A 72,089-nucleotide genomic window follows, 5' to 3' on the forward strand; every position below is an offset into this window, starting at 1 on the left:
ACAGCATTGATAGTGATGGATCCTTAACCTGCTGAGCCACCAGGGAACTCCAATTGCTAATATTTATAGAGTCCTAAATTTCTACTTATCACTTTCTTTGAATCATCTCATTTAATCACTAGAAGAGGTATTACAATTATCCCCTTTTTATTGGTGATATCTTTTTATTGTTTGCTCCTTCACTTCTTCAGGTCTTCAGGCAAATGCAACTTCCCCACACTTTCCCTTGCTTTATTTTTCTCCAAGACCCTCAGCTCAATTTTACATATGTTTCACTTTTTACATCTTGTTTAAAGACCCTCTTCCCGGAGTTCCCATCATTGCTCAGTGGTTAAAGAATATGACTAGGAACCATGAGGTTGCGGGATCGATCCCTGGTCTTACTCAGTGGGTTAAGGATCCAGGATTGCCGTGAGCTGTGGTGTAGGTCGCAGACGCGCCTTGGATCTGGCATTGCTGTGGCTGTGGTATAGGCCGGGGGCTACAGCTCCAATTCAACCCCTAGCCTGGGAACCTCCATATGCCACAGGTGCAGCCCTAGAAAAGACAATAAATAAATAAATAAATAATAAAAAAGATCCTCTTCCCATTCTAGAATGAAAGCCCATAAGAATAGGTTCATTTGTCTTTTTCCTTCAGTTCCTTAGCACATGGTAGATGCCCAATAAATATTTTTGAATACCTTAATAAATGAGGAAATTGAGCCTATGATCATGAGGGTAATAAGTGACAGAATTCTGATTAAAATACTCACCTTCTTAACCCACTAAGGGATTCACCAGAGTTGTAATATCACAGGTGAGAGATGAGTCCCCCCCCCCCCCCCCGAGGCTGCAGCACTGGGAAGGGGGAAGTGGTCAGAGTGGTAATAGTTTGGACATGGAAGGACGCTGGAAGGGATTAGTCTAGGATGACTGTGGTTTCTAGATTTGGCAAATCGGTAAATAGCAGTATAGCTCATCGGAAGAAAGAATACAAAGGAATCTTGTTTGGGGCAGAAACATGGAAGAAGAGGACATGTCTCTTCCTCAAACTTTTTAAAAATCACCTCCCTAGGTTACCAAGAAGTGTTGTTAATAAGTTCGAAGCAAGTAAACCCAAACTGATCTCGTCTTCAGTTGGATTGCTATTGGGAGATGGGGATGGGGGATGGGTAGGTGAGACCAAATAGGAATTGCTCTTTTTAAAAAACTAACTCAAGCCTACCAGGATCAGGAGAAAGAACTCAGGAGTGTTTAAAATAACTCTGAAGTTAATATTTAAGGCAGATGCTAAAACAGAAGAATGTGCCTACCCTCGTGTAGTTCAGCCGTAGTCATATGTTTAGATTATCGTGACTGTGGCAGTGGCTTTCAAGACGTGATAGGGTGGAAGCAAGCAGTGACACCCAAGCGCTGGGTGGCCAGGAAGGCGGGAAGGCAGATGGGCTGCATTGCACGCCACAGCACGTGGCCGCCCTCGGACCCTGCCGCGGACTCAGCCAGTTAAGCCTCCTGCTCGCGCCCCAAACGACTCCCAACCCCCGCCCTGGAGCGGAGCACAGGAGGCGCGGCTCAGGTTCCTTTACACTCCCCGGCCACGGGCGGACGGCCTCCGGCCCCTAGGCGGCGCTGCGGACTCGCAGGGGCGGCCGCAGCACGAGTGAGCGCCGCCTCCCCACTGCGCATGCTCGCTTTCAGTGTGGGCTCGGTTTTACTTTTTTTTTTTTTTTTTTTTCCGGGCGGCCCCGGCGGCTGCGTACTGGCTGTGGGATGGGAAGTGAAGCCCCAGCGAGCGGCAGCGGCGGGGCTGTGAGGAGCAGCCAGGGGGAGGCGGCGGCGGCGAGTCGGTGAGCAGCTGGGAAGAGCGGAGCCGGGGCGGAGCACCTGCAGGCACGGGCGGCGGCTTCACCATGGCGATTCGCAAGAAGAGCACCAAGAGCCCCCCGGTCCTGAGCCACGAATTCGTCCTGCAGAATCACGCGGACATCGTCTCCTGTATGGCGATGGTTTTCCTGCTGGGGCTCATGTTCGAGGTGAGCCCGGCCCGCTCCCTAACCGCCCCTCCGCCCCCCTCCCCGGGCCCCGCCTGCCAGCTCAGCCCTTCGGCCCGGGACTGGGGGGGACCCCAGCCGCGGGGAGGTGCCGGCCGCCCGGCCGGGAGGAGCGGGCCTGCCCCGCCCCGGCCTGGGGCTCCGCGGCCCCGGGGGCCTGGCCGCCGCCTTCCCGCCTGCAGGGGTCGGGGCCGCCGGGTCGCCCCCTCGGCCACGGTGCACGCCTCCCTCCCGCCGCCGCCGCCGCCCCCTCCCGCCGGCCGCGCCGCGCAGTTCCTGGTTCCCGCGAAGGGTTACGTGGCAGCCGGCGAGGGGCCGGCGGGCGGCGGGGGCGGCCCCTGAGCGCCGAGCTGGCTGCGGGCGGTGGGCGGGCTGGGGAATGGCCGGCGCGGCGGGCTGGCCAGGCCCCGGGGGCCGGGGAGCGCCCGGTGCCTGGGGCGGGGGCCGCCGTAGCACGGAGTTTGGGGTGAGACGGACCGAGCCGGGCGTCCGCAGCCCAGTGGAAGGGCGGTGGCCGCGGGGCAGCGAGTGACCGCTGCGGGATTGTTTTAACTCCCATCTCGCAAACTGGTATTGTTACCAGTGATCGAACTTTTTGCCCCGACTTTTTGCTCTTTCCGTAAAGAAGCAAAGTCTGGTCGAGAAATCGGGGTTTTGAATAGCAGTGCCGAGGAGTCGAATAATTTTCTTTTTGTTTCTTGAAGTAGGAGAGGATGGAAATGTCAGGAGTGTGTAAATTCTCTTCCCACGTATCGAGTATTGTGATGACTTACTTAACAGCTGTTGAATGTGGGTAATAAACTTTGCAGGGTGAGCGTGTAACATCCTACGGCTTTCTTTGCCTCGCTCCCCAATGCACACGCCCATTCCTTATTTTCTTTCTCATTTTAATTAATTTTTCTCTAGCTCTTGTGCCCCATCAAATACACGATTTTACTTATTTATTGTGGCCCCCCCCCCGCGCGCTTCCTGGAAGGGCAGAAAAAAAAATTTTTTTTATCTTAATCTCCAGCGTCTAGAATAGGGCCTGGGATGTAGGAGGTGCTTACAAAATATTTGATGAGTGACATTAAGAATTCATGAAAAAAAAACTAGTGGAATGAGACAGCCAAAAGATGAATATAGTTTTTAGGTGGGTTTTTTTTTTTTAAGGTTCTTATTAGGTAACTTTATATTTTATTTTTGCTTCTCTTCAAATAGGCTTTTCTGGATCTAGATATCGATTTTTTTTTTTTTTATTCTTGACTGTTATTTATGTCCGTTTAGTCCACTGCTAAGGAGGTAGTAGTTATCCTGAAAGGGAAGGTAGACGTGAACTGACTTATGTCACCTACTTCTTTTTAGGCTGGGCCTGTGCTACTTACTTATTTAGTGATCAAAGGCTAAACCTCACTTTTTCTACTCTTTGTAAGGAAGTAACATCACCTGTGGTGTTCTCACAGCCACAGATAAGATAATGTGGTGTGAAGGCATCTCACAGTCTATAAAGTATGAACGTATATGATACTAAAAATGCAATGCAGCATTTGTACTCACTTTTTAAATTTTAAATTTATATATACTTTCTGCTTTGTTATTGGAAGTAATACTTTTCTGTATACAGTATGTTGAACAATTTTGTAAAACACGCATAACCCGTCTCCACGTGGTAGGAATTCCTGACTTTAAAGATATAATTTAGGAGTAATATTACCTGCAAGGTATATCTTCAGTGCTTTGAATGAAATGGAATATAAATCAGAAATGCTGACACTTAGAATGCTGTAATGTTGCTTTTATGTAAAATATTTCCTGTTCTTTTACCACATTTTTGGGGAAGTTCACCACCTGTACCTAGCCTCTCATGTCAGTGGTTTTTTTTTAACAGTAAGTGGATTTTCACTTGTACATACATCTGTAAAATATATCAATTTAAATAGATACAACAAAGATCTAAATAGCAGCATTTAAAGTCAGTTCAAAAAATGTTAAAAGTAGCATACAGAAGGAAGTTTGTGCAGGGTGTACTACATTTTTCTTACCATATGTTAAAGTTTTAAGTTTTGAAAGCATGTTATATATATATGAGAAGAAATTCACTAGGTTAGTTTTGCTGCTTGACCTTTAAAATTATTGCTGTTGGAGTTCCCCTTGTGGCTCAGCGGGAATGAACCTCACTAGTATCCACCATGAGGATGCAAGTTCAATCCCTGGCCTTGCTTAGTGGGTTAAGGATCCTGCATGGCTGTGGCAGTGGCCAGGAGCTGCAGCTCCAATTCAGCCCCTAGCCTGGGAACATCCATATGCCGTAGGTGCCACCCTAAAAGGACAAAAATAATAATAATAATTGCTGTTGAATCTCAATGTTAATTATAGAATAACAGTGTTTGTGCTAGGATAATAGAGAATTTGATGTTTTTGCAGCAGAAGTGTTAAGCCTTTTGTGTAAATATATTGAGGAAATGTCAGAGGATTTATGGTGAAATTGACAAAACAGTAGCAGGTACTATATTACTAGCCAGAATGAAGAATCAGCATAGGTGCTGAATGAGAGTTAGGGCTCTACTGCTCACTAACTGGGTGACCTAGGGCATGTCATTTAACTTCTCACAACTTGGTTGCTTTTCTATAAAATAGGGCTCATCAGATTACTCTGAGAATTAAACTTTGTATAATGCCTAGTTCAGTGTTTGGCTCACAGGAAGCATCCCGTAAATGGTAGTTCATTATTCTTTTGTTATCTATCAAAGTTGGGAAAGAGAAGACAGCAGTTTTTTTTTTCTTAGAAGAGAGCATTTTTATATGAGAGAAGGGTCCAACAGTAAGCATCTAAAAAAAGTTATATAGGAGTTTCCATAGTGGCTCAGTGGTTAACTAATACGGCTAGGAACCATGAGATTTCAGGTTCAATCCCTGGCCTCGATCAGTGGGTTTGGGTTAAGGATCCAGCGTTGCCGTGAGCTGTGGTGTAGGTTGCAGACTCGGCTCAGATCTGGCATTGCTGTGGCTCTGGCATAGGCCAGCAGCAACAGCTCCAATTAGACCCCTAGCCTGGGAACCTCCATGTGCCCCTAGAAAAGACAAAAAGACAAAAAAATAATTTTTTTAATTAAAAAATAATAAATAAATAAATTATATATACGGTAAGGTTAATAAAGCTGTGGTTTGTTTGGGGCAAATGGAAGAGTTTAATTTGCAGAGAATTTCATGTTATCAGAAATTGCTGTGGGAGTTCCCCGATGACCTGGCAGTTAAGGATCTGGCATTGTCACTGCTGTGGCTTGGGTCATTGCTGGGGCACAGGTTCGATTGCTGGCCAAGGGATTTCCACATGCCACAGGCACCACCAGTAAAATTGCTGTGAATTTTGAAATCATGTTTCTAGTACAGTCGGTATCTGTCCACATAATGCAAATCACGGTCTATAATTAATGGCTTCAAATTGGAGTTAGGAAAATTGAACAGTCGAAAGAGGTAATGATACTTGGGGAACTTTCTGAAAGTAAAGCTCTGGAGAAGGAGCTAGATCTTTCCACTAGGACTATTTTCTTTTGGCAGGGAGTTATTTTCCAGATACTCAGGAGTCTGGGTTGTTTGTGCCATGCCAGGTTTAGGGGACAGTTACAATTATATCTGTCATGGAATGGTCTGGGAGGTTTGTTTTATTTTTAAGCATGACTTAATACCAACATTTCTTTCCTTCTTTTTTTTTTAAAGGCTTAATTTTTATGTAAGCCGGAGAGGAAGTGGGATTTGATACTCAGAAGTTGCTGTTATCTCTGAGGCACCCAGTCAGTGTCGTAGTAACAAGTACAAAATAGTCAACATCTCTGTATAATAAGAAAAGATACCAAGCCCCATCCTGTGCCCACTAAAGAAATATTGGAATTCCCGTCGTGGCGCAGTGGTTAATGAATCCGACTAGGAACCATGAGGTTGCGGGTTCGGTCCCTGGCCTTGCTCAGTGGGTTAACGATCCAGCATTGCCGTGAGCTGTGGTGTAGGTTGCAGACGCGGCTTGGATCCAGTGTTGCTGTGGCTCTGGCATAGGCCGGCAGCTACAGCTCCGATTAGACCCCTAGCCTGGGAACCTCCATATGCCGCGGGAGTGGCCCAGTAAATAGCAAAAAAAAAAAAAAAAAAAAAAAAAAAAGAAAAGAAATATTATGATAGTCATGATACTGTATACAATACAAAATTAAATAATTCATCAGAATTTGTGGTAACCTGTTTAAAATATATCTGAATAAGTCTCAAAATTTTCTTATAAATGGAGAGCAGGGTTTTAAATGTCCAGGATTGTTGTTAACTCAGTTATTTATACTTTTGAATACATTGTATATTTTTGTAGCATATTTTATTCCAAACTAATTTGTCTTACTATTGATTAACTGTAATAATTGTTTAACCGAAGCAATGCTGCCTGGGATATGAGGCTTAGGAGGCCAGAAAATGGCCAAGAGCATGATTACTGGTTTAATTTTTCTTTTTCCTTTGTTTTAATTTTTTTGTTTGTTTTGTTTTGTTTTTTGCTGCACCCACAGCATGCTCAAGTTCCAGGGCCAGGGATCAAACCTGAGCCATAGCAGTGACAATGCCAGGTCTTTAACCTGCTGAGCCACCAAGGAACTCCTGGTTTAATTTTTCTATAAACTTTCTGGGGGTATGCAGTTTGTATTTTTCCTCTTCTTTTTCTACTTACTGTCTGCTGCTAACCTAGCTGAAAGCCAGATTTTAATTTTATTTGGAAGCCTAGCATAAAAAGATAATCTAATTTTTGTTGCTTTGGGAATTTGATATTAAATTTGTCTTTGAAGAATTTTACTTGTCATTTGTAAAGGACTCTTAAAAAGTTTTTTTAGCTATGGTAGTGGTGACCTCATATTCCAAACTGAAAACAGGGGTGTGGAATGTGTGTTTATGCATGAAATCTAAATAAAGCTATTAAAACATAAAATTCAGTAACCAGTCAACTTTATTAAAAATAACTGCTTGAAAGTAGTGTTCCCCTGGAAACTCATGTCATCATTCTGTTCCCATGCATCTGTGTGAATGACCCAAAATGTAATACAGAAAGGCCTTACAGGCCTTTTCTAGTCAGGTGACCTTTATATATCGACCCCCGTCATGTCACGGCTTTATCTCCCAGGCCTGCCTTATTTCCAGATCCTGATTCTGGCAGAGCAGAGCTCAGCCACAGCCTACATGTTGTCCCTCTCCCTCCTTCTGCTGCTCAGCTGCCAGCTCTCTACCTTGTCCGAGCTTTTGTGGTGTCTCGTCCCCTTCTTTTTCTCCAGTGTATTAGCACCTTCGTTGCTTTCCTTTCCTTTCATGCAGGCTTCAGCCACTTGTCCATGCTCTCCCCAGGCCCAGCTCCCTTGCCAGCTCAGCCTCTCTCCCTCTTTGGCCTGCGCATCACCACCTGTGGCTGCAGCCTGCCAGCTGCCTTTTCTGTGCCTCCCCTGGGTTGCTAAGGGTTGTCAGAGAAAGTCAGACACTCATGCTGATAGATAATGTTACAAATGAAAGGTTTCTGACTTCATATCAATAATACCCAGGGATCTTTTTACTTTCCCCTGGCCAACTTCTTTCCCAAAAGAACTATAAAAATACTCATCATTTGAGTCCTCAGCTATGCTCAACAGATGACATTGGTTTTTTTTCTCCCATGGGGATAGTGAGAGTTTATCAGATGTGAGTTTCTTCCATTTCTTGTCTTTTGAACTTACAGGTCTCATCATTTTTGCTTCTGCCTGGTCAAAGAGGAAAACTGCTCAGGATTAACCTGGAGTGCTGTCCTTGTATTTCATTCCCTACCAGAGCTCTGGGTCCATTCTGCCCTGACATGTTTAAATTCTCCCTGGCCCCAGCCCCTTTCCTGACTGCCCCCGCACAGGCTCGTCCTCTTTCATCACAGAACATCAGCCCTGCCCTGGCATCTACCGCTGGGAGCCCCTTTGTTCCTTTCGTGCTCTGCAGTCCTCTCTGATGTGGCTTCTGCTCTCACTTCTTCATTGGAATCACGCAAGCTGCGGCCACTGGTGACTTTCTTAAATTGTCCTTTCCATTGCACTCTTTTCTTGACACAGCTCTTTTGAAATTATGATTTTATCAACGCAAAGTTTAATGCCTGTTTACCTTTGAAAACATTTCCCCTTTGGCTTTGGGGCATCAATCTCCGTTCTCTCTTCAGTCATTCGTATTTCTCACCAGCTTTTTCTGTGGTCTCTCCATGGTTCTGATCTTGTCCTATTTCTCATCAAGTCCTAACTTCCACAGCCTTGACCATGTACTGTGTGCTGCCTGTAAATAGAGACTTCCAGATGCTTAAGATAGGGTCTCCCAGCAGAGTTCCAGACGTGGGCCTTACCTGCCTCTTGGTGTTTCCATCTGTATGTCTCGCAGAAATCTAAGTTTATCTAAAACTCAATTTCTTCTTTCCCTAAAACCTCCCTTCCTCCTGCATTCCACATTTGTATTAATAGTGTCGCTTTTCCCCTAGTTGTTGAGGCATCAGTACATAATCCTTGATTCCTCCCTCTTGCTTAGCAAGCCTTATTCTGCCTCTTTTATCTAATTCTTATTCAGTACTATTGATTGGTCACCTGATATGTGCCATTCGCAGTGCTGGGCTCTAAACATGTGGTGATGAGCAGAAACAGGTGTGGTCCCATGGAGCCTGCTGTCCCAGGAGTGAGGCAGGCAGCAGGTAGTAATATAATCCCACCAACAGAATGTGTTCTGTAAGGGACACCGGTCTCTGAGGTCATCTAACCTCAGAGATGACCTACCCGAGGAGATGGAGGGGGCTTCCTGGAAAAGTTGTGCTTGAACTGAGATCCGAAGCAGAGAGGTTTTCTGACAGTGTTTGAAGTAAAAACCAAGTCCCAGAGCCTGTGGCAGGAGGAATGCAGGGAGCTAAGGACGTGGTCTCAGGAGAGGCTGGAGAGGCTGAGCAGAGGGGCCGGCCCCTGGAATGTGCTGTGGACCCCATGGCCAGTTTTGTTCTTGTCCTAGAAAGATAGGGGTCCGTGAAGGCCCTTCAGAGCCCAGTAACCTGCCACAGTGAGCCATCTTTCCAGAAAGACAAATAACTTCCCCCTGTTCATCATTTAGTTGGGCTAAAGTAAAATCTAAACTTCTTACCTCAACAAAGTAGACCCTTTCTAGCTCTTGGTAACTTCTAGGCCCTTCTACCACTTCCTGAGGTTTGCCCAGGCCTGACCTCCTGTTTACTGCTCCTTGACCTTTGCACTTCTGTTTCTCTTAGCCTCTTCATCCCTTCGTGAGCCCAGGGATTTTTGTCTTCCAGCAGTAGAGCTCCGTGCCACATCCCTGCGAAGCCTTTCCAGAGCATGCCTCATTCCTCACCCCAGAAAGGAATCAAAAGCCAAGGAAATACTTTGTTTATCTTGAGTTCGATTGGGCACGGGTTCTATGGCACTATAACAATTTGTTTACCTGTCTCCCAGGCCCGACTAAGTTTCTAGTCATCAGGATTCTATCATTCATCTTTGTTATCCTTTCTTGCCTAGGACAGTGCCTGGTGCCTGTAAATATTGAGTAAGCGCTCCATTTCTGTCTTCTGACCACTTTTACCAGTAGTCGGGTCAGTTAAATATTTATGGACCATGTAACTCTGCCAAGTGTGTGGGAGATGAACGCACACGCCACAGACCCTACCTCATATCCATTTTTGTTATGGTAACTATGCTTCCTCCTCTTTCATTAATTTACATTCAAAAAGTTTTTGATGGGAATCCTGCCTTCATTGTGCAGGTCTAGAAGAAACACGTTATCAACACACTGTTTACTGGCACGACAGTCTCTCTTTTAAAATCTTTTTTTTTTTTTTTTTTTTTTTTTTTTGGCATTTCTTGGGCCGTTCCCGCGGCATATGGAGGTTCCCAGGCTAGGGGTCCAATCGGAGCTATAGCCACGGGCCTACGCCAGAGCCACAGCAACGCAGGATCTGAGCCACGTCTGCAACCTACACCACAGCTCACGGCAACGCCAGATCGTTAACCCACTGAGCAAGGGCAGGGACCGAACCCGCAACCTCATGGTTCCTAGTCGGATTCGTTAACCACTGCGCCACAACGGGAACTCCTCTCTTTTAAAATCTTAAAGTTAGGGTTGAATTGCACAGACTCATCTGAAACTGCAGGGTGAATATGTGAACTTCCAAGCTCAGCCCCTTGGTGATCAAGAATTCCAGGTGTGCTTTTGGGGGTGCCACAGGAACTGGAGTACTCTCAGTCCTTAGCTGGGGGCACAGAACTTGCAGCACCCCCCCGCCCCACCGCCCTGTTTGCTGTTTGGGAGAAGGTCACAAACTCACTTGATCTTCTTTTCTTCTTTCTAGATAACAGCGAAAGCCTCTATAATTTTTGTTACTCTTCAGTACAATGTTACCCTCCCTGCAACAGGTAGGTGGCTATATGTTTTGGAATTTTCTAGTTAAGTAGAAGAGTTCAGTTGGACAGCCTTGGAAATTTCCATAAACACTAGGTTCTTCATTATTTTCACAGATCTCATGATAAGACTGAATATTACTGCTGGTTTTGTGAGGCAAGATTGATGTTTTTGGTTGACTGCACCCTAGATATTGTATGAAGATCAGTTTTTATGTGTTTAATGTTTATTGTATATTTTTGTAAGTGGATTTGAAATTCCATCAAAGACTCCTTTTTTTTTTTTTTTTTTTTTTGGTTTCTCTTCCTCTGATCTTTTCATAAGAAAATCCTAATAGATATTTTACATTTGTCTGAAGAGTCATTGTTCAGTCAAGATTTCTAAAGGTCCAATGTTCAGGTTCAGCTTTTCTGACTGCGAGTTCTGTTTCAGACATGTAAAACCCATTTTATTTTCCCATTTTTGTTGTGCTCTACTGTTCTGTCCTCTGTTTTGATTAGAGAAAATGTCAGTAAGCTCTAGGGATTTTCTGGTAATAGCATCCAAAATACACTTTTAGTTTTTATCTCAAAAAGTTTTTCTGAATGATGCTATGTGAAAATCAAGTTGTTATTGGAAGTTGATTATACTTGAATACAATAATATACTTAACTAGCATGGGTGAGGGAATTGAGGTATTTAGTAAACAAAATGTTAACATAGGCAGTAAACTTGCCCCGAGTGTCTGTGTTGAGAGTGTAAGATCCATTATACAACATGGAGTCAGTCGGGTTTTCGTTCAGTTACATCGTTTTGTAAATATTTGATTTAGTAACTTGGATATCACGTGACTCAAAACCACAAAGTTGTTCTGAAATTTGAGTTTGCCAGAGAAGAACAAAGCTCTTTCATCAATTCATAAGTATTTGATTAAGGTTTGTTCTGAAAAACTGTAGCAATTTTAAAGATGGAAAACTATTATAAGTAGCAGTTTCCTCTGTCTCTACTGCTTAAGAGTTCAAAACTAAGTCAAATCCAACTTAAGTCAGTTTTTCCCTCATAATCATAAATGTGTTGGTATCTAGTTTGAAAGTAGAGCTAGAAAGTAGAAAGTTTCTAAAGTTCTTTGAAAAGACAGGCAAATGGGCTAAGTATAACTTTACTATAACCTGGGAGGAGAGCAGTTTTCAATTTCCTCCAGGATCTGAGTGTGCCCTCCCCTCCCCTCCCTGTTCTTTGGTCTTTGATGGCTGTGACTAACACGCGTCAAGTCTTTGTAAGAAATCTCTGAAGCTTTGGACTTGTAGGTGGTCTCCTTGGTTTTCATTGCTCCTAAGATTCAAGGTCTCCAAAAGCAAATCTTCATGACATTCCTATAGAACTTATTTTTACTAGGTTAGTCTCCTCTTGTTTGTTTCCATAACTATGTTGTACTTAGTGCTGTTTTTATAATCTCATGTATATTTTTGTGTGTGTGTGTGTCCTGTCCTTTTTGGCCTTCAGAAGAACAAGCTACTGAATCAGCGTTCCTTTATTACTATGGTATCAAAGATTTGGCTACCGTTTTCTTCTACATGCTAGTGGCGATAATTATTCATGCCATAATTCAAGAGTATGTGTTGGATGTAAGTATACAATCTTAGAAATCTATACTTTGTAAAATACTAGCTCTCCATACTGTGATAGTCATATAGTGAATATCTTATATGATCTTAATTATTAATAGTTGTTTCCATTTTTAGAAAATTAACAGGCGAATGCACTTCTCCAAAACGAAACACAGCAAGTTTAATGAATCTGGTCAGCTTAGTGCATTCTACCTGTTTTCTTGTATTTGGGGCACATTCATTCTAATATCTGTAAGTATGCTCTGTGTTTAAATTTTCATCTCTCACTGTATTTACGTTTTATATACCCAGAACGGAAAGTGATGTCCTATTGTTAATGCTCATAAGCAAACCGTGAACCTTGGAAAAATTCCTCTTCTATTATTGTTCTTCCTTGCTAAGCTTTGAATGAAGTTCTGCTGCTGAACTGGTGTAACTCAATTTCCATCAGTAAGCCTCTCTTTTAACTAGGTTTTATATAGCAAAACTTGCCAGCTAGGTTTAATGTTTCAGGAAGCCTTACGCATTTTTTGTCAATCCAAGTCTTGTTTTCATATCTTAGAGTCATTTGCAGATATCTCTGTATTGCAAAAAGGGAAAAATGACAGTGATACTTTTACTAGGTTACCTGAGTTGTACAGTTTCCAGTCATTTCCTTCTTTAAAAACAGTCCAGAGGTCCTGTCATGGGTCAGCAGAAATGAACTGACTAGAGTCCATGAGGGACATAGGTTCGATCCTTGGCCTCGCCTAGTGGGTTAAGGATCCAGTGTTGCCATGAGCTGTGGTACAGGTTGCGTGTAGGCAGTGCCAGATCCTTAACCTGCTGCACTACTTCCAAGGTTTTTTTTTTTAATGTATCCGTGTGCAATAATTCTCATAAACAGATCTGGTTATCTAGGGAAAAGACTTGGTTATTGTGTGGACTTACTCCTGTACAACTCGGCAGCACCTTGATCTTCTGTCCCCTGTCCGGTGCCACCTCCTTCTGATCCTTTCCCTGATTACGCAAGACAGCATTCACCCTCCCCCAGTAGCTGCTGGACCCTGTTCCGTACCATTACTGTTTTTTGGTTGTGTTATGTTTGTTTGCATACATGTCTCTTTCATTCTACTGGATTGAAAGAATTTCGAAACCCAGAAATTATGTCATATTTGACTTTACATCACTCAAATTGATTTTCATTACACTCAAGTAAGCAGTTGAACTGAATGGAAAATAACTAAAACATCTAAAAAGTTTGACTTTGGTAGGCTTTTTGGAACTTGATGTGGAGAATTAGAAATGTGCAAGAAATGAAAACACTATATTATTTTTTAAGAAGCTTGCATGTTCATTAAGCTAATTTTTGTATCTATCTTCTCTCTTAGGAAAACTACATTTCAGACCCAACTATCCTGTGGAGGGCCTATCCCCATAATCTGATGACGTAAGTCAGTTTTGGGTGGGCTTTTCTTAGTTAAGCACCATGCAAGTCACTTTTAAGCAGAATTTGTTCTTGTTATTCTCATTAGGACCTTAGGCAGATTCATACAATAGGTATGTCTTTGACAGTCCCACCACCATAAGAAAAATAAGTCTTGTGTGCTTTGTTCATGTATGTAATCTTTTCAGCGTGTTGGTTACCCATAGAAAACTGATTTACTGATTTCCGCAGTAATCCTGATTTAATCCTCTGTCTTCCCTTTCTTCTCCCTCATCCTTTCTTGTTGCTGATCCATCTTCTGCATACTTGGGCTCCTTTTCTCTGCCCTCAGTCTCTTCACTCCTTCCATTTCTCAGTCTCTTACACTATAAACTAGAGGGTAGGGGCTGTTTCTTTTTTTTTATTTTGCTGGCCCTGAGGGTTCTGTACAGTTATTCATTCTTCAAGCCCAGCTCTAGGACTTCTAGTCCATATTTTCCTTGCTCCTTTAGCCTATATTGGCTTCTCCTTTCCTGAATTTGTCATTTGGTGTGTAGTATTTTAGGTTTGTACATTGTCCTAGCTGTTCTGTAATTGTCTCATTTACGTAAGTTTTATATTAGACCCAGGCCCACCAAGCATGTCTGTGTGCTTGTCAAGCAAGTACTGTGTCTTCTATTTCCTTTGCTGTGCCAGGCTGTAGCTGCTTATCATCTACACAGTGTTCAGTAAGTGCATTGTGATGTGAGAATTGGAGAAAAAGATAAGGAGGAAATAACATGGCCCTGCAATATTGCCCACTCTCCTGAGCCATTCTAACTTTTAAAAGTTATATTCATTCAGCACACTCTTATAGACTGAGGAGATAGACATCATACGTGTGTGAAACTGTACCTTCTCCCTCTCCCCACCCCCTGGGATTATTCAGAGTGGCTTTGTGTCCTATTAGACCTCTGGAGGAGAGGCAGGGGGGAACCAAGAGAAAGCAGGAGGACTGGAGGGGTGGGCTGTGAGGAGGAGACTGGATTCTAGGCTGATTAGGATTGTCTCCTGGGGGAGGGTGTCAGTGCCTTACTCCTCTCTTGAATCCTGGTGGGCTTCCGTTTCTTTGGACTCTCAGTGTCTGAACCAGGCCGAGTTAACCGTATTTCCCTTTAAAAAAGAAAAGCCAGGGCATGTTTGAAATTGGGACCATCCCAGTTTCAGGTGATGCTAGATCTGTGCGCTTTCACTTTTCCATCCATCCTTTTGCCCTTCAACTTCCCTTTTGATGAAACCTTACAGATCTGTGATTTGATTCTCTCAGAGTCTTATGTTTTCAGTAGCTACCATGACATACTCATCAGTAGCAATTAACTAATAGGTAAGAGACTGCTTCCTCACAGCTCGCTTGCATGTTAACAGAGTTCTGCAGGTAATGGCTTTGCTTCTGCTGTTCGTTCCAGAGGAACTGACTGAGGGTGGAGAGACCCTAGGGAGCTGGGGCAGGGGGTGGCTGTTGGACAGTTGTGTAAAGTACACGAGTATTGTAAGGGAACCTGAAATGATGACATCGAGGCAGCTCCTTAATAGATCCTGATTTCCAGTGTTTGTTTTTACTTTATTCTTTAAAACCATTATGCTTTAAAGGATATTTTTTACCTTCTTATGTTGTACAGATTTCAAATGAAGTTTTTCTACATATCACAGTTGGCATACTGGTTTCATGCTTTTCCTGAACTCTACTTCCAGAAAACCAAAAAAGTAAGCAAGAACCTTAGAGTTTTAAAAATTGTCTTGTCATTTTTCATTTTTTTCCTTTTTTTTTTTTGAAAAGTCTTTCTAAAATTAGATATTTCCTGGGAGTTCCCATCATGGCTCAGCTGAAACAAATCTGACTAGCATCCATGAGGACACAGGTTCAATCCCTGACCTTGTTCACTGGGTTAAGGATCCGGTGTGGCCTCGAGCTGTGGTGTAGATTGCAGACGCCGCTTGGATCTGATGTTGCTGTGGCTGTGCTGTAGGCCTGCAACCACATCTCAGTTTCGACCCCTAGCTTGGGAACCTCCCTATGCCATGGGTGTGGCCCTAAAAGGCAAAAAAAAAAAAAAAGAGAGAGAGATATGTCCTCATGTCTCTAACCTCTACCCTTCCCCCATGGTTCCCTCACCTCCTCTCTTTCCACAGAAACAAAGTATCCTTAGGTGTTTTTTGAAAAAACCTTTAGTAATTATTTTTAACTTGGGGGGGACCTTAGACATGCCAGTATCTCATTTTAAAACTGTATTTAAAATAAATTAAAATTTAGGGAGTTCCCGTCGTGGCGCAGTGGTTAACGAATCCGACTAGGAACCATGAGGTTGCGGGTTCGGTCCCTGCCCTTGCTCAGTGGGTTAACGATCTGGCGTTGCCGTGAGCTGTGGTGTAGGTTGCAGACGTGGCTCGGATCCCGTGTTGCTGTGGCTCTGGCGTAGGCCGGTGGCTACAGCTCCGATTCAACCCCTAGCCTGGGAACCTCCATATGCCACGGGAGCGGCCCAAGAAATAGCAACAACAACAACAACAAAAGACAAAAGACAAAAGACAAAAAAAAAAAAAAAAAAAAAAATTTAAACAAACCTTAAAATGTAATATTCATTTTCTGTTATTGGTATTCTTTGCAGTTGCACAAGTGAGACCGAATGGATTAATTATTCTACGACTATGTTTTAGTCCCAAAGAAAAAATCAGTATTAAGAAAAGTAAACCATAGTTAAGTTCAGGAAACGCTTCATTCACCTTGAAGCTTTTCCTGAAATAGGTGGGAAAAATGTTTGTTTGTCTGCTTCGTTTGAACAGTAAGTGAACTACAAGAGCACTGCAGTAGCCTCCTTCGTGGTTTATAGTTTCTATATTTCCTAAAAAAAAAAACAAAAACAAAAAAAAAAAACAAGAAACATTTAAATTGAGCTGCTCACCTGTGCTCTAAACATGTCTCCCATCTGTGCCCGCCACCCTCCCCTGGTCCCTTTATTTTTTTTTAGGGCCACATCTGCAGCATATGGAAGCTCCCAGGCTAGGGGTCCAATCGTAGCTGCAGCTGCCCGCCTGCACCACTGCACCACAGCCACAGCAACTCAGGATCCGAGCCTCATCTGCAACCCACACCACAACTCACTGCAGCGCCGGATCCCTGACCCACTAAGTGAGGCCAGGGATCGAACCCACATCGTTATGGATACTAGCCAGATTTGTCACTGCTGAGCCACAGCAGGAATCCTCCCGGTCCCCTTTTCTTCTTCTCCCTCAAAGGGCCTCATTCACACTGACACTCTCTGATTTTATAATACCAGCACACCAGTTTTCTCATATATATAAATATATATTTTTTTTATTTTTATTTATTTTATTTTTTTTTTGTCTTTTTAGGGCTGTACTTGCAGCATATGGAGGTTCGCAGGCTAGGGGTCTATAATCGGAGCTATGGCTGCCAGCCTACACTAGAGCCTCAGCAACACCAGATCCAAGCTGTGTCTGCGACCTACACCACAGTTCATAGCAACGCTGGATCCTTAACCCACTGAGTGAGGCCAGGGATCAAACCCGCAACCTCATATATACTAGTCGGGTTTGTTAACCACTGTGCCACGACGGGAACTCTTCTCTCTAATATATTAATCAAGTATTTTTATTCTCTTTTTGGGGGAGAAATTATTTAAAAATCTCTATGTATCAAATGGTATGCAGATGAGGCAATAGATAAAAGAAGTCTAGAGATGAGTTAACAACCATGATGTTGAATGATATGTATATGGGGATTTATTACAGTCTGTTGTATGTATTTTAAGTTTTTCCACACTTAAAGCATTGTTTTAAAAATCCTCTTACTTGAAGAAGCTTTCCAAAATAGAAATATAACCACCCTTGCAGGGACCATTTTATCTCTGCCTTCTCGAAAGCTATAAACACTTATTTCTATATATACCCTAAAGAGTTAGTTCATGAGTCTAGGTACTTGAGCATCCATGAGGATGCAGGTTCAACCCCTGGCCTCGTTCAGTGGGTTAAGGATCCCGCATTGCTGTGGCTGGGGTATAGGCTGGCAGCTGTAGCTCAGAGTCGACCCCTAATCTGGGAACCTCCATATGCCGTGGGTGCGGCCCTAAACCCCCCCCCCAAAAAAAAGAACTGTCTTAAGATAAAAGTCTTTGACTCACCATTTCCAATAACCCTTCATATTCAGTAAGCACTGAGTATGAACCATAGACATCCAAAAGCTGCACAGTCCAAAACGGCAGCCCCTGCCACATTTAAATGAATCAGAAACAAAACTTCTTGGTCACACCAGCCCTGTCACAAGTGCTCATTTGCCACACATGGCTTCACTCTGCTATTTTTTTGTTTTGTTTTTTTTTGGTCTTTTTTAGTGTCCTTTATCTCATCTTATAATCCACTTCCTCTCACTTTCTGTGTTTCAGCCCCACTGGCTTTTTGTTTATTTGTTTGTTTTTGTTTTTTGTCTTTTGTCTTTTTTTTAGGGCCGCACCCTCGGCACAAGGAGGCTCCCAGGCTAGGGGTCCAATCGGAGCTGTAGCCACCGGCCTATTCCACAGCCATAGCAATGCCGGATCGCCAGATCCGAGGTCTGCCACCTACACCACAGCTCACGGCAACGCCAGATCCTTAACCCACTGATCAAGGCCAGGGGTCAAACCCGCATACTCATGGATCCTAGTCAGGTTCACCAACTGCTGAGCCACAACGGGAAATCCTCTATGCTGTTTTGGATTAGAGATAGAGAGTGCGTCCATCATGGCAGAAAGTTCTGGTAGGCAGTGCTGCTGAGACCGTCATGGCTCCTTGATGTCTTAGTACCATGGCTCAGATATTTAAAGCTTTCCTCATGTACTTTTATACCCTTGGACATAATACATCTGGGTTTCGTTATTAATTCGTACATCTATATCTTGTTCATTGACCATGTAAGTAAAGAGGGACATTTCAAAGTAATTGTTCACTTTAGTTCTCAAAGCTCTTTTCTTACCAGTTCCTGCCAGATGGCATTTCTCCAGAAATGCAATCTAATTTTTATGGACTAATTTGCATAACTTAGAACTTAACTGAAACTATTTTTAACACCTACATATGACAGTCGAAAGTAACTGTTGCAAGTAATTAGCATAATTTGAAAGTAACAGCTGCATATGTGTTAAACAGTTTCTTAAAATTTACTCTATAAAAATTATTTTTGGAAGAACTCTTTACTGGAGAAAACTAGTACAGTGATTGTTTTGAACCAATCCTACAAAGAAATGGAGAAAGGAGCACTGTTAGTAGCAGTTCAAGAGGCTGTTAGTCACAAGTAACTTTCTTTTAAGAAGAATATTTTAATTACTTGTAATATAATATATATATATATATATATGCTTCAATATAAATAAGTAATCCTCTGTTTTGCCCAGGAGAGGATTCAAAATGTAATTTCTTTTTTTTTTTTTTTTGTCTTTTTGCCTTTTCTAGGGCCACTCTTGCGACATATGGAGGTTCCCAGACTAGGCCGCTGGCCTACACCACAGCCACAGCAATGCAGGATCCAAGCCGCGTCAGTGACCTACACCACAGCTCACAGCAACGCTGGATCCTTAACCCACTGAGCGAGGCCAGGGATCAAATCCACAACCTCATGGCTCCCAGTCGGATTCCTTAACCACTGAGCCACGACGGGAACTCCCCAAAATGTAATTTCTTAACCAACTTGAAAATATGAAGTTTCAGGGAGGTATGGATGAAATAACCACGTTTTTTTTTCCTAACAGTTTATTTGGTTTAATTATGCAGATGCGTAATTGTATGCCATATAAAGTATATTTAATTAGAAAAATGTTTTTCCCCGACTCCTACTTCATGGGGGTTATAGTCGCACTTTTCATATGCAACTTTGTGGTTAATACCTGTTGTTCATCACTAGAACTACTTTTGGACTCATGTAACTCAATTTTTCCAGAACACAACCTCTTTACTTCTATTTAATTGATTCCTCCACTAGATCTCTGGAAGCATTTAGAAGTGACATTGAGTTTTTCAGGCTGCGTATCTTACTCAAACATTTATTTGCTGTTCAAAATAATCAATATAGATCTCTGTAATAAGAGAGCTTTGGAATTTTTTTTTTTTTTTTGCTTTTTAGGGCCACACCTGCGGCATAGGTTTTCAGGCTAGGGGTCGAATCAGAGCTGTAGCTACCAGCCTACATCACAGCTCACAGCAACACCAGATCCTTAAACCCACTGAGCGAGGCCAGGGATCGAACCTACAACCTCATGGTTACTAGTCGGATTCGTTTCCGCTGTGCCATAAGAACTCCTGGAAAGATTTAAATATGATATTGGTCTGTGGTTTAGGGGGAAATCTTTGCCTTACATGTGACATTCAGTTTATAGTAAAGATCGTTTTTTAGTACAGTTTAGTTAAGATAAGCATTTTCTTATAAAAAATAGAAATTTACTAAAGGATATATCTGACTGTTTTTAATAAAAAGATGTTGGAACAACAACCACAAGTGTTACCTGAAGTCATTTATAATTTTAGACTTTGTTTTCATTCAAGTGTACTATATTTATTAGACTTCCCATGAAAAACTAAGACTATCAAGAATCCTAAGCCAGAGTTCCCATCGTGGCACAGTGGTTAACGAATCCGACTAAGAACCATGAGGTTGCGGGTTTGATCCCTGGCCTTGCTCAGTGGGTTAACGATCCGGCGTTGCCGTGAGCTGTGGTGTAGATCACAGACATGGCTCAGATCCCGAGTTGCTGTGGCTCTGGCGTAGGCTTTAGACCCCCTAGCCTGGGAACCTCCACATGCCGTGGGTGCAGCCCTAGAAAAGACAAAAAAAAAAAAAAATAAAGAATCCTAAGTCATCACTGCATGACATCATCCTTATATAAACTGTGGGAACATTAGCATTAAGAATATATCAAAACTTGGCAGACTTGTCTAATAACTCACTTTCATCATACATTTTTTCTCTTCAAGTATTTCTAAAAGTTTGTTAATCTTTATACCAAAAAAATTAGTAAAATTTCATTTTTGGCTCCTGTTAGAAGTTTGTCTACATAACAAAATCGTAGGATAATGTGTGAAAATATCTTGAAAAACCAAAATAGCTTTCTCTCAGCCACTTTAATATCCTTCTGGACTCGAGACTCTGGAACAGTGCTGACCCCTGTTGAAATCTGTAAGGTGGCCAGTGAACTGACACCATGAACTAACTGCCTCTTCATCCGGCCTCCTCTGTTCTCCCCTGACCCACACTCCCCATGGAAACTTGTCCACCCCAGAGACCATGGTGCTGGGCAAGGTCTTTATTGTTGCCCGCAGATGTGCCAGCCCCAGTGGAATTAAAGAATGGCAGAGAAGTCTGACCTAGAACAGGCCTGCTAAAAGCAGCCATTTTCTAAATGGACTCTACATAAAAATTTCTCACTCTAAAAATTATGCTGCATTCCCCCCCCCCATTACCTTCATATTTTTAAAGTAATATGGGAATGCCTGTAATCTACACTCCCCACCACTCCTTGTAGTGGGCGCTTCTTGGTCACGCATGTATTTTTACATTTTCTCTGTCTAGGCCTTGAGTGTGCAAACATTGCTGACAGTGGTCAGTTTGTATAAGGCTAACCTCGTCAATGCTTAGAAAAAGGTTTCTTGGTATTCTGTCCTTTAGGAAGGTGAAGAAATCATTGGAAAAGGTCTCGCTAGGCACTTGAAGCTTGTCAAGATGGAAGCGGTGATGGTATTTCACTCCATTATTGATGCAGTTGGCTATCAAAAAAGCGGGGCGAGATGCAAAGTTCATTCTGAATTTAGGGAAGATTTGTCTGTACCTCAATGCAAGTGCAACTTTGCCTCAATTAGGTTGAGATTTAAGGATAAAAATTAAAAGAAATGGAATGTCTCTCCCTTTTTTTTTTTTTTTTTTTTTTTGTCTTTTTATCTTTTAGGGCTGCACTGGTGGCATATGGAGGTTCCCAGTCTAGAGGTCCAATCAGAGCTGTAGTCACTAGCTTACACCACAGCCACTGCATTGCAGTATCCAAGCCGCGTCTGTGACCTACACCATAGCTCATGGCAGTGCTGGATTTTTTTTTTTTTTTTTTTTTTTTGTCTTTTGTCTTTTTTGTTGTTGTTGTTATTGTTGCTATTTCTTGGGCCGCTCCCGCGGCATATGGAGGTTCCCAGGCTAGGGGTGGAATCGGAGCTGTAGCCACCGGCCTACACCAGAGCCACAGCAACGCGGGATCCGAGCCGTGTCTGCAACCTACACCACAGCTCATGGCAACGCCGGATCGTTAACCCACTGAGCAAGGGCAGGGACCGAACCCGCAACCTCATGGTTCCTAGTCGGATTCGTTAACCACTGCGCCACGACGGGAACTCCAGTGCTGGATCTTTAACCTTATATAAGCAAGGCCAGGGATGGAACTCGCATCCTCATGGATGCTAATCCGGTTCGTTAACTGCTGAGCCACATGGGAACTCCTAGAATGTCTTTTTGAAATCTAGTCTGTTTACGATTTGTAATAGTGTTCTTAGGTTTGTTAGAGAGGAAAAAGAGTTTATGTTCTCTACTAAGTGGTGTGTTTTTAAAACTTATTTGTGTTTCTTTTTTTAAAAATTTGTTTTTGGTGTTCCCGTCGTGGCTCAGTGGTTAACGAATCCGACTAGGAACCATGAGGTTGCGGGTTCGATCCCTGGTGTTGCTCAGTGGGTTAAGGATCCAGTGTTGCCGTGAGCTGTGGTGTAGGTTGCAGACGTGGCTTGGATCCTGCGTTGCTGTGGCTCTGGCATAGGCCGGTGACTACAGCTCCGATTGGACCCCTAGCCTGGGAACCTCTATGTGCCACGAGAGTGGACCAAGAAATGGCAAAAAAAAAAAAAAAAAAAAAAGACCAAAAAAAAATTTGTTTTTATGTAATAGTAAGCAATTTAAAAACCAAAAAGCTTTTACTAGAACTTTTGAGGGTCCCCCTGGTGCTGTTTCCCCCTTAGAAATTTGGAGCCTTGGGAGTTCCTGTTGCAGCTCAGCGGTAATGAACCCAACTAGTATCCATGAGGATGCATCGATCCCTGGCCTCATTCATTGGGTTAAGGATCTGGCATTGCCACAAGCTGCAATATAAGTCACAGATGCAGCTCACGTCCCATATTGCTAGAACTGTGGCATAGGCCAGCAGCTGCAGCTCTGGTTGAACCACTAGCCCGGGAACTTCCATATGCCACAGTTGCAGCCATTTAAAAGAAAAATTAGAGTTTACATCATAATTCTGTTTGTATGTGTGCGTAATCTAGGATAAAATTTTCATAAAGTAATACAATATGTTTCACTGGCATTTCATGATCTATTTAACTTACGTCTTTGAAGACCACTGTTTCTGAAATAACCAGGTCAGAAGGGATTGTGGAAGAAAAAAAGAAACAAAAATAAAGTCTGGATACCTGGTTTGTGGGCTTATTAAGAGGAGAAGGATATACAAATAAGTCGTATCCTAAGTGAGAAGGTGAAGTTTAACCTTTGGTTTTAGTGACTTAACTGACAATGAGATGAAAGCACAAGATAAAGAATATGAATTCTGTTTAGGTAAACAAGCATCTCTGCTAGTATGAACAGAGCAATTTTAATATTATAAGGGCATTATGGTTATTAATACTGTCATTTAATAAACGTTTGTTATCAAAAGAACCACAGATTCAGTCCTGAAAGGGATTGTGGGTCCCTCTGATTCAAGCAGGAGAGGTTAAAGGACTGTGGCTGACAGGGGCGAGCAGTCGGGGCCCACAGCCTGCTGCTCTGATGGTGCATTTTCATTTTGCCACACTGCTCCTCGGAGCAGAACTGCTTCACCATGTTTTAACCTGTTACACAATTTCCTCTTTGCAGGAAGATATTCCTCGTCAGCTCGTCTACATTGGCCTTTACCTCTTTCACATTGCCGGAGCTTATCTTTTGAAGTGAGTTGGGATTTTTCTTGGCTGTGTATCTGGATTGGGCAAAGCATATGCTAATCTGTCTTAATTCATAATTAATTGTGTCATTTTAAATGTGTTCTTTTAACAGCTTGAATCATCTAGGACTTGTTCTTTTGGTGCTGCACTATTTTGTTGAGTTTCTTTTCCATATTTCTCGCCTGTTTTATTTTAGTGATGAAAAGTATCAGAAAGGGTAAGTTGTTGAGCTGTTCTATTTCTTGTGTAATTAAAGTCAGTGCCTGTGTTGCCAAGACCCATGCTATTGCCAAGGTCCATGCCGTGGGCAGTTACATTGTTTTATAGTGGTTAGTAGCACCTTTAAATAAAATGACACTATTTAGCAATTGAAGTTGGTATTTCGTTCTCTCAGACAGTCTTTCTTAGCTATAGAGATATTATATTAGAACTTGTAATTTTGAGGGTTTAGAAGGGTTACTTTTCTGTTACTACTTCTGTCTTGTTTAGTGTATGTTTTTCTTTGGGAGAAGGAATAAGAGGGGAGAGTCAAGTTTCAGAAGAAATTGAAATAGTAGATTGTAGAGCCTTAAAGATAGTAAAATATTTTGACCGGAATATTGAACTTCAAAACAGAATTGAAGTGATATCACTTGTCAAGAGTGTAAATCCTTTAAAAAAAAAAAAAAAAAAGTAAAACTAGAGAACTGTAGTTCTCTCATGAGAATCAAATACACAGCTTTTGTTTTGTTTTATCTAGCATTTTCCAAAATTGTTCCGTATACCAATAGTTCTGAGAATCATTAATAGTTTTGTTACACAAAAAAAGAGATCAGCTAAACAAAAAATCAAACATTTCTTTACTGGACTTCTAGAACCTAAAGTATGCTGATATGTTATATATCCCCAAGAATGTGATATAATACAAACAATTTATTTCAGAGTCATTTTTGCAGAACCATACAAAATGCTGTTTTAATGTGCATTTACTTAATAGGAATCTGATTTCTACTAGTATCTTTTCTCTGCAATGTTGTGCAACTGACTTGTGACATTTTTCTCACAGATTTTCTCTGTGGGCAGTTCTGTTTGTTTTGGGAAGACTTCTGACTTTAATTCTTTCGGTACTCACTGTTGGCTTTGGCCTTGCAAGAGCAGAGAATCAGAAGCTGGATTTCAGTACTGGAAACTTCAATGTGTTGGCTGTTAGGTACAGTCAATTTAACTTTCTTCTCACTTCTCTGTACTGTACAGTATGTATTATCAGTTTATGATAGAATCATCTGAAAAAGTAAAGGAATAAACATCAGGGTTCGAGGAAATATTCATTCGATTTGATTTCATACCTGTTACAATTTCATGTCTAAATTGAAGTACTGAAGCATTTATTTAGGAGATAGCTTATTCTGTTTATTCTGTGGTGGCTCAGCAGGTTAAGGATCCAGTGTTGTCACTGCTGTGGCTCTAGTTCCTCTGTGGTGTGGGTTCAGTCCCTGCCCTAAGAACTTCTGTAGGCTGTGGGTGTAGTCAAAAAAAAAAAAAAAAAGAGGCATTTATTTAACTTCTGGAATTAATTATTAATGCAGTAATTATTAATGTAAACTTGTCAACAGTGGGAATTTAGCACTAAGTTAAATGTTTCCAAAGCAGGATAGACTATTCAATGGCATGGTTTTGATGCATTCTAATTTTCTGTTTATTTCTTCATATTCTCAGAATTGCCGTTCTGGCATCCATTTGCATTACCCAGGCGTTCATGATGTGGAAGTTCATTAATTTTCAGCTTCGGAGGTGGAGAGAACATTCTACTTTTCAGGCACCAACTGTGAAGAAGAAACCAATAGTGACGAAAGGCAGATCTTCTAGAAAAGGAACAGGTTTGTATTCAGTAAGCAATGAAAAAGCTGAAGTAGAAAACATTTTTTTAAATGTTGTGGAGTCATTTATAATCTTATTAAGGTTTAAAATCTTCTAAAGGAAAGTTTATTCTACTTATTAGCAAAATTAGAAACAAAATTATCTTGCCTCATCCTACAGTTTTGTGGTTCCCTGGGGTCAGTTACTCCCTTCCAGAGCTGTCCACTCAAGTTCTTTGTCACAGGTTTTCCACGCTTGATGACTTTGAGCCACTGTGGACCAGGGCATGCATGGGGAGTTTTGGTGAATAATTAACCTGGAGAGTGATTGTACTTTCAGGTATCTTACCCATAGTTAAAGAACAAAACCTCTTTTTAGCCCCTTCCCATCTGCCCTTTAGTCCCAAGTATAACTGCTTTTTTTTTTTAATAAGTTCTGATCCTTTGATCCTTCATCTTTGCATCTGTATTTAACCTCTTTTCTCCTTCTTTCTTTTGGTTGAAAACCCATCACCAATGCAGTCATTTTGTTCAACTTCTGGTGTTAACAGTTGGAACTGTAACGCAGGGAATTCCATTTTAAAATACAGATCTGCTCTGGTTTGCTCCTTCTAGGTCTTTAGAGCTGATAGCTATGTCCTTCTTCAGGCCGTATCAGCAACTCTTGACCCTTTGCGTTTCATATAAATTCTAGTGCATCTTGGTCAATTTCCACACACAAAACACCTCAGTGGGATATTGAATTAAAATTACATTGGATTTATAGATCAGTTGAGGGAGAGTTGAGTATTTCAAGCCATAAATATGGTCTATACCTCCCACTTATCTAGATTATCTTTCATTTCTCTCAGTGATATTTTTTTAATAACTGCTCTATTGGAGTATAATTCACGTAACATTAAGTTCACCCTTTAAAGTGTATGTTTCAGTGGTTCTTAGGTATATTCACAAAGTTGCGCAAAGCACTGTCTTAATTCCAGAACGTTTTCATCACCCAGGAAGAAACCTCCTGCCCATGAGCAGTCCTTGCCCATGCCCTTCGTTGCCGTGCCCACCACGTACCTGTTTTCCATCTCTGGAGATTAGCCTTTTCTTTCCATGTCGTGTCAGTGAACTCATACATGTGTCATCTTCCGCAGCTGTTTCTTTCGTATAGCATGTTTTTAAGGTTTATCCCTGTTGTAGCATGTACTAATACGTCACTCCCTTTTATGGCCAAATAGTGTCCCAGTGTATGGATATACTATATTTTGTTTATCCATAAGTTGATAGGCACTTGGGTTGTTTTCACTGTTTGGCTACTATGAATGATGCTGTTAACATTCATTTATAAGTTTTTGTTTGAATACCTGTTTTTCTCACTGTCGTGGTTATATACCTAGGAGTGGAATTGCTGGGTCATAATGATAACTGTATATTTAACATTTGGGGGAATTGTAAAATTCTTCCAAAGTGGCTACACCATTTTACATTTATTGCTTTGCATGTTGACATTCAGTTGTCCCTGCACCATTTGTTGAAAAGACTAATCTTTATTGAATTGTTTGGATACTTATGTTGAAAATCAGTTAATCATAACAGTAAGAATTTATTCCTCAACTCTCCATTCCGTTCTCTTCATCTGTGTGTCTAATCTTATGCCCTTGTCTTATAGTAAGTTTTCAAATCAGGCAGTGTGAGTTTACCAGTTTGGGGTTTTTGTTTTTGTTTTTTTTCCATGTTTTGGTTATTCTGGGTGCCTTGCATTTCCATGTGAATTTTAGAATCAGTTTGTCAATTCCTGCAAAAAAGCCAGGTGGGCTTTGATGTGGTTTATCTTAAATCTGTAGATTGCCATGGAGAATATGAGCATAGCTGTCTTTCTGTCTATTTGGGTCGTCTTTAATTTCTTTCAATTAAATTTTATAATTATCAGTCTGTAAGTCTTGTACTTCTTCATTAAATTTATTCCTAAGTATTTTATTCTTTTGGATTCTATTGTAAATGAAATTGTCTTCTTACTTACATTTTTGGGTTTTTCATTGCCGGTGTTTAGAAATGCTGTCGACTTTCACATATTGATCTTGTATTCTACAACATTGTTGTACTTATTAGGGTTTTTAGATTTTACTTTATTACATAATAATACTTTTGTGGATTCCTTTGCATTTTCAGTGTACAGGATCATGTCATCTGCAAATAGAGATAGTTTTACTTTTTCCTCTCCAGTCTGAATGCCTTTTATTCCATTTTCTTGCCAAATTACCCTGTCTAGAACTTCCAGAACAATTTCAAATGCAATTAGTGGAAAGAGACATCCTTGTCTTATTACTGATCTTAGCAGGAAAGCATCCAGTCTTTCATCATTAAATATAAGGTTATCTGTGGGCTTTTCTTAAATGGGCTTCATCAGGTTGAGAATGTTCCTTCTATTGCTACTTGGTAATTTTTATCTTGAAAGAACCTTACATTTTGTCACTTTATCTGCATCTATGGAGATCATCAAATGGTTTTTGTCCTTTATTCTGTTGATATCATGGATTATGTTAATTGATTTTTGAATGTTAAGCCAACACTACAGTCGCGGGATAAATCTCAGTTGGTCAAGTACATAATCCCCCTGAGACGTTGCTTATTTGGCTTGCTAGTATTGTGTTGAAGATTTTTCCTTACGGCCGCACCTGCGGTATATGGAAATTCCTGGGCCAAGGGCTGAATTGGAGCTGCACCTGTCAACCTACACCACAGCCACAGCCATGCCGGATCCGAGCTGTGTCTGCAACCTACACCACAGCTCACGGCAACGCTGGATCCTTAACCCACTGAACAAGGCCAGGGATCAAACCCGCATCCTCATGGATACTAGTCTTGTTCGTTTCACTACACCACAGTAGGAACTCCCTTGTTGAGGATTTTTACATCTCTATCCATAAATTTTGGGATAAATGTATTGATTTTCAAATGTAAATCCAATCTTACATCCTGGCATAAACCCAGATTGATGATATATCCCTTTTACTTGGATCGATTTTTTCAATATTGTTAGGATTTTTGCATCTGTGTTCATATAAATGATTGAGTTACAGTTATAGCCCTTTTCTGGGGCGAGGGGGGGATACCTTATAAAAAAAAGTATTGGGCAGTTTTGTCCTTTGGGTAATATCAGCTTTTTTTTTTTTTTTTTTTCTCTTTTTTTGTCTTTTTTAGAGCTGCACCCACAGCATATGGAGGTTCCTGGGCTAGGGGTCTAATCGGAGCTATAGCCGCTGGCCTACGCCAGAGCCACAGCAACACCAGATCCGAGCCATGTCTGCAACCTGCACCACAGCTCATGGCAACACCGGATCCTTAACCCACTGAGCGAGGCCAGGGATCGAACCCACAACCTCATGGTTCCTAGTCGGATTCATTTCCACTGTGCCACGACAGGCACTCCAGCATTATTTTTTATTTAACTATTTGGAAAGGAGTTCCCATTGTGGCTCAGCAATAACAAACCAACTAGTATCCATAAGGATGCAGGTTTGATCTCTGGCCTTGCTCAGTGGGTTAAGGATCCAGCATTGCCATGAGCTGTGGTGTAGGTTACCGACTTGGTTCAGATCCCACGTTGCTATGGCTGTGGTGTAGGCCAGCAGCTTCAGCTCCTATTCACCTCTTAGCCTGGGAACCTCCATATGCCATAGGTACAGCCCTAAAAAGAAAAAAAAAAATATATATATATATATATATTTGGAAAGACCAGAGAAGCCATCAAACCTAGACTCTTCTTTAAGGGGAGATTTTTAACTACAGACTCAACATTCTTTAATAGATGATAGGATTATTCAGATTTTCTCTTTCTTATTGTATCCCTTTGGTAAATTGTGTTTTTCAGGGAATGTATCCATTTCATCTAAATTTGGAAAATGTATTGATGTAAAACTATTCATAATATTCACCTATTAATGCCTGCAGAACAGCAGTGATTTCTGTTTTTCATTTTCCTGTGTTAGTAACTTATTGTTTTGTCTTTTTGGGGCCACACCTGAAGCATGTGGAAGTTCCCAGGCTAGGGGTCAGATTGGAACTGCAGGTGCCAGCCTACGCCACAGCCACAGCATCGCAGGATCCAAGCCATGTCTGCAATCTACACCATAGCTCACAACAATGCCGGATCTTAACCCACTGAGTGAAGCCAGGGATTGAACCCAAGTCCTCATGGATACTAATTGGGTTTGTAAGCACTGAGCCACGATTGGAACTCCTGCCTTTCTCTTTTCTTTTCCATCAGCCAAGAATCAATATTTGTCTTCTTTTGCCAGTTTTCTCAGTTGTATCATTGATTTCTGTTCTTCCCTTTCTTTGGGTTTTAATTTGCTATTTTGTTATTTGTAATTTAACTTGGTTGAGGTGAATCATTGAATTTCATCCCTTCTTATGAATTACTTGTAATTAAGGGCAAACCTCCCTTTCATCAATGCTTTACTTTCATTTCACAAGCTTTGGTATATCTTCTTCATTATTATTCAGTTGCAAATGTTTTATAATTCCAGTTGTGATAACTTCTTTGACCATGGATTTATTTTTAGGTACAATGTGTAATTTACAGAGATTTTGGCATTTTCTAGTTTTCTTTTTTGCTACTGATTTACACCTTTATTCCACTGTGGTTAAAGAAGATACTCTGAATGATTTTCAGTTCTTTGAAACTCGTTGAAACTTTCATTATGGTTTAGCACGTGTTCAGTTTTGGTAAATGTTCGGTTTGGACTTTGAAAGGATGTGTATTCTGTGTTTCTTGGGCACTTGTTCTATAGGTAGGTGCCAGGTCAGTTTGTGTTGTTCAGTCTCTTGTATCTTTCTCCCTCGGTAGCAGGAATTGTTTGTTCAGTCAGTCATTGCCTGAGGTATTGACCCATTTTTCCTTGTAGTTTCTGCTTTAAATATTTTGAGGATGTGTTATAAGTACTTCAGAACTTGGGGTTGTTATAAGTCCCTGTGAAAACTGTCCTTTTTCATTGTCAGATGTCCGTCTTCATCTCTAGTTTGACTTGACTCCAGCTCACCAACTTTCTTATGGTAAAAATTACCATGGTGTATCTTTTTCTATGTTTATCTACTTTAAATCTTTCTTCGTCCTTAAATATAAATTATGTCTCTTGTAATCAGCATGTAATTGGATTTTAATTTTTTCATCCAGTCTGATGATTATTATCTTTGTTTTTGACAGTTATACTATGATATCCCTGGGTATGATTTTCCTTGTATTTGTCCTGCTCTATGTTGTGTAGAGCTTCCTGAATCTTGGCTTGGTTTCTTTTGCTATTTTTGGAAAATTCAACATTGTTTCTTCAGGTATTGCTTCTGCCCCATTCTCTTTCTCCTGCCCTTCTGGGATTCCAGTACATGTGTTAAGTCCTTTTACCCTGTCCCTTTATATGTTTTCATGCTTTCTGCCTTTTCTATCCTTTTTTCTGAGTTTCAGTCTGAGTATTTTTCTAGTTCAGTGATGTCTTCTTTTAATGTCCCTGTCTGACAGCTCCAGATCTAGATAACCCTAAGGATCTGTTTCTGGTTTTTTCTTTTTCTCTTAGTTTTCAGTCATTTGGTCTCATCTTCTGTACACCTGGTGATTTTTAATTGAATCTGGATGTTTTGTGTAGAAGCATGTAGAGACTCTGGATAATTAGTAGAAACTCTGGATTGATTGAATATGGGTAGATCATTCTGTGTCACAGAAGCTGATTTGTTCCCACTTGGCCTTGTTCCTAGGACATCACCTGTTCTAGGAGCTTTCCTCTCTGATAGGCTCCTAATTCATATTTTTGTCTCCCTGTCATGAGATTTCCCAATTCTCTGTATAACTTTGTACTTTTTTAGGGGTTACTCTCTGCTTGATTTCTCTGAGTCTTGCCTGCTGTGTGCACATTTAGTAGTTGGCAAAGACCTCGAGGGAGAAACATCCATAGCCTGTGTGGTTTTTTTTCTCAGTGCCTTCAAAGAGCCATTTTTGTGTTTGCCTTTTAGAGATATTTTTGGAGGGAGGGTTGGTCTGACCTCAATTATTCCATCATAGTGAAAAAGAATGCCATAATAGATCTTTTTAAAAAAAAAAAAAACTTTTTAGTGCTGCACCTACAGCATATGGAGGTTCCCAGGCTAGGGGTCGAATTAGAGCTGTAGCCGCTGGCCTACGCCAGAGCCACAGCTACGCCGAACCATATATTCATCCTACAGCACAGCTCACGGCAACACCGGGTCCTTAACCCACTGAGCAAGGCCAAGGATTGAACCCACAATCTCATGGTTCCTAGTCAGATTCGTTTCTGCTGCGCCACAATGGGAACTCCAACACCATCTTTTTTAATATGTTGTAAAGAAGCATATCCCCAAGAATCTCCCTTGTCTGCTGCCAAATGTGAAAAAGTTCCTTTTTTCTACCAAATGTATTGCTCTGCAGTCTCCTTTATAACTCTTGTAATTGTTTTTTAGGGTTTTCTGTCTTTGATAACTTTTTTCCATGCTTTCGATAGTAATTACTTTCCTTTTTTAACTGTTTTTTAAATTGAGATATGATTAACATATTGTAATTACTTTTAATTTACTGCTTTCAGTTTATTATGTTTAACATGTTACTAGGTTTCATCGTTGGTTAAATACTAGCAAAGATTAAGGACTAGTAAGTTTTACCTAAGGGCACAGGAGTATATATTGGGTCTTAAATATTCTTTTCTAAAGGTACCTGTATGTATAAAGATAATATTATTTGCATTTATTTACAAAAGAAAGTAATCTTGAATTTTTTCTCTTTTCAGAAAATGGTGTGAATGGAACAGTAACTTCAAATGGAGCGGACTCTCCCCGTAATAGAAAAGAGAAATCTTCATAATGAATTATAATCTTAATTGATTAATGTCCCCAAAGAAATCTGCTTTTTACTATATCTTTCAGCACTAGAGATTTTTTTTCTGTTCTTGAAAATACAGTTTGTGCTCTTTGATTCTTGCTATTGTACGGTTTCATGCATTTTTTTAAAGGGCATTTGAGGGGAGGATGATGACTATGAGTGAAAAAAATAGTTTAGCTTAGACTAAGCTACCTGCCTTCAAAGTAGTTTAGGGACCACCATATTTTATTTGTCTTTTTATCCTTGAGCATTTTTCTAATGATTTGGAGAGAGAACTATTTACAAAAATTCTACATATCAGTGACAACAATTTCTTGCTCTCACCAATTTTTTATATTAGCAAGATGGCCTATTCCAGCAAGGTCATATTTTTTAAGTTATCTTTCAGGGTAAAATGAAATACTACAAAGTTGGATGTCAAACTTTAATATGTTTTCAGTGTTCTCTAATTTTTAGGAATTTTTGTAGCCTTTACACATGGGAAAAAAGATTTGTAAATTCACCAGAATAATTGTGTGCTTTATTTTATAGTGGTTGTTAATGTTACATCCCCATTTTTTAAGGGAAAAAAAACATACCTTTGGTTACAACATATGGAGATTTATTGCCATATGTATTGAATCAAAGTATCTTATATTAACATAAAAGTACTTGTGAAATAAAATTTTCTTGTGCATTTTCAACACTTATAAACTGTAAGTCAGAAAATTAACTATTTACTATAAAGAAAATTTGACCAGAGCCCTTTTTGATACATTTATTAATAATGATTCTTAATGGGGCTTGTCATAAGTTTGATATGCACAGCATCTTAGAAAAATACTGTTTAACCTGAAAACCCTTTTAAAAAGTAATGCCTACTTGATTTATATCTATAAAAAGATGTCAGGTAATTATATTTGAAAAACATTTAATGCACTAACTTAAATTGAAAATTCAGGGGGATAAATAGTCTTACAAAAGACAGTGCTTTATGTTATAACTATAGCTTTGGTCCCATCTTTAATTGAGAAACATTTATCTGTATAAAACATATTTTTGGATAAATATATATATATATTTGTATCTCTACAGAAAGGCTCTAAAAAACATTTGAGTAAAATATTTGGTTCCCTTTTCTATAATTATCCTTTAAAATCTTTATAGCTCTATTTGGGTTTTTGTTGTCTTTACAGGACGTATATCACTCCTTTCGATGTTCACATCTTGCTCCCCACTTCTCACTTTGTCACCAGCTAATGTTTGCGTCATTTTTAGTATAAAAGTTGCAGACCTAGTACGTCTGCCGTTTAATAAGTTGCCATATGCTGCTAGAAAGTTGTGCTTTCTGTTTCCAACTGTTTACCTACTTCCTGGAAAAAGTAGTAGCTCTCTGTAGCATTATGGAGTTTCAGTGGAACCAAATCTCTGCCATTGAAAACTGGCATTATATCAAACTATACATTGAGAAATCAATCAGAATAAAAATTTTTACTTTCACAAGCTGTATCCTGGATGTTTTTCTTCATTGTTAGCAAGTTTTTGGTTCTTATGGTATTTTAGTTTATAATCTCATTAAAATGTACAAATGTTTAAAGAGTATATACTCTTGTAGTTCCCTGGTAGCCTAGTGGGTTAAGGATCTGGCATTGTCACTGCTGCGGCATGGGTTCAATCCTGGCCTGGGAACTCAGGCATGCCATGGGTGTAGCCAAATAAATAAATTAAAAAGTATACTTTTGATAGACATTTAGAATAGCCTTTCCTAAAAAATGTGTTCTGCCAAAAAAGATAATTAGTTTCATTTATTATTTATGAGGGCAAGTGGGAGAGAAAATGGTTCATAACCAAGTAAATTCAAGGACTATTGAGTTAAACTTCAAGGTGTCTCTTTTACCTTTATATGCAAACATGCTTCCTGCCTCACCTGGAATGATGACAATGGACACAGCATGTAGTGTTTCCCATTCATTCAAAGAACCTTTCTGTGAAACTACTTACAGCATTTGTGTTCTGCAGAATACACTATGGGTTTAGGGGAGGAAAGCCCTTCGTATGTAGCTAACACCTTACAGGACAGACATGTATACACAAGTGTAGTTATAAATGATAAGCTCTACACCCGTCCTCCCAATGCTGCAAGGAAAGTCTTTACTGGCTTCTAAAGCCTGCAGAGTCTGCCACTGTCACCCAGCCTCTGGTCAAACTTTGAGACCCGATGGGAAGCACCAAGGTAGGACCGTGAACCTGAACCTGGCAGCTGTCTTCCTCACTGAGCGACCTTGAACTAGTTGCTTTGCCATTTTGGGGTTGTCGTTCCCTCCATAAAATGCCTTCTTGGCCTACATGTTAGGATATGGCTATGAGTAGTCCAGGTGGATTATTTTAGAACAAATGTATTAACTACATTGGAAAATTAAGTTATTGTGGTGTAGTCCTTAAATGCAGAACTAATCCTGGAGCAAAGCTTGGGTAGGTGAAGAAATGGGAGAAAAATTGTTTGTGGAACAGTTATTAGCAATAGCCAGTTTATCTCCAAGGTATTGCCAAATGTTTTCACTGAAAACTAACTCTGCTGCCTGTCTGTATGTGGACACCGATAAAAACATGAATATTGATTACCTGTTGGCATTTTTTAAAGAGTGGCCCTAAAAGTATCCCTGGAAAAATCTAGGGTTCTGCTTAGACATGTTTTCCCCCCAAAAGACAGCGAGGTGGGATCAGTGATTCAGTTAAGAATCATCTACTCTTAAAAAAAAAAGAAAGAAAAAAAAGGAGTTCCTGTTGTGGCTCAGTGGTTAACGAATCCGAATAGGAACGATGATATTGCAGGTTTGATCCCTGGCCTTGCTCAGTGGGTTAAGGATCCGGCATTGCCGTGAGCTGTGGTGTAGGTTGCAGATGTGGCTCGGATCCCGAGTTGCTATGGCTCTGGCGTAGGCTGGCAGCTACAGCTCCGATTCAACCCCTAGCCTGGGAACCTCCATATGCTGAGGGTGCGGCCCTAGGGGAAAAAAAAAAAAAAAGAATCATCTACTCTAAAACTTCAATGCAAGACAATTTTGGGAATTTCAAAGTGGATGTTAGCATGGATTAGGAGGGAGAATTAAAGTAACCCAGAGCCTGAAGAGAGGGAAGGGGGTTGCACCACCTATGACCTTTAGAAGCCCTGGCTCTACAGCACAGACCACTGGGATGAAAGGAGAGGCAAGAAGGCAAGTCTGATAATAGGGCTTTGAGCACCAGGTAAAGCCATTGGCCATTTACTACAGAGGGCAGCAGCCTGCCATGGCTCAGCTCTACTCAGTGAAGACAGCGGAGAGCCCGGTAGTTAGACACTAGTCTCGTGCTACCTAACAACTTGCTTTGCAAAAAGCTGCACTAGATATCTGTGTGCTACACGGCAACCAGCTTCACCCAGTGTCGTTCATGAAAGGGCTAAGCCAGTTTGTCCTGCTCAGCTATCTTTAGTGAAAAGATTATTACTGTATCTAAACCAGCTATAGTGGAAAAAAAATAAAAATCATTATATAAAAGAAAAAGTTTATTACTGTATTTGCTTAAGGCTGAACTCAAACCCTTTACATGTCCTAAAAACAAGCAAGTCAGAAAAAAAATTTAAGAGGCTTAGTTAGGCTCCATCACATAACTCTTGGTAACTTAACTTTGACTGTATATTGGGCAAAGAAAGAAATCCCTTGTTTTGAAGACCAGAATTTCAAGTGATAAACAACCTTGTTGATTTCCATTAATATTAATAGGTACATACTGATAAGACTAACTGAGCAGAGTTCAAATCTTGACTCCTAAAAAAAAAAATACCTTTGACTCCTCCATCAGTCAGCTCTGTATGATCTAATTAATGTCTGCGCCTCAGTTTCCTGAGATAATAGCACCTACCCCATGAGGTAGTTCTGAGGACAGACTGTGCACAGCTCCATGCCTGATGCTTATTAAATGTTAGCTGTTAGCTCATAAGTTTGCAACAAACAGCATAGGGAATGAATGGCTCATAGTAAATATTGTCATTTTAGTTGTTACTACTTATCCCTATGAGGCCCCATTGTACAAGGTTGATGAGCATTCTTGCTCACAGGCCAAGTACAGTGCTCCATGGTTGCTGCCCTTGGTTGTGGGGTGGGGGCGGGTATTGATGCTGCAAGAGAGGTTCAAGCCACCATCACAGCCTTTTAATCCTTGGAAGACTGCAGACACTCTTACCCAGTGTGAAAATCCATAAAGCAAACTTCCAAGACAGTGCCAAATCATTTATGCTTATGCAATATAGTAAATATAAAAGCAAATAGCACATAGAGTTTCTAAAGAATGATTTTGTTTATTTATTTATTTATTTTGATTTTTAGGGCCACAGGTGCGGCATATGGAACTCCTAACTCACTCAGGTTAGGGGTCAAATCAGAGCTGCAGCTGCCAGCCTATACCACAGCCACAGCAACACGGATCCAAGCCCCGTCTGTGACCTACACCATAGCTCATGGCAATGCAGGATCCTTGTCCCACCAAGGGAGGCCAGGGATCAAACCCTCATCTTCATGGATACTAGTCGGGGTTGTTTCCACCAAGCCACAATGGGAACTCCCAAGAATGATTTTTTTGTAATCCAATATCTATGGTTTATGAAACCAGACTTTCATTTAGGTGGCGTCTACAACTTCTAGAGGACTATTAAGTAGCTGCTTAGAGTTGACCTACCTTCTAATGGGAAGAATTAATCTCCATTAGGTAAAGGAGAATATTTACCTGGGAAAGCAAAAGAGGGTAGTATGAGATCATGTTTATCAAGAAATTTGAGGAGTTCCCGTCGTGGCACAGTGGTTAACGAATCCGACTAGGAACCATGAGGTGGCAGTTTCGGTCCCAGGCCTCGCTCAGTGGGTTGGGGATCCGGAGTTGCCCTGAGCTGTGGTGTAGGTCAAAGACACAGCTCTATCTGACTTTGCTGTGGCCCTGGTGTAGGCCGGCGGCTACAGCTCCAATTAGACCCCTAGCCTGGGAACCTCCATATGCCGCATATGCGGCCCTCAAGACAAAAAAAAAAAAAAAGAAAGAAAGAAATTTGAACTGATCTCATAAAATGTCCCAGAAATTCCAATTCTGCAAGTTGACTGGAAGGCCTGGATGGAGTGGGGGTAGGGGGTGAGGGGTGGGATAGAAACCTCAGTGTGAATAATACATGAAAAGAGACCAAAATCTGAAGCCTGGGGTTGTTGGTCTGTTGTCTACTGGTTAATTGACTTCTGGACTAGCAGTTTTTTCCTCCCTCAAATATGAGAAACTATAATAAAATTCCTTATGAGAACCATTAGGGATTAATTTTTTTAATGCACCTTGGTCAAACTAGGTTACTAGTGATCTTTTGATCTTCTCTCTTTCTTGCTGATTCCATTCACAACAAACAAAACAGTAAGACATGGGTTATTTGTAACTCAGATCAGAAGGGAAATGTCTATATTGTATCACTGCTAATAAATGAAAAGTGAAAGATTTGGTGTAGCTTTTAAAAAGTGAATTCAGGAGTTCCCGTTGTGGCGCAGCAGAAACAAATCCAGCTGGGAACCATGAGGTTTCGGGTTCAATCCCTGATCTCACTCAGCCGGTTAAGGATTTGGCTTTGGAGTGAGCTGTGGTGTAGGTGGCAGACACGGCTCGGATCCCACGTTGCTGTGGCTCTGGCGTAGGCCAGCAGCAACAGCTCTGATTAGACCCCTAGCCTGGGAACCTCCATATGCCGGGGTGCAGCCCTAAAAAAAAGACAAAAGGCAAAAAAAAAAAAAAAAAAAAAAAAAAGAATTCAATTCTATAGGACAGACTACTAGGAGAACGTGAGAAGATTGGTGATTTACCTAAATCCTAATACACATAGGAAGCTATGAAGAATTCAAAAGAAACTATGTGAGGCTTGGTTCAACTTTACCTTCAAAGAGAACTTGTGAAATGGTACATCAGTCATTCTCAGTGAATAGAAGCCCAGTTCCAGCCTAGAGGTCATTTCTCCATTGATACCCTAGCATGATGGGTCAACTCAGTCTCAAAGCAGAGACAATGGAACTGAGGAACCAGGGTGGAGGTGGGGAAATCACCATTTAGCACAAAAGAAATCTCTTTCTGAAGTGAGAAATATTCTGTAGTGATTTTCATTGTAATTTATAGAGCACATCTCTAAATATTGGCCATTCTACAGAAAGCAGGCTTATCTCATTCTATTATATAGCATCTTATATAATGCTATTACAGATGCTATTATATATTTTGCATGCCCTGTAGGTTTTGGGTTTTTGTTTTCCTCTTTAATGGACACTAAAACAATAAGGAATTTGAAAAGCGAAGTCATCTTGCAGAAGGTAGCTTCCGGTTTAAGTAATCACAGCTCTCCTTGTTTAACTGTATTTTGATGCGCGCCAGCATTCTAATTACAGCCCAGCCCCTCGTTTGGTTAAAAGTGCCTGTCATCGCTATTATGCTATTACCTTCGGACGTGGAATAAGTACCCGCTGGTGGCGGCTGCAATCACCATCCCTGTGTTCCACTCACACTCCAGCCACGTCAGCGCTCTGGTCTCCGTGGGCAGGAGCAGCTGTACTCGCTGTACTCATTAACCCAGCTGTCCTTGACATTTGTTCCTTTTCTTTCCTTTTCCTTTTTTTTTTTTTTTTTTTTTTACTAATGTTACAAATTCTCTACTAGAGGAAACATTTCCAGCCTGTGATTTTTTTTTTTTTTTAAGGGTTGATTATTTCAGCTGTCTCTTTATGCAGGATCCACACTTTCAGCTAAAATAGCCCTCTTCCAATTTCACACCCTGGGCTTCAAAAACGCCAAGCAGAAGCCCTACGTATTTTTATGATTTGCTGTGTAGAATGGCCAATGGGAGGAAGTAAGCTGAACACAGCCAGACATCACTCCCTGATCTGAAAGCCTGGCTTTAAAATTTGTTTCTTCCTGAATTTTCCAATTGTCTTAAAAAAAAAAAAAAGTTATCAGTCAGGTAGGGATATTTTATACTCAGTCAATCTCATTTCAGAAAAATCTTAGTTTTAATGCATTCCTACCCTACTCTGCCTCCCCTTCAACTCTGCAAACCTCTGTTCTTGGCAGGGTAGTGTCCATTAATTTGACACATCCTCAGCTTTCCCTGCGTGCAGTGGGACCCCGATGTCGTTACATAAAATCAGGTATTATGGTTAGGATACCAGAATTTCAAGTTCACCACATGGACCTGTGTGGTTACTCCTAGAGGGACGAAGAAAGATGAGGCCTGCTGGTGGACAGATTTTGGCAGGAAGATGCTGCAACATCCCCAGGTGGCAGGAAGATGCTGCAACATCCCCAGGTGGCTTCCTTGCCAGTGGGTCTGAGGACATGCCCACTGAGCCAGGCTTCAGCCATGGTCCTGGGCAATCGAAATTCACCTGTCCTTAGTGGGCATGGCCAGTCCCCATTATTGGTATTCTTAGCTGTTCTCATATGTCTTCAGCTGGTGTTTTCCATTAGGCTAAATTAGTTGGATTTTTGCAGGCAGAAAAAAAAAATTCTTCCCGTATCTTTTGTAACATTCCCATATGCCTATTACATTCTGTACCCAGTGGGTTCTGAGTAAATGTTGACTAACCCATTAATATAATGATGTTAATCAAACAGCAGGTTCTTTTTTCCCACTTTTGAAGTGCATTTCTTTTCCTTGCTGGCATGCGGTTGTATTCAAGGCTCCGTGAATTTGATTTAAAATTTTGGAATGAAAGAACATAGAAAAAAATAATACAAAACAGTTCATTTGTATCCCAGGTGCTCAGGTATCACACCCACTCAAAGAACTTGGCACATATATGTCAAGACCCAATTAGCTCAGGCAAAAATCCAAGCTGTCCACCCAGCAGCGGAAGCTCCCACCAGTGAGATTTCTTGTAAGGGAATTAAAACTGAGACTAGGGAGTTCCCGTTGTGGTTCAATGGGTTAAGAACCCAACTGGTATCCATGAGGATGTGGGTTTAATCCCTGGCCTTGCTCAATGCATTTAAGGATCCGGCATTGCGTAAGCTGTGGTGTAGGTTGAAGATGAAGCTCAGATCCTGCGTTGCTCTGCCTGTGGTGTAGGCCGGCAGCTTCAGCTCTGATTTGATCCTTAGCCTGGGAACCTCCACATGCTGCAGGTCCAGCCCTAAAAACAAAACAAAACAAAAACAAAAAACAAAATACAAAAAGCCTGAAACTTAAAGCACAGGCTTTTTAACTTCCCTTTTCTCATCTCCTTGAATTTCCTGAAAATTAATACAGGAAGGCTCCCTGTGTTCTTCCTTTTTTTTCTTGTCTTTTCTAGGGCCCCGCCCACGGCATATGGAGGTTCCCAGGCTAGGGGTCTAATCGAAGCTGTAGCCACCAGCCTACGCCACAGCCATAGCAACGTGGGATCCAAGCCGAGCCTGCGACCTACACCACAGCTCATGGTAAAGCCGGATCCTTAACCCACTGAGCGAGGCGAAGGATCGAACCCACAACCTCATGGTTCCTAGTTGGATTCGTTAAGCACTGTGCCGCAATGGTAAGTCCTCCCTGTGTTCTTTCTTGACCACAACATCCAGTGAAGGGGGCCCAGCTCTGAGGGGCCTGAGGGATTGAGGGTGGCAGAAACTAGGAGGGAACAGCCTGGTCAATGAGAGGACCCACAGCCCATCACAGTGGACACAAGCTCCACTTTGTGCAGAATTGGCAGCACCAAAGGAGGAAAAATTTCCTTCACTCTTCCCTCATCATCCCTTTGTCCCCTTCTCCCTGGCATCCACCCCCCCACATCCCCACCTCAGTGCAGCCAAACCCATTTCCCTTCTCATAGAGAGAAGAGGGGAGTTTGGCTGGGGTTTGAGGAGTGGCCCACATTGTGTCCTGTGTCATTGTGTCTTGTTTCATTTCTTTTTTTTTTTTTTTTTTTTGTCTTTTTGTCTTTTGTTGTTGTTGTTGTTGTTGCTGTTTCTTGGGCCGCTCCCGCGGCATATGGAGATTCCCAGGCTAGGGGTTGAATCGGAGCTGTAGCCACCGGCCTACGCCAGAGCCACAGCAATGCGGGATCTGAGCCGCGTCTGCAACCTACACCACAGCTCAGGGCAACGCCGGATTGTTAACCCACTGAGCAAGGGCAGGGACCGAACCCGCAACCTCGTGGTTCCTAGTCGGATTCGTTAACCACTGCGCCACGACGGGAACTCCTTGTTTCATTTCTACTTGTTACCCCCTGGCCTCTGTTACCCTGCAGACCTACAGGTGGAGACACAATTCCTTTGAAAAAGACCCCAAACTCTTCAAATAGCCTGTCTCAACCTCCTAAGGAAGACTATATGGCCACTAATGAAACTCTTCGAGCATCACAAGTCACATTTTAGACTCTTGTTTTACAACTCGTTCTAGAAAAGGCATATCCAGTGACATCCCTGTAATGCCATTTGGTAGCCGTGTCATTCATAGAATGAGTGAGCACAGGCCATGAGAGAGAGGTTAGAGAGGGAAAACGGAGCCTGTGAAAATATGATCAAACAAGTAGAGGCCCAAGTCCCCGGACTCTTGCTCTTTTTCAAAGACTTTATGAAAACTGAGAATTAGGCAACTGAGAATTGGAGTTGGGAGAAAAGAAAAGAAATGGACTTTGCCCGTTCCTCCCTATTTCCTTTGTTTGGTTTTCTGAGAAATGCACTTTGTGTCATGATCTTGGTCTGTTTGCTATTGGCAGAAGCTTGCAGAATAATTCCTTCCTTCATGTGCGGGACTTGATTCAACAATTCATTTTGAAGTCAGAACTTCATTGTCTGTGCTGGAATCACATAGACTATATTGAGTTATTGTCTAGAGTATCAAAGAAAAGATTCTGTTGAAAGAAAGAAAAAGAAAGAAGGAAAAAAAGAAAGAGGGAGGGAGGAAGAAGGGAAGAAAGAAAAGGGAAAGGAAGGAAGAACAGATTTTAAAAAGAGCTAGAGAAGTTCTTATTGTGGCTGAGCAGAAATAAACCCAACTAGTATCCACAAGGATGTGGGTTTGATCCTCGGCCTCACTCAGTGGGTTAAGGATCCGGTGTTGCCGTGAGCTGTGGTGTAGGTCACAGATGCAGCTCAGATCCCACAGATCCAGTGTTGCTCTGGTCGTGGTGTAGGCCGGTGGCTGCAGCTCCAATTTGACCCCTAGCCTGGGAACTTCCATGTGCTGCAGGTGCAGCCCTAAAAAGACAAAAAAGTGGGGGGGGGGGGCTAGAAAAAAGATGACAAATCTGAAATGGAACAAACCGTTTGATTCCTGCTAAAGTGAGGCCCAGTCCCAGTTACTTGTGTGGTGACCTGGGCCATGTTAACAAGGTGTTCATTGGGGTGCAGGGGAGTAAATGGGAGATGTCTGGTGCTCCCCTACATCTTTAGGTCTTCGTCCATTCATCTTCTAGGACCACCTACACACTAGCTATAATGAGGAGCAGAGACCAAAGGCACTCCCACAACAGAGACCATGGAGGCTAGCTTGCTTGGAAGAAGCAGCAGCTCCCTTACATCTACCTGCCCCCTAGGATTTATGCTCCCGTCTCATCACAGCTGGGATTTGGAAGCACATCCAAAATGGAAGAGAAGGAGTTCCCATCGTGGCGCAGCAGAAATGAATCCGACTAGGAACCATGAGGTTGCAGGTTCGATCCCTGGCCTCGATCAGTGGGTTAAGGATCCGGCATTGCTGTGAGCTGTGGTATAGGTCGCAGACACGACTCAGATCTGGTATTGCTGTGGTTCTGGCATATGTCCGCAGCTACAGCTCCGATTAGACCCCTAGCTTGGGAACTTCCAAATGCCTCGGGTGTAGCCCTAAAAAAAGCAAAAGAAAAGAAAATGGTAATAGGAAGTATGGTTGCAGTCTCTTGGGGGAGATGGAGGATTACCAGTTTTCTTTTGGGTTTTTTGTTTGTTTGTTTCTTTTCTTTTTTTGTTGCTATTGTTTTGTTTTGGTTTTGCCACACCCACAGCAAATGAAAGTTCCCAGGTCAAGGATCGAATCCAAGCGGGCAGCCTCAACATATTTCAGATCCCTTACCTCAATGCTCTGACCCGGGGATGGAGTCAGTGCCTCTGCAGCAACCTGAGTTGAGGTCAGATTCTTCACCCACTGCCCCACAGCAGGAACTCCAAGTGAAGGCTTACTGTTTGAGGAGAGTTTTTGCTCTTCCTCAAAGATCCCGTTGGGCTCCACTTGCTAGGTTTGTAATGGGGGGCACAGAAGGGACAGGGTAATTAGAAAAATGGGACCCAATTCAAAGTCTACTCCTCAACCCCCTAAAAAGACACAGGCAATCAAATTCTTTTTTTTTTTTTTTTTTTTTTTCGGTCTTTTTAGGGCTGCACCCAAGGCATATGGATGTTCCCAGGCTAGGGGTCTAATCAGAGCTGTAGCTGCCGGCCTACAACACAGCCACAGCAACGCAGGATCTTAGCGGGGTCTTCAACCTACACCACAGCTCACGGCAACGCTGGATCCTTAACCCACTGAGCGAGGCCAGGGATTGAACCCGAAACCTCATGGTTACTAGTCGTATTTGTTAACTACTGAGCCACGACGAGAACTCCGCAATCAAATTCTTACTCCCTCCCTCATGCTCTCTCTCTGGGGCATAATGATCCCATCAGGCAAACTAGTCCCAAGCTGACCTCAAGACAACCCCCCTTATCAAACCCAAAGCAGCCTGGGAGGCCAGAACCCCCTCCAGTGCCCTCTGTGCTCAGAGGTTGAAAAAAACATCATTTTGACCTACAGAGCCCAATACTTGAACTTTCATTCAGATTATAAAAGTGTGTTCCAGAGTTCCTGTCGTGGCTCAGTGGGAACAAATTCGACTAGTATCCATAAGGACTCAGATTTAATCCCTGGCTTTGTTCAGTGGGTTAAGGATCCAGTGTTGCCACAAGCTGTGGCATAGGTTGAAGATTTGGCTCAGATCTGGTATTGCTGTGGCTGTGGCATAGGCTGGCAGCTACAGCTCCAGTTCGACCCCTAGCCTGGGAGCCTCCATATGCTATGGGTGCGGCCCTAAAAAGACAAAAATCAATTAATCAATTTAAAAAATAAAGATAAATAAATGTGTTCCTTTCTACTTATTCTTATATTCAACCAACACTTGAGCATTGGCCCTGTCCCAGACATTGTTCTAGAAGCTTATGACTACAGCTGTGAGCAAAATAAAGTCCCTGTTCTCATGGGGCTTGGATTGCTGTGGGTAGCTTTATAAGTCATCATGAAAAAGGGCAAACTATGAAACACTACCTCAGGACTTCCCCAGTGGCTCAGTGGGTTAAAGATTCAGTAGATTGCTGCCGGCTTGCTGGTTCGATCCCTGGCCTGGGAGCTTCCATGGGTGTGGTCAAAGAAGGAAAACTACCACAACTGAAACAAATAAAAGAAGTATTTGATGAGATCTGAGTGCCCACTTTTGTTCCGCCTCTCTCCCAAGTCACATGTGCCTCTGCCCTCTATCACATGTGATAGAGGGCCAAAGAAGACTTGCACGGAAAGGAGTTTCATTCTCTGAGTATTTGTAAACTCAAGTGACCTTTGGGACTAAAAGTCCTTAACAATGCAGACTTTGGTGCAAATGAGCTGAGAGCAATTTGGATCTGACTGCTGAGCCAGCGGCACCCGTGGTGACAACAGGGAAAGGAAGCACAAAGCTTGGAGGAGTGGAAAAAAAGTCAGCTATGTCTCTGAGGACTCTTCCAGTGAAGGGGAGGGGTCTTATCGCTGGTGGTCCTCTGAGAGGGCTAAAGGAAAATCCTGGGAAGATCAGCAGGAGAGGGTGTTTATTGTCCCGCAGACACTGACGCCTCATTTGTTTTGTATTCGTCCCTTGAGGAAGTGGGCCTTGGAGTGCATGCATACTGTTCATTTACTGATTCATCCAAAAACTACTGAGTGCCTACTGTGTGTCAGGATTTAGTCTAAGCACTTGGGATGTATATCAGTGAACAAAGCAGGCCCAAACATCCCTGCCAGCATGGAGCTTACAGCCTCAGATGAAGAGAGAAAATAAAAGCAGCATGGAGATTAGAGGACTGGAGAAAGTGGCTGTCAAATTCTATAGTCAGGAGCTCCCGTTGTGGCTCAGTTGTTAAGGAATCCGGCTAGGAACCACGAGGTTGCCGGTTTGATCCCTGGCCTCGCTCAGTGGGTTAAGGATCTGGCGTTGCCGTGAGCTGTGCTGTAGGTCACAGACGCAGCTCAGATCTGGCATTGCTGCTGCGGCTATGGGGTAGGCCGTCAGCAATAGCTACGATTGGACCCCTAGCCTGGGAACCTCCATATGTCAGAGGTGCAGCCCTAGAAAAGACAGAAAGATTAAAAAAAAAAAAAATCTATAGTCTATCAGTGGGTTATAAGCCTGGTAAGGAAATATAAAGGGTAGGGGCCTGATAGGAAGTGGGTCAGAGTGAGGCCCAGGGCAAAGAGTAGGTGTCGGCACTCTATCATCTTGAGCCGAAACCTGATATTACTCTTGGTCACCATCATCATCGTCGTCATCAAGAAATGCAGCGTCTGAAGTTCCCGCTGTGGCTCAGTAGTAATGCACCCCACTAGTATCCATGGGGACATAGGTTCCATCCCTGGCCTCACTCGGTGGGTTAAGGATCTGATGTTGCTGTGAGCTGTGGCATAGGTCACAGACTCAGCTCCAATCCCGAGTTGCTGTGGCTGTGGTGCAGGCTGGCAGCCGCAGCTCCGATTGGATCCCTAGCCTGGGAACTTCCATAGGCCCCAGATACAGCCCTAAAAAAAAAAAAAAGAAAGAAAGAAAAGAAAAAGAAATGCAGCATCTATAACAGTATCTATGCATTCTTTGATTCTTCTGTCTTTATCATTGGAGTGATAAATCCCAACAGAAACCAAACACCTACAACTACCACACACCATACTGTATATTTGTCATGGTGTGCCTTTGAACGAACATTTTAATGATACACTCTGAAGTTTTGGCTTTATTTAATTGATCCTTAAACTGATTAATTATGGAATATGGTTTGTCGCTTACTACCTTTTTTTTTTAACTTTTTTTAGGGCTGAATATAGAAATTCCCAGGCTAGGCGTCAAATCAGATCTACAGCTGCTGGCCTACACCACAGCCACAGCAATGTGGGATCTGAGCCACGTCTGAAACCTACACCACAGCTCATGGCAACGCCTGATCCTTAACCCACTGAGCGAGGCCAGGGATCGAATTTGTGTCCTCATGGACACTAGTCAGATTTGTTTCCACTGAGCCACAATGGGAACTCCCCCTACTACTTCTTAAAATAAGGTACTTTCTCTACTCTAAAATAGTACAAAAAAAAAAAAAAAAAGAGAGAGAGAGAGACAATGTATTGCTACCACTAAGAAATAATCTTCACTCTACAAGTACTCTAACTCCTGAGCTATGGAGACCTCACTTTCACCCCACTTTATTTATTTTATTTTATTTTTTTATTTTTTTTGTCTTTTTGCTATTACGTGGGCCGCTCTCGCGGCACATGGAGGTTCCCAGGCTAGGGGTCCAGTCGGAGCTATAGCTGCCAGCCTACGCCAGAGCCACAGCAACACAATATCCGAGCCGCGTCTGCGACCTACACCACAGCTCATGGCAACGCCGGATCGTTAACACACTGAGCAAGGGCAGGGATCGAACCTGCAACCTCGTGGTTCCTAGTCGGATTCGTTAACCACTGCGCCACGACGGGAACTCCTCACCCCACTTTAAACGTGTGTGAAGCAAATAGTGCTTAAGAGTTACTGGAAGACATAGCAAAGCAAGTAACAATTAACCAAAGGTTCACTGCATTTGACAAAGAGATTATACGGAAAGAGAATGAATATCCTCCACCTCCTCTCCAGGCCCACGCCCATGGGAAACCACTGTCCAGCATTTTGCATCTTTGCCAAAAGTTTTCTCTGCTTGCACGGAAACATACAGTACACAGATTCTTTTTGGCTGTCAGGGGAGAGGAGAAACAAAACTTGGATTATATTTATGTGTAATTTGAATTTTTTTCCCCTTACTAACATATTGTGGGCATCCTCTCAGGTCAGTATATACAGAAATACTTTATTTTTCTTATTAGATGCTTAGTATTCCATTAACAAATTTCTTTCAAAATGGTCATTTCTATCATTTGTATTCCTACAAATAATACTGTGTGCAGGCACGTACATGTATGTATTTTTATTCATATATCTTTATGTTTGTAGAATAGAGTTTAAGAAATGGGATCGCTGGGAGTTCCCGTTGTGGCACAGTGGTTAACGAATCTGACTAGGAACATGAGGTTGCAGGTTCGATCCCTGGCCTTGCTCAGTGGGTTAAGGATCTGGCGTTGCCGTGAGCTGTGGTGTAGGTTGCAGACGTGGCTTGGATCCTGTGTTGCTGTGGCTCTGGCGTAGGCCAGTGGCTACAGCTCTGATTAGACCCCTAGCCTAGGAACCTCCATATGCTGCAGGAGCAGCCCCAGAAAAGGCAAAAAAAGACCAAAAAAAAAAAAAGAAATGGGATCGCTGGAGTTCCCCTTGTGGCTCAGCATTTATAAGACCAACTAGTCTCCATGCGGATGGGGGTTTGATCCCTGACCCCCACTCAGCAGGTTAAGGATCCAACATTGCTGTGAGCTGTGGTGTAGGTCGCAGACTCAGCTCAGATCCTGTGCTGCTATGACTGTGGCGTAGGCCGGCAGCAACATCTCCGAGTGGATCCCTAGCCTGGGAACTTCCATATGCCGCGGGTGCAGCACTAAAAAGCATTAAAAAAGAAAAAAAAAAGAAAAAAAAAAGTGAGTCAGAGTAATTGTTTTTATTGTAATTTTAATAATTATACTTGTGACAATGATTGCGAATTGCTGTATAGTCACTATTAGTAAAATTAAAACATGGTCTTTACCCTCCAAATTATTGCAAAAGGCAAGCACAACAAAGTTCTGTTTCTGTTGAAAAGAGAACCGAATAAAAAAAACAGCAGGGAAACCAAAAACAAAACCACCAAATAATATGACAGTGGTCGTAACAATTATGACAATTAAAAACTCTTATGAAAAGGTTTGTGGGAATATAAATTGGTACAACCACCTTGTAGAACTATGTAATAGTGTCTTGTAAAAATAAAAAATGCAAATCCTGTGACCCTACAATTCCACCCCAGGGCATGTTTCAGCCAAAACACATATGAGGTTCACGCCTAAAAGTGTTCAGAGCAGCACCATTTCAGATCGTCCTAAACAAGACAATGCCCCGAAGAACCTCAACAATAAATGCAAAACCATGGAGTTCCTGTCGGGGATCAGCGGTTACCAACCCGACTAGTATCCATGAGGACATGGGTTCAATCCCTGGACTCACTCAGTGGGTTAAGGATCTGACATTGCCATGAGCTGTGGTGTAGGTCACAGATGCAGCTCAGATCCCACCTTGCAGTGGCTGTGGTGCAGGCCAGAAGCTGAAGCTCAGATTGGACCCCCAGCCTGGGAACTTCCATATGCCACCCCTTTGGCCCTAAGAAGACTAAACAAACAAATAAATAAATAATAAAAAGCAATAAATGCAAAAACAAATTGTGGTTAGAGTCATGCAATGGAATATTATTCAGCAATAAGAATGAACAGTTACAGCTACACCTGTCATATGGGTAAATCATAGAGACATAAGGTTGAGAAAAAGAGCCCGACGTAAAGGTGCACACACTGGATGAATCCATAACATAAAACTCAAAACTACGTGGAACTGTGCTGTTAGAAGCGGTTCCCTTGGTGAGGCAAGTGGCTGGAAAATGCCTAGAGGAGAGTTTCTGGGTGTTCCTGACCTGAAGGCTAGATCCACAGCTTTGTTTACTTTATGAATATTCATTCACTTATAATCTGTACACTTTTTTTTTTTTTTGGTCTTTTCTAGGGCTGCTCCTGTGGCATATGGAGGTTCCCAGTCTAGGGGTCTAATCAGAGCTGTAGCCACCGGCCTACACCAGAGCCTCAGCAACAAGGGATCCAAGCCGTGTCTGCGACCTTCACCACAGCTCACAGCAACATCAGATCCTTAATCTACCAAGCGAGGCCAGGGATCGAACTCTTAACCTCATGGTTCCTAGTCAGATTCGTTAACCACTGCGCCATGACGGGAACTCCCTATTTTCAATAAAAGCCCATTTTAAAAACAACATTCAGGAGTTCCATTGTAGCATAGCAGAAACAAATCCAACTAGGAACCATGAGGTTTCAGGTTCGATTCCTGGCCTCACTCGGTGGGTTAAGGATCCAGCCGTGAGCTGTAGTGTAGGACACAGACATGCCTCGGATCCCTCGTTGCTGTGGCTGTGGTGTAGGCCAGCAGCTGTAGCACCGATTGGACCCCTAGTCTGGGAACCTCTATATGCCGCAGGTGTGGCCCTAAAAAGCTAAATAAATAAATAATAAAAACAATATTCAGGGGCTGGCTGTTTACAAGAGAACACAAACTCACACAAAAATAAAATAAAAACCATTAAAAATAAGAGAATTTAAAAGATCAGGTTTCATTTATTGGACATTGTTATGTGCCAGTGTCCTGCTGTACATGATTTCCTTATTTTATTTTAGAGTTGACCCTTGAACAATGCAAGTTTCAGCTGCACAGGTCTGCTTACACGTGGAATTCTTTAAATAAATATGTTCAGGAGTTCCCGTCGTGGCGCAGAGGTTAACGAATCCGACTAGGAACCATGAGGTTGCGGGTTCGGTCCCTGCCCTTGCTCAGTGGGTTAACAATCCGGCGTTGCCGTGAGCTGTGGTGTAGGTTGCAGACGCGGCTCGGATCCTGCGTTGCTGTGGCTCTGGCGTAGGCCAGTGGCTACAGCTCCGATTCGACCCCTAGCCTGGGAACCTCCATATGCCGCGGGAGCGGCCCAAAGAAATAGCAAAAAAAAAAAAAAAGGAAAAATAAATAAATATGTTCAGTAATAAACAACCCATGGTTGGTTGAATATACAATTCTGCCTCTGTGGACACGGAGGGCCAACTTTGGAACCTGAGCATCTGTAAATTTTGGTTTCCAGAGCAGGTCTGGAAACCAGTGCTCCTCGGATACTGAAGGGTGACTGTATTTACTTTTCCAACAATTCACACTTTATACAATAGGATAAGTGTGGTTATTTATATTTCTAATGGATGTAATCAATAGAGAATTAATAAAAGCATTGAACATTTGTTCATCAAATAAATACAGCACCAAAAATACATAAAGAAAAATTTGAGACAAAAATGAGCCATAGAAATAGAATTGCCATGTAATACAAAAACAGTCCCCTCACAAAATCTGTACCAGATCGATTAGGCAAAAACAAGAAAAGTCATGGAAATTTGAGCCATATTCCTTCTTAACACATGTCCAAAAAACACTTTATTGAACATTTATTATATACTAGGGCAAAGAAAATCTATAAGAAAAAAAAAATTAAGTAGCAATAATTCAAAAGATCACACTCTGATTAAAGATAATAATTAGAAATTCATAAAACACATTTAATCTACAATAACACTTTAAAAAACTCTAAAAAACTCATACAATTTTTTTATGCTAAAAATAGAGTTCACAGGAGTTACCATCATGGCTCCGCAGTTAACAAATCTGACTGACTAGCATCCAGGAGGGTGCAGGTTCGATCCTGGCCTCCCTCAGTGGGTTAAGGATCTGGTGTTGCTGTGAGCTGTGGTGTAGGCCGGCAGCTACAGCTCTGATTATACCCCTAGCCTGGGAACCTCCATATCCTGCGAGTGTGGCCCTAAAAAAACAAAAAACAAAAAAGATCCAGCGCTGCTGCAGCTGTGGTGTAGGTCACAGTGGTGGCTCAGATCTGATCCCTGGTCCAGCAACTCCATATGTCATGGAGTGGCCAAAAAAAAAAAAAAAAAAAAACCCACAAAATTAATATAGAAAAATCCTTTAAACCACTATTAAACAGTTAAAACTGAAATAGAGATAAGATCCCATTAACAAGAGCAAAACAATAAAAATGAAAGCATATACTTAAAAACAAGTGTTCAGGAACTAAAAGTTTTAAAACTATACAGAACATCTTAAAAATATGAACTCATTGAGAGATACATGCTTGCAAATGTGAAGACTAAAAAGCTGTCAAATCTCCCCAAATTAATTTATAGGTATCACGTAATTCTGATTGAATTGCCAATTGAAATTTTCAATTAAGTCATTCAAACATTTATCTTGGAGTATAAACAACTGAGACTATTTAAGAAAATTAGAATATTAAGATTAATGAGAAAAAAAGATTAATGAGAACAGAAATTATCAGTGTTGGATATATCAGGGACTTAAGTTCTGATAATAGAAGATAATGGCAGACTAAGAATTTCAAATAAAACACTCTCCCTTAGAGAAACTAGAAAAATCTGGATAGAATACTTAAAGGATCACGTACTTAAAGGTAAAAGAGAACAGACAAGAGAATGAGACATCACTGGGCCACGATCGGGGAAGTGCCAAGGGAGGGGAAGCCCAGGTATGTTTGTCCCTTACGGAGGGGCTGCTGAGGGACTAGGACCCTGAAGAGCCACCTCCTAGGAGAAATAATGAATTGAAATCCAGAGGCCCTCGCTGGGAACTATATGTCACTTTCTAATCATCTCAGCTCCTCGATTTGATTAGCATTAGTGTCCCCCAGACCCTAGAAATGTAAATCCTCCCAGAAGGAAGATGTCATCTTCCAAGTGCTGCCAATTATTTCTATAGTTCTGCAAATAAAATGTCTGGCACGTAATAAAAAAAAATGACCATGCACCTAAGCAGATGAGACGATCTGAACACCCAACAGCAAAGACAAAGGATAATATATTTCTTTGTTTTTGTCTTTTCTAGGGCTGCACCTGTGGCATAAGGAGGTTCCCAGGCTAGGGGTCTAATCGGAGCTGCTGCTGCCGGCCTACACCAGAGCCTCAGCAACAAGGGATCCGAGCCGAGTCTGCGACCTACACCACAGCTCACGGCAACGCTGAATCCTTAACCCACTGAGCGAGGCCGGGAATCAAACCCTCAACCGCATGGTTCCTAGTCGGATTTGCTAACCACAGTGCCACGACGGGAACTCCCAAAAGATAATATAAAGAGAACCCATAGGGCTTCAGGAATCAGAGTTTTCAGGCACAAACTTCAAAATAACTTTGTAAACCATCTTCACAGAAATAAAAGATAGGACTGAGAATGTGGGCTGAGAACTCAAAGCTTTTCAAAATGAAAATGAGCAAATTGAGAAACTCAATAACTGAAAGTAAGGAGTCAACAAAGTGAGTTTAAACGCTGATTAAAAACGACCCATGAGAAACAATCCAAATGTCCATCGACAGAGGATTGGATTCGGAAGATGTGGTATATATACACGATGGAATACTACTCAGCCATAAAAAAGGATGACATCATGCCATTTGCAGCAACATGGATGGAACTAGAGAATCTCATACTGAGTGAAATGAGCCAGAAAGACAAAGACAAATACCATATGACATCACTTATAACTGGAATCTAATATCCAGCACAAATGAACATCTCCTCAGAAAAGAAAATCAATCATGGACTTGGAGAAGAGACTTGTGGTTGCCTGATGGGAGGGGGAGGGAGTGGGAGGGATCGGGAGCTTGGGCTTATCAGTCACAACGTAGAATAGATTTACAAGGAGATCCCGCTGAATAGCATTGAGAACTATGTCTAGATACTCATGTTGCAACAGAAGAAATGGTGGGGGAAAAACTGTAATTGTAATGTATACATGTAAGGATAACCTGACCCCCTTGCTGTACAGGGGGAAAATAAAATTTAATTAAAAAAAAAAAAAAAAAAAAAAAAAAAAAAAAAAAAAGACCCATGAGAGGGGGTTCCCTGGTGGCCCATCGGTTAAGGACCTGGCATTGTCACTGCTGTGGCTTGAATCACTGTTGTGTTGAGGGTTTGATTCCCAGCCCAGGAACTTCCACATGCTTTGGGGGCAGTCAAAAAGAAAAAACAAACAAACCAAACAAAAAACACAACAGGAGTTCCCGTCGTGGCACAGTGGTTAATGAATCCAACTAGGAACCACGAGGTTGCAGGTTTGATCCCTGGCCTCGCACAGTGGGTTAAGGATCTGGCATTGCCATGAGCTGTGGTGTAGGTCACAGACATGGCTCGGATCTTGCATTGCTGTGGTTCTGGTATAAGCCGGCGGCTACAGCTCCGATTAGACCCCAAGCCTGGAAACCTCCATATGCCTTGGGTGCGGGCTTAAAAAAAAAGACAAAAAGACAAAAAAACAAAACAAAACAAAACAAAAAAACAACACCACCACTATCTTCTAGTGTCCTAGAAGATAGATTAGAAGAAAATTCTAGAATAAAGTACAGAGAGAGGCCAAAAGATGGAAAATACTGATAAGAAGAAAAGAGACTTTATTTATTTATTTATTTATTTATTTATTTATTTATTTATTTATTTATTTTTGGTCTTTTTAGGGCCAGGGCATATGGAGATTGCTAGGCTAGTTAGTGGTCAAATCAGAGCTGTAGCCACTGGCCTACACCACAGCTGCAGCAACGCCAGATCTGAGCTGCGTCTGTGACCTACACCACAGCTCAGGATCCTTAACCCACTGAGTGAGACCAGGGATCGAACGTGCATCCTCATGGATACTAGCCAGATTTGTTTCCGCTGCACCACAACGGGAACTCCAAGAAGGAAAGAGACTTAGTGAATCCCATAATGACCAAAATATGTACAACTAAAGTCCCAAAATGTGAGAATAGGGACAAGGGGGATGAAGACATCTTTGAAGAGATAATGGCTAGAGACTAACACAAATGAAAGATTCAGAGACCTATGAAAGTTCCAGACAGGACTCACCAAAGAGAAGAGGAGGGGGAGTTGGAGGAGAAGGAAGGATAAAGAAGAAGAAAAAGAAAGAAAAAGAGGAGTTCCCATCATGGCTCAGTGGTTAACAAATCCGACTGAGAACCATAAGGTTGCAGGTTTGATCCCTGGCCTCGCTCAGTGGGTTAAGGATCAAGCATTGCCTTGAGCTGTTGTGTATGTTGCTGATGCAGCTCGGATCCCCCGTTTCTGTGATCCGGCAGCTACAGCTCCAGTTGGACCCCTAGCCTGGGAACATCCATATGCCTTGGGTGCGGCAACAACAACAACAACAAAAAAAACGAAGGAAAATAAGTATCTAGGCAAATCATAATGAAAACAAGATAAAACTTTAAAAACGAAACAGAGGGGAGATGACAAAGGGGGATTTAATGTACAGAGAAGCCTGGATATAGAAGCAACCAACCAGCGCATGTTAAAATCACCAAGAATTAGGAAGTTCCTATTGTGGTGCAAGGGAAAGAAAGCCCTAGAAAAGACTAGTATCCATGAAGATGCTAAGGATCTGGCGTTGCCATGTGCTGTGGTGTGCTGTGGTGTAGGTTGCAAATGTGGCTCGGATCCCTAGCTGCCGAGGCTGTGATAGGCCAGTACCTGTAACTCTGATTTGACCCCTAGCCTGGGAACTTCCATATACCACATGTGCAGCCCTAAAAAATAAAATAAAATAAAAAATAATTTAAAAAGCACCGAGGATTAAGAGACAGGTGAAACTGGAGAGGCTTACAGTGAGCTAGAAGCTGCAGTTACTGAACCAGGAAGGGAGTCACCCTGGGTCAGTTGATGGTGCAGCGATAAGGTGTTGTGGCTGGAGAGTGACACAGCTGATGACATGGGGAGAGCCTGGGGCACCCAGGGAGGACGAGGGGAATGGAGGACAGCCCCAAGCTCAGCGGTTCCTGGTACCCGGTGCAGGGGTTGGGAAGAGGCCGACAGGGGGAGCAGTGACCTCAGGGAAGGGACTCCTCTAGTTTAGCGTGAGAAGCTGGGGTGTGGTGGGGGGGCTTTCAGAACCAGGTAGAGGGTGCAGGGGGGTAGCTAATGGCCAAGGGCTGGAGGTAAGGCTTTCAGGGGTTGAGGAGGGATGGGAGATGCCCACAAGGTAAGGGAGGTGTGATGCCATGTGCAATTGAGGAGGGAAGGAGCGGAGGAGGGACCTGGAAGTGCAGGCAGTGCCTGAGCACAGCTAAAGGCCTAATGAGATTAGTCCTGATGGACTGAAAGGAGATTCTGGTGGGGAGGCTGCCAGGGGTTCTTTATTCGTAGTTAAATTACCTTCTGTTTAGTGGGTTGGTTTTCTTAATGCTAGTTTGTTTCTTGTGCTTCGGAAATTTTGTTTTGTTTATTTTCTTTCGTTTCGTGGTGTGTGTGTGTGTGTGTGTGTGTGTGTGTGTGTGGTTGGCTGTTATTTCCTTCTGCGCTCACTCTCCCAAGGTAGGTCTGTTGCTGCCTGCATCAAGGACCCTCTAATCCAGAACCAGGTTTTTCCATTCAAGGAGATGAAGGCAGAGGTGGGGGCCTGGGAGGGGCATGGGGAAGGAGCACCAGGCAGCTTGGACTTGGTTCTGTCCACGCTGCTCTCTGCTGCATCCTGCCAGTGGGAACAGAAACCATGGTCCCAGCTGCAGCCCAAGCGGTGGCCCCAGGTTTCGTAGACTCCTTCCACACCACGGAAGCCCATCTCTGCCCCAGGTTCACCTGCTGAGACCCCCTGGTCCCTGGCCCCCAGCCTTGAGGATGAAAAGCTTCAAGGGAGGCTTGGAAGCATAATTGCAGCGCTACCAGACTCCTTACACCCAACTGGACCAAATTTCAGCCGAATCGAGGATTTGGAGGTACAAAGAGAACCTAATTTTTAAAAAGTAATCTGATCTGGGATAGTTTTTTAGCAGAAGGCTTTTTTAAAAAATCAGAAAACCGGGAGTTCCTGTTATGGCTCAGAAGTAACGAAGCTGACCAGTATCCATGAGGATGTGGGTTTGATCCCTGCCGTTAGTGGGTTAAGGATCCGGCATTGCTGTGAGCTGTGGTGTAGGTTGCAGACTCTGCTCAGATCCTGTGTTGCTGTGGCTGTGGTGTAGGCTGGGAGCTACAGCTCTGATTAGACCCCTAGCCTGGGAACCTCCATATGCCACAGGCAAGGCCCTAAAAAGACAAAATAACAATAATAATAATTTTTAAAAGATAAGTCATCATATAATGAATGAGGAGCTCTTACAAATCAATTTTTTATGGAATTTTTGTGTGTGTGTGTCTTTTTAGGGCCGCACCCACGGCACATGAAGGTTCCCAGGTTAGGGGTCCAATTGGAGTTGTAGCCACCAGCCTATGACAGTCACAGCAACTCGGGATCCAAGCCATATCTGCAGCCTACACCACAGCTCACAGCTACACTGGATCCTTAACCCACTGAGTGAGACCAGGGATCAAACCCGCATCCTCATGTGTGCTAATCGGGTTCGTTAGCTGTTGAGCCATGATGGGAACTCCCAAATCAATTTTTTAAATTGACATATATTAGTGGAAGGCGTACAACATAATGACTCAGTATTTTGCAAAATGATCACAACAAGTCTCGTTAATATCCGTCACCACACATAGACACAGATTTTTTTTTTCTTCTGATAACTTTTTAAGATCTATTCTTTCAGCACCGTTCAAGCATAGGACCCAGCATCATTAACCATAGTCACTATGCGGCATGTTATCTCCCCATGACTCGGTTTATAACTGGAACTCTGTACCTTTTGACCACATTCACCCATTTTGCCCACTCCCACTCCACCCCCCCACCCCATCCCCCACTCTACCCCCCTGTCAGGCACCGCAAAGCTGTTCTCTGTGTCTGTGAGTTCAGGGTGTTTTTATTTTTGTTATTTTTGTTTTTGTTTTAGACTCCACATATAAGTGAGATCATCCAGTCCTTTTCTCTGTTTCACTTGACTTAACAAATTACATCCATGTTGTCACAAGGGACAAGATTTCCTTCTTTTTTTTATGATTTTTAATTTTCCAGTGTGTGTGTGTCTGTGTGTATATCACAATTTCTTTATCCATTCCTCCACTGATGGACTCTTGGGTTTGTCAATATCTTGACTATTGTCAATAATGCTACAATGTACATAGGTGCAAGTGTCTTTTCAAATTACTGTTTTTGTTTCCTTACAAAATTAATTTTTGAATGGCCAAAATAGCCAACAGGGAAATCAATAAAAGATTTTGTACATCACAGAAAAAAATCCCAAATGTATATATTTAAATATAGAAAGCATCTAAAAACATCATTATGAAAGGCAAATTAAAGTTAATGATAAATACTATTTTCACTCATCTACTATCCCACAACGTAAATTATCAGCTTCTCCATCTTTTTGTGGTGTTGACGTATCACAAAAACGGATGGGTCAAAGAAAACCTTAACATATTTTTGATATGTTTAGTGTCCATATGTGTTTAAACATGCTATTCTTTCTGAATCGAACACTTTTTTTTTTTTTTTTTTTTTTTGGTCTTTTTGCCATTTCTTGGGCCGCTCCCATGGCATATGGAGGTTCCCAGGCTAGGGGTCGAATCCGAGCTGTAGCCACCAGCCTATGCCACAGCCACAGCAACACGGGATCCGAGCCGCGTCTGCAACCTACACCACAGCTCACAGCAACACCGGATCCTTAACCCACTGAGCGAGGCCAGTGATTGAACCTCATGGTTCCTAGTCGGATTCGTTAACCACTGAGCCATGACGGGAATTTCCTAGAACATCTTAAATCATATAGATTTGGGAGTTCCAGGTGTGGCTCACCAGTAACAAACCTGACTAGTATCCATGAGAATGTGGATTCAATCCCTGGCCCTGCTTGGAGGGTTGTGGATCTGGTGTTGCCATGAGTTGTGTGTGCAGGTCACAGACATGGCTCGGATCTGGTATATTTATATATAAGTATATAAATATATATATTTAATGCCAACCCATCTTTTAAAACTTGGCTCATCTCACCCTCTCCAGAAAGCCTCCCTTGCTTATCACCACCACCCTAGTGTGATTAATCTCTCTCTCCTTCTGGGTTTCTGTGTCCTCTTTTTTTTTTTGTAATTTGATCATATTCTTGTCTCATTGATTTCAGTCCTTGATTTACTTGTTCCTTTTCTCAACTACTCTACGAATGCACCAAGTCTAATTTGATTTGGCCTTCCCAAGTCCTCACTCGTTGGAAGCACTCAAAGATTCTTTGTTGGGTGTATGAATGAGGAACTTGTTACTGTTGATTTAGTGATGTTAGGGTATGTATCACGCACACGCCACTGGGAGGCAGTGTTGTGCAGTGAAAAAGCTCTCAGCGCTGCCCGGCAAATGCCCAGGCTCCCACATCACCCCCATTACCTTCTACCTACCTGTTCCTGGGCCATGTAAAATCTTCCCAAGACACCGGCCAACAGGAAGAAGAAGAAGAATATTTTTCTTACAAGATCATCGTGAGGATTAAAGATACTTTAGGTAGATTTAGGTATACTGTAGGGGTATTTATTGTAATGTAGCTCTTGATTGCTTGCTTAGACAATAATGGGCCCAACTGCAAGTAAAGGTCTAGTTCAAAGAAGTGTTCTCTGCAATTATGCTGCAAATTATGGTCTCTCTAAAAGCTGTCAACCCACTTCTAACCTTGCTCAGAGGGCCCAGGGTTGCAAGCCCACGGTTCAGAGGTCCTGGGGCTTCTATGGGACTGGGAGTCCCACTGGGCCTTTGGCAAGTCAAAGGCTTGAAGGACCATCATTGCCAGGCTCGGGTTCAGCTGCATGTGCATTAAATAGATTTTCTATGCCCTGGCCTGGGAAACAAGCCACCATCTATAATTCTGTTTCTGTGGGGAAAGGCTTTCCGTGTTCCAAACAACCAACTTACTAATGCACTCCTGGAACACAACCTATTGGTCGATGGGGACCAGCTGACTGGGTTTACAGGGCTGAGACAGCAGCATAAGTGACTCTGCTATGTTGATCTAATTATCATGAATTCTCTCCGGTGACTAATCTAGCTGTGGTCTCCACAATGGAAGAGGAATTTTGAAAAATTGGAGAGGGCTCTACAAAGAACCACAAGGATGATTAAAGGGCTGTAGAAAAATCTAGTCTGGTCTCTATAGTCTTCAGAGGATTGTCAAAATGACCCATGTGGCATTCCCTCCCAAATGAAAAAAGTGTTTGATTCTGTACTATGTCAAGTGCCTTTATCATTTGCTCATGGATTATGAATTTGTAGAGAAGGGAAACAGTGTTTGTTGAGAACCCATATCAGAGGATCAGATAAATTTTTTACATACCATTTGTTTTCATTTATTTATGTGTTTATTTTATTGAAGTATGGTTGATTATAATGTTGTGTTGATTTCTGGTGTAAATATGCTTTTCCACTATGGTTTATCACAAAATATTAAATATCATTCCCTGTGCTATACAGTAGGATCTTGTTGTTTATCCATCCTATATATACTAGTTTGCATCTGTTAACCTCAAAATCCCACTCTATCCCTCCCCCACTTCCCTCCCCATTGGTAACCACAAGTCTCTATGTCATGAATCTGTTTCTGCTTTGTAGATAAGTTTATTTGTGTCATATTTTAAGTTCCACATATAAATGATATCATATGGTATTTGTCTTTCTCTTTCTTACTTCACTTAGTATGAGAATCTCTAGTTCATCCATGTTGCTGCAAATGGCATTATTCCTTTCTTTTTTATGGCTGAGTAGTATTCCCTTGTATGCATATGTACCACATCTTCATAATCCATTTATCTGTCAGTAGACATTTAGGTTGTTTCCATGTCTTGGCTATTGTGAATAATGCTGCTATGAACATACAAGTGCATGTATCTTTTTGACTTATGTTTTTTTTCCAGATATATGCCCAGGAGTGGGATTGTTGGATCATATGGTAGTTCTATCTCTAGTTTTTTGAAGAAATGCCATATTATTTTCCATAAGGGCTGCACCAACTTACTTTCCAAACAACAGTGTAGAAGCACTCCCTTTTCTCTGCACACCCTCCAGCATTTGTTATTTGTAGACTTTTTAATGATGGCCACTCTGACTGGTGTGAGGTGGTACCTCATTGTAGTTTTGATTTGCTTTTATCTAATAATTAGCGATGTTGAGCATCTTTTCATGTACCCATTGGCCATCTGTAAGATACACTATTTAAGTTTGTCCTCAGAGCCACCCTGCCAGATAGGATGTCTCTTTTACAGACGAGGAAACTGAGATTCAGAGATGAATTTGTTGAAAATCTTATGGCTAATAACATAGAACATTGATTCAAATCCAGGCCAGATTAATTTCAAAGCTTCTCTAATCAATTTTCTGCATGACAGCCAGAGTGATCTTTCTGAAATGGAATCTTAATCATATACTTCCTCTGCTCAACACAGTCCTCTGGCCCCACTGAGCTCCCAGGATAGAACTCAAGGTTCTCAACATGGCAGATGGGGAGTTCCCATTGTGGCTCAATGGTAAGGAACCTGACTAGAACCCATGAAGACACAGGCTTGATCCCTGGCCTTGCTCAGTGGGTTAAGGATCCAGTGTTGCCATGAGCTGTGGTGTAGGTCGAAGATGCAGCTTGGATTTGGCGTTGCTGTGACTGTGACTGTGGTATAAGCCAACAGCTGCAACTCAGATTTGACCCCTAGCCTGGGAACTTCTGTATGCCACAGGGGCAGCCCTGGGGGGGCGGGGGGAAGACAAAAAATAAAAAAACATGGCAAATGGGACCCCAGGTGTCCTGCCTCCTGCATACCAGCCTTGTCTCCTGTCATTACCCATTCCCATCAGCCCCAGTTCTCTATTCCTCCAGATGCTTCTAGCCTTCAAGCCTTCACATGCTCACAGCTCTCCTGCTTTCTCGCCTTTCCTTCTCTATTGACCGACTTTCTTCTACTCATCCTGTGGACCTCAGCATGTACCTGCCTTCCTTTGGAGGCCTTCCTGGGCCTCCAAGTCTGGGCTAATCAGCCCTTCCCCACAGTCTCACAGCAGGTCACATTTCCAACATAATAGCATGTATTGCACTGACGATAGTTGCATGATGATTAAGCCTTGGACATCCCCCGCCCAGTACACACAAGCATCTTTCTCAATAACCGTTTGTTAAATTAATGTTGAACAGTCATGTCACAAGTTATTTTTGCAGGCAAGAGTTCATTTTTTTTTTTTTTCTTTAAGGGCCATACCTGCAGCATATGGGAGTTCCCAGGCTAGGGGTCAAATCAGAGCTGCAGCTGCAGGCCTACACCACAGCCACAGCAACGTCGGATCTGAGCCGTGTCTGAGAACTACATCACAGCTCATGGCAAAGCTGGATCTTTAACCCACTGAGCAAGGCCAGGAATCAAACCTGCATCCTCATGGATACCAGTCAGGTTCTTAACCTGCTGAGCCACAGTGGGAACTCTCTGATATTCCTTGAGAGGAAGGAAAAGAATGCGGCTGTCAGGAGCATCCTGGGAGTTGTGCAAAACATCAGAATCCTCTGGAAACATGTCCCACGGTGGACGTCATCCATCAGCTGGGTCATGACAGAAAAGAGACTGAGAACCTTCTATCCCTTAGCTTTTCAAGAAGAGCCCAGTGAATCCATTCCATTCGAAAGAACACTGATCTTTGTAAAGTCCTCAGGAAAGAAATCTCCCATCCTATCGGGTGTCAAACAACCCTTGGGGTCAGGACCTTCTTCCTTTTGTTTAACTTTAATAAGCTCATTCTTTTTGTGTTCTTGGCAAAAGAGAAAAAAACAGCCAGCATCCCCCGTGCAGTGGCTCTTCTGATGCTTCTTAAGTGACCCTGAGGCCTCTTCTCTCCAGGCTAAGTAATCCCAGGTCTTCAGCCCTTCTTTGCTGGTCACTAAATGACTATCCACCTTTTGCTCTGAACTCTCCCCATTCTCTCAATCCTATTGAACGATGGAGACCAGAGCCGGCCCAGCTCCGTTCCAGTTCTGATCTGTGCAGAGCAGCGTAGCAATTACCTCATGATACAGACATGCTTTTCATTTGCCACAGTTCTCTGCTTGCATTTTTTTCAATCAACAGAACTGCAGGGTTGTGACAATTCCTCCCGGTCAACTGGCTATCCACTAAAGCTATACTTTTAATTTTCCAGCCAACTGCCTTTGAGTGGTTGGCACCTTGCCTTTGAACATGTTCACTTTTCAACTCCAAGTGCATAACCCTGAATTTTTCTCTGCTGAACTCCATCCGGTCTATGTCCCATTATTCCAGTTGACCAGCATTGCCTTCTACAACTGCTGTAGCCTGGAGAGCGCTTTGCCTTTTGTGACACCTCAGGGTTTGTATTTTAGATGCCTGCTTCTTTTGCACATTTACAATTGATCAGCGCATGAATCAGATTGTGCTAAATCATGCTGCTATGAACAAACTATCCCAAATCTCAGTGGCTTAAAACAGAAGTTGCGGGGAGTTCCCATCGTGGCACAGTGGTTAACGAATCTGACTAGGAACCATGAGGTTGCGGGTTCGATCCCTGGCTTTGCCAGTGGGTTGGGGATCTGGCGTTGCCGAGAGCTGGTGGTGTAGGTTGCAGACGCAGCTCGGATCCCGAGTTGCTGTGGCTCTGGCATAGGCTGGCAGCTACAGCTCTGATTCGACCCCTAGCCTGGGAACCTCCATATGCCACAGAAGTGGCCCTAGAAAAGTCAAAAAACAAAAACAAAAAACAGAAGTTGTGACTTTTGTTTTACTCACACTACATGCCCTACTCTGGTCATTAGAGGGACTCTGCTCTGCGTCGTCACTCATGGTCCAGGTTGGCAGAAGCTCTGCCATCTTGCGATGCCACTGTCTCAACACAAGGCTTCAGGGTTTGCTGGGACTGAGACGTAATACATGGAGAATGGAGAGTGTCGCATGTTTATTCCATCTAGGAGTGATTCCCGTTGCTTAGGCTAACATTTCTTGGGCTAAAGCAGGTCACGTTATTGTGACTCCTTGCAATAGGGGGTATGTGCTCCAAGGAGAGAGGAACTGGAGAGGAATCCTGATATTCATGTTAAGTTTTCCCTGTAACCAATGAGATCCTAATCTTTCCTTTGTCTTTTTAGGGCCGCACCCGAGCCATATGGAGGTTCCCAGGCTAGGAGTCAAATCGGAGCTGCAGCTGCTGACCTACACCACAGCCATAGCCATGCGGAATCCAAGCCACATCTGCAACCTACACCACAGCTCACGGTAACTCCGGATCCTTAACCCACTGAATGAGGCCAGGGATCAAACCCGCTTCCTCATTGATACTAGTCAGGTTCATTAACCACTGAGCCATGACAGGAACTCCGAGAGCCTAATGTTTCTAAACATAGCGACCTTGTCTTTCATTTCTGCGTCACCCCTACATTTGCTTTTTGTTTTAATCCCTAAATTCTTTTTTTTTATTGTTAGTATGTTTTTTTATTTAATTATTTGTTATTTAATTTTTTGGCCACTCTACAGCATATAGAGTTCCTGGGCCAGGGATCCTATCCAGGCTACAGCTGCCACCTAGGCCGCAGCTGTGGCAATGTCAGATCCTTAAATCTCTGTACCGGGCTGGGGACTGAACCTGCATCCTAGCACTCCCAAGATGCCGCCGATCGCCTTGCACCACAGCAGGAACTCCTATCTACTATCTATTTATATATTTATTTATTCTTTTTTTTTTTTTTTTTTTCTTTTTTAGACTACTCCTGCAGCATATGGAAGTTCCCAGGCTAGGGCTTATACTGGAGCTGCAGCTGCTGGCCTACACCACAGCCATAGCAATGCCATATCCGAGCCACAATTACAACCTAGGCCATGGTTTGCAGCACCATGTGAGGCCGCTGAGCGAGGTCAGGGGTCAAACCCACATTCTCGCAGATACTAGTCAGATTCTTAACCCACCGAGCCACAATGGGAACTCCTATTTTTTTAACATATATTTTTATCGAAGTATAGTTGACTTAGAAGTCTGTGATAATTTCTGCTGTCCAACAAAGTGATTCAGTCACACATGTACCACATCCGTTCTCTTTCAGATTCCTGCCCCCACATAGATTATCACAGAATATTGGGCAGAGTTCCCTGGACTGTACAGCAGCCCCCATTGGCCAGCCATTCCACATAGCTCAGTGTGCATATGCCAGTCCCAAGACCCAGTCCACCCCTCCACCTCATCCTGTCCCCTTTGGTAACCATAAATGTATAAATGTTTCAAAGTCTGTGAGTCTGTTTCTGTTCTGAAAAGAAGTCCTTTTTTTTTTTTTTTTTTTTTTTTTTTCTTTTTTCCTTTCTTTCTTTCTTAGGCCTGTACCCACAGCATATAGAAGTTGCCAGGCTAGGGGTCAAATCAGAGCTATAGCCCGCCAGCCTACACCACAACCACAGCAACATCAGATCTGAGCTGCATCTGCGACCTACACCACAGCTCACAGCAACACTGTTTCCTTAACCCACTAAGCGAGGCCAGGGGTCGAACCTGCATCCTCATGGATGCCTGTTAGGTTCATATCCGCTGAGCCATGACGGTAACTCCCAGTTTATTTTTTAAATCCCTAAATTCTTAAAGACTTGTAGATTCTGGACTTTTTTTTTGTTTGTTTACTCTGACATCTCCCACAAAAAATAGAGCCATTTTTCTCTTCCATGGTCTAGATGATATACCAAGATGTTAGATCCAAGACAACATTGTGCAAAAAGCTGCTAGCTGAATGTTAAGCGAATTCACTGACAATATGTTTTCTCTCTACAAACGAGAGTGCTACACACGACGGAACTGTTAGGAAACCAGTGGAGTTAATTGGTGAAAGACCTTGTCCCTCAGTCTCAAGCAGCCTCGCTGTTAGAACTGATCGTGTTTTGCAAACAGAAGATGGACATGCAGACTCTCCCCAGCGGTTTTAAGATCTAAATGAGACAAATAAAATAAAATCTAAATGGAGGAAGTTCCCTTTGCGGCTCAGTGGTAACAAGCCAGACTAGTATCCTTGAGGATGTGGGTTTGATTTCTGGCCTTGCTCAGTGGGGTAGGGATCTGGCGTTGCCGTGAGCTGTGGTGCAGGTTGCAGACTAGGCTCAGATCCCGCATTGCTCTGGCTGTGGTGTAGACCAGCAGCTGTAGCTCCAATTCCACCCCTAGCCATGCAACTTCCATATGCTGTAGGTGTGGCCCTAAAAAGCAAAAAAAAAAAAAAATTATATATATGTAATTTACTTATATATAAATATACTTATATACTTCTCATATATGTGTATAAATAGAGAAGTAAGACTTGCAGACAAAGGAGTGTGGGTTGGGAATTGAACCTCCCTCAGCCTCCCAGGAACTCCATGACTTTGAGGAAATCCTTGCATCCCACTGGACCCTCAGGCTCCAGCTCTTTCTTGAAATAGGGTGGGACTTGATCTGTGGTTCTCAGCTCTAACTATTTACTAGAATACCACAAGGAGCTTTTTATTTTTATTTTTTATTTATTTATTTTTGTCCTTTTGCCTTTTCTAGGGCCGCTCCTGCGGCATAGGGAGGGGTTCCCAGGTCTAATCGGAGCTGTAGTCACTGGCCTACGCCAGAGCCACAGCAACTCGGGACCCCAGCTGAGTCTGCGACCTACACCACTGCTCATGGCAATGCTGGATCTGAAACCCACTGAGCAAGGCCAGAGACCAAACCCGCAACCTCATGGTTCCAAGTCGGATTCATTAACCACTGTGCCAAGATAGGAATTCCCATGAGGAGCTTTTTAAAAACAGTTCTTAAACCTCACCTAGACCTTCTAAATCCTCCAGGGTAGGACCTGGAATCTCCTAGTTGAGAAGATCATCGCTAATCTTTTTTTTTTTTTTGCTTTTTAGGGCCACACCCAAGGCATATGGAGGTTCCCAGGCTAGGGGTTGAATAGGAGCTACAGCTCCCTGTCTACACCACAGCCACAGCCACAGCCACATGGAATCCGAGCTGTGTCCATGACCTTCACCACAGCTCAAGGCCAGATCTTTAACCCACTGAGCACAGTCAGGGATGGAACACGCATCCTCATGGATCCTAGTCGGGTTCATTAACTGCTGAGCCACAAAGGGAACTCCTATCTCTAATCTTTTAAGTGTGAAGGATCCCACTATTCTGCCCTTGACCTTTTAGACTTCTCTCACATCAGTTGTCTTTCATATTTTCAGGATTCCATGTTTTCATTCCGTATCTCAGAAGCATAAAACTTAATTCATCACCTCATGCAGCTCTAGACTGCTCTGAAAATATCTAGATTTCATATAGGTGAATGGTACAAGCTTCTAGCCAATCAGTGGTGCCAGAAAATCTTGGATTTCATTTTATAATCCTCCCTCTCTCACCCAGTTATTCTTTCAGTTCTAACATCTCTCCCCTTGTTGCTGAACCATTGCATAAGCTCAGGCCTTCATTCTTGTTGCTGAACCATTGCATAAGCCTCTTCCCAGCATTCCCTGACTTGAATCTCACTGATTCTGCCTCCTACCCTGTCCATACTCCCTCGTTCCAAAATGAACATTCTAACATAAAACATCTGCAAAAAAAAACTTCAATGATTTTCCCATTGCTCCTAGTTTAACATCGAAATTCTCTTGCCTTTAGACCTAAACATTCAAGGACCTTCAAGATGTTATCTCAGCATTTGAGGGCCATTGGCATTGGCTTACGGGCTCATGACATACTCTAAGCAATACTCAGCCATCCGTGGTCCCTCAGCTTCTCCGTGTCTTTGTGCACATTGTTCTCTAATGGAAATATGATTCCTCCACCTGTTTTCTGAATATGATCTGCTGGCTGCCAGACCTGGGAAGCCTTCATGATCTTCTCCAGCCAGACTGACAAACTATTTCTCCTTTGCTCCCACTGTACTCCGCTTGTTACCAAGTCCAAGCTCATACTACTTACTGCACAACAGGCCAATAAATCGAGAGATGAGTTTTTGGAGCAAGGAATAGGACTTTGTTTGGAAAGCCCAGCAGACCAAGAAGATGGCAAGCTAATATCCCAAAGAACCATCTTACCTGAGTTAGAGTTCAGGCTTGTTTTATCCTAAAAGGCAAGTGGACATGGTTGGTTGGTGCAAACTTCTTGGAGTCTTTTGTTCTTGCAGCTATCCGTGTAGATCAGCTCATGATGTTCCTGTAAACCTCCAACAAGACGTCTGCAAGGTTGTATCCCTATATGAATGGAAAAGTGTTATACCTTTAAAGGTCCGAGCCTTGAGAATGGGCTAAAAATGTATTTTTAGGCTGTAGGCAACCTTCTTAACTTGTAGCAAAAACAAGAGAATACAAAGGTTAAAGTAAAAGTAACAGATCCAACATGGAGGCAGATTTGCTCTTTTATTTTTTTAGGGGCACACCTGCACCATATGCATATGGAGGTTCCCAGGCTAGGAGTCAAATCAGAGCTGTAGCTGCTGGCTTACACCATAGCCACAGCAACACCAGATCCGAGCCTCATCTGCAGTCTACTCCACAGCTCACGGCAATGCCAGATCCTGAACCCACTGAGCAAGGCCAAGGATTGAACCTGCATCCTCATGGATACTAGTCAGATACATTACTGCTGAGCCATGACAGCAACTCCCAGGTTTGTTCTTCTCTATTATATATTCACACCTCTATAATAGCTTTTATTTGATTAGATAATAAAAACTTCTCTGCATATCCATTCCCTCTGCTGGAATGGAAGCTAGCAAGGGTCTAGGGCAATGCCTGGCATGAAGCACAAATACGTGAAGACTATGAATGAATGAATGAATGAAGGACCCTGTCAGCTCTAAACATCTTATGCATGGAGAAATGCTTTAGGACAAAATAGGTAAAATATTACACTCATGATTAAATTCACACCTGAACAATAATTTGCAGCAAGATGGGATTGGACAGAGATCTCAGTGGGGAGTGGGCAGCTAAGGTGGGGAAAAGAAGGCTCATACAATAACGGCAAGCAGCATAGAAAAGCAATGTCCTGACCCCAGCTCTGCCCAGTACCGTCCTTAAGGATGAAGTTGTTTTACATGATGGAATTAGAGGCGAAGTGGCTAGAAAATTAAGATCACCCTGATTGAAAGGCACTGAATAGCAAGATTTCACAGAAGAACTGGTTAAGTGCTTAAAGCAAATTATTTTCACTTCCAGCTGCTTTTCTCTTCTCAAGTATTGACATGTGCTCAGCCTAAAAAAGCTGAAACTATCCTTAAAAAAACTAAAAGATGCAGAACTTCCAGAGTGGAGAATTCTCCCCATTGGCTCTTTCCTGGATGTGAGCTTCACTGACAGGCTCCTGAATGCTTTTGCAATGACCGCGACTCAAATATGTGATTTCTGTGGTCAAGGCCATCATCACTGTGAAAAATGTCCCTCTTTTAATATGTTTCTTGTTTAAACAAACCTTAGAGGACTGTTTGGTGCCAGATTCTTAGAACTGGCGGTACAATGAGCTTTTTTTTTTTTTTTTTTTTTTTTTCCCCTTAACTGTTTATGCTGCCCAGCCCGTAGAATTTAACTTAACAAAGAACGTTTAGTATAAGGTAGCAATATGGATGAATAGTTTTTTTGTGGGCTTAACTAAAAATGGGGGCTTCAAAGAACAAAAACCCATTAGGAATAATTCTGCTTTACCCAATGATGGACAGAAATCATACAGGGAAAAGGGAGGAAATTATAAAGGACCTTATGCTACAGAAGCAACAGAGTCAAATGTCCGTCAAAGAACTGTTGAATGAAAACCAGAAAAGCCCACAGCTCAGTGGTAGGAAGAAGCCACCACAACCAGCCCTCTGTGTCTCTCCTTCTGTATCTCTTTGTTTCTGTCTCTGTCATACACATGCACACATATCACAAATGGAATTGACTCAAACAGAACTGTGTCAGAGCAGGAGTTCCCCTTGTGGCATGGTGGGTTAAGGACCCAACATAGTCTCCCATGAGGATGCAGGTTCGATCCCGCCTCCGCTCCTCAGTAGGTTAAGGATCTGGCATTGCTGTGGTGTAGGTTGCAGATGCAGCTCCGATTGAGCCCCTACCTGAGAACTTCCATGTGTCCCATGTGCAGCCATAAAAAAAATTTTTTTAATTAAAAAAGAAGAGCCATGTCAGGCTCTTTTGTCTTGACACTTAAGCTTCCCAGTACTTACTGGTATGAAATTCTTTGGCAGCAAAGGACAATAAGCAATGTTAGGAATATTCTGTCATGTAATCTAAGTCTTACTTTCAAAAGTGGCAGGTAAGGTCTTAACACATGCCATGTAATGGTTTTAGGCCACCTCTCCTTTCTGGACAAAAAGCATATAATCCACCACTTTTTCTCTCTATACCTACTGCAGGGTATAGCCACAGCAAGGAAGAAGAAAAACAGAATCCAAATAACAAGATCATGCAAACTCTTTTGCAAGTCAGCTTCAGTTTGCAGCCTCTGCCAGGCAAAGGGAAATGGATTGGTTCGGGTCAACAGGTGGAAAAAATCTCCTTTGACCTCAACCTTTTTCTTGCTCAGAGACAAGCCAGGCTTTGGATGGAGGCTGGGGTCCCAGGTGTCACTCCAACCACAGCTCCATCATGTAGCAGAAACAGCGGGATATGTGGGTTTAACAGTGGTTGATGCTCCTGCAATTCCCTTACTTTACTATGAACTCGTAATTTTTTTTTCAAGATTGCTTATTGTACTAAAACATAGACTCTGTGGGAAAGGCTGGTGCTCACTTTGGGAACTTCAAGTGCAGAATAGTACCTGAGTTGTCTGAAGTGTGTTCTTCTAAGGAGATGCCCAAATGCTATCAGCCTACCCCTTTCTCCCATCAATTTCCCTCCCATCTTCTCTCTCTCCCACAGCCTCCTCCCCTCCACACGGATCTGCTCAGGCTGCTGCAACAAAATACCATAGACTGGATGGCCAATGAACGACAGAAATTTGTTTCTCACAGTTGCGGAGGTTGGAAAGTCCAAGATCAAGGTATTGACAAGGTAAGCTGCATTCTGAGACCTCTCCTCTTGGCGCTCGGGTCACTTGCTCCCTGTGTGTGTACAACCTCTTCTCTGGGTTAAGTGTTTGGGGGAGGGGGGGGGGAAGGAAAAAGGGGATGAAGAGAGACAGGAGATGGGGAACCTCTCCAGTGTCTCCTCCTCCTTTTATAAAAAGGACACTAATCAGAGTTCCCATCGTGCTTCAGTGGTAACGAATACTTGACCAGGATCCCTGAGGATGCAGGTTTGATCCCTGGCCTCCCTCAGTGGGTTAAGCATCTGGCATTGCTCAGGCTGTGGTGTAGGCTGGCAGCTATCGCTCCAATTGGACCCCTAGCCTAGGAACTTCCTGAGGATGCAGGTTTGATCCCTAGCCTCCCTCAGTGGGTTAAGTATCCAGCGTTGCTCAGGCTGTGATATAGGCTGGCAGCTGTAGCTCCAGTTGGACCCCTAGCCTAGAAACTTCCATATGCTGCAGGTGTGACCTAAAAAAAAAAAAGAAAAAAGAAAGAGACATTCTCTGGTGGCCTAGCAGTTAAGGATCCAGCATTGTCACTGTTGGGGCTTGGGTCGATGCTATAGTGCGGGTTCAGTTCCTGGCCTAGGAACTTCCACATGCTGCAGGCGTGGCCTAAGTAAATAAATAAATGTGCATTCATAATTAAATAGAACAAATAACAGAATAAAATAAAAAAACCTCTGCATTCCCCATTCAACCTCTAGCTCAGGAACTTCCACATGCTGCAAATGCCACCCTAAAAAGGAAAAGAAAATTTTAAAAAATGAAAGCAAAGCAGAAACATTCAAGACCTCTGAAATTCTAGATGTGGGGTGGCACAGTGACATTTCTGTTTATGACACTGACTGAAGCCCCATAGTCAAGCCCAAAGTCTACCCAAAGTGAGTCCTTGGCACCAGCATGGGTGCAAAAAGGGTGAAAAACTCAATATACCTCTTCTTTCTCTTCCATATTTACTTCTCATGGCTGACACATTACAGTGGCTAATTGTTTTTAATATCAAAATCTCCCAAATATGTGTGATTCTTGCCCTCCCTGCATCCACGCCCTCATCTAAACTGTCCTGTTCCACCTGGGCCCTGCAGGAGCTTCCTGATTGGTCTCTGTTTACCCAATCTTGAACTTGACCCCCGAGTGATATTTACATTCACAGACGCCTCACATCATTTCCTGTGACTCTTTTTATTCTGAAGATAAAGACCAAAGTTTCTTATAATCACCTAAGGCACAACATAACATAGCAGCCACTAGCCCTTCCATGTCACCTTATAACCCACTTGCTCTCACTCTCTTTATTTCAGCCCCACTGGCTTTTTGTCTATTTGTTTGTTTTTGTTTTTTGTCTTTTGTCTTTTTTTTAGGGCCTCGCCCTCGACATAAGGAGGCTCCCAGGCTAGGGGTCCAATCAGAGCTGTAGCCACTGGCCTACACCACAGCCACAGCAACAGCAGATCCGAGCCACATCTGTGACTTACACCACAGCTCACGGCAACAAAGGATCCTTAACCCACTGATCAAGGCCAGGGATCAAACCCGCCACCTCATGGTTCCTACTCAGATTCATTTCTGCTTCACCATGATGGGAACTCCCCCACCAGCTTTATTTCAGGCCTTTATAATTGTGGGGCTCACTGACACTTTAGGGCATTTAAAATGCTGTTTCTTTGCCTGGAATCTTGTCCTCTGTCCCCACACTCTAATTCTAACTTATCCTCCTCATCTTAATTTGAGCATCTCTTCTTCCAGAAAGCCCTGTGGCGCAACAGGATTGTCAGTGCCTTGGGAGCGCTGGGACAGAGGTTCGATCCCCAGCCTGGCACAGTGGGTTAAGGATCCAGGGTTTCCACAGTTGTGGCTTAGGTCTTGACCTCGCCTCAGATCTGATCCCTGGCCGGGGAACTCCATATGCCGAGGGGCAAAGTTCCCGGGCCAGGGATCAAATCTGTGCCACAGCAGCAGCCCGAGTCCACTACAGTGACAATGCCAGATGCTTAATGTGCTGCGCCCACGCCACAAGAGAAATACAAGAAAGCCTCCCCTGATGCCCAGGCCAGATCAGCTTGGTTTTAGAAAGTCTCGTGTCATCGTATAG

The 72,089-nt window shown here is 42.6% G+C and overlaps 1 protein-coding gene across 4 annotated transcripts; it reads left to right on the forward strand.

Annotated features, from left to right (window-relative positions):
- The first annotated feature begins 1,746 nt into the window (after positions 1-1,746).
- Positions 1,747-33,565, forward strand: TRAM1 (translocation associated membrane protein 1). Of its 4 annotated transcripts, none has more exons than XM_001924618.7 (11): positions 1,747-2,014; positions 10,377-10,440; positions 11,909-12,030; positions 12,148-12,264; positions 13,383-13,441; positions 15,076-15,160; positions 23,319-23,389; positions 23,496-23,600; positions 24,429-24,572; positions 25,079-25,239; positions 31,995-33,565. In XM_001924618.7, the coding sequence occupies exons 1-11, from the start codon at positions 1,892-1,894 to the stop codon at positions 32,066-32,068; spliced, it is 1,125 nt and encodes a 374-aa protein (XP_001924653.3). In that variant the 5' UTR covers positions 1,747-1,891; the 3' UTR covers positions 32,069-33,565. The 4 variants fall into 4 exon arrangements, with proteins under 4 accessions (XP_001924653.3, XP_013843519.1, XP_084878269.1 ...); XM_013988065.3 differs by having other exon boundaries at positions 11,912-12,030; XM_085022143.1 differs by lacking the exon at positions 11,909-12,030.
- The last annotated feature ends 38,524 nt before the right edge of the window (positions 33,566-72,089 follow it).

Source organism: Sus scrofa, chromosome 4 (genome assembly GCF_054392235.1).
Source record: "Sus scrofa isolate SSC_HxYL_T2T_F1_AM1 chromosome 4, Sscrofa_HxYL_maternal_Yorkshire_Landrace_v2.0, whole genome shotgun sequence".
Taxonomy (NCBI): Eukaryota; Metazoa; Chordata; class Mammalia; order Artiodactyla; family Suidae; genus Sus; species Sus scrofa.

Excerpts from the sequence above, each read along its gene's own strand:
- TRAM1 (XM_001924618.7), top strand. The coding sequence starts at position 1,892 with ATGGCGATTCGCAAGAAGAGCACCAAGAGCCCCCCGGTCCTGAGCCAC. Across the intron at positions 10,441-11,908 it reads TGTTACCCTCCCTGCAACAG|AAGAACAAGCTACTGAATCA; the intron begins GTAGGTGGCTAT and ends TTTGGCCTTCAG. Across the intron at positions 13,442-15,075 it reads TATCCCCATAATCTGATGAC|ATTTCAAATGAAGTTTTTCT; the intron begins GTAAGTCAGTTT and ends TATGTTGTACAG.